The sequence below is a fragment of the Lampris incognitus genome, chromosome 4 (assembly GCF_029633865.1).
Source record: "Lampris incognitus isolate fLamInc1 chromosome 4, fLamInc1.hap2, whole genome shotgun sequence".
Taxonomy (NCBI): Eukaryota; Metazoa; Chordata; class Actinopteri; order Lampriformes; family Lampridae; genus Lampris; species Lampris incognitus.
In genome coordinates, this window is record NC_079214.1 from 41,183,888 (window position 1) to 41,244,835 (window position 60,948).

Here is a 60,948-nt window from a genome sequence, read left to right on the forward strand (position 1 = left end):
CAATAAATGCTCTGATTACCCATGAAAACCAGACTGAACATCAAACCCGGACTGAAACCTCACTCAATCTGCTCTTCCAGCAAATAAAACATTTCACAACAATACACTTCATCTGCTGGGATAGGCTCCAGCATCCCTGCGATCCTGAGAGCAGGATAAGCGGTCTAGTTAATGGATGGACACTTCACCATGGCATTGCAGTCATCATACATTCCGTTGCATAGTTCGTATAAAGTTCGTCAATTTCCACTCGCTTAAACCGTCAACAGTGTCTGTTCTGCTGGATGAAGAACGACAGCGAAGCGCCTTGCCGCACGCCAAACAATAGCCGAAAACCTTGTTTTAAAGACGAATTCCTCCTTATACCCAGTGCTAAAGTGGATGAAGTCAAGTGGCACGGAATACACACAGGAGGGAGGTGGGAGAAAAGGGGAGGAGAAACAGCCAAACTTGTCGAACAGGTTCGCTGATGATGCCGCTCTGCTGCAGCACATCCGTTCACCTCAAACATGGCAGCCGTCGTCCATTTCCTTGTGTCTCGACAGCCTACCTGAACTCGCACAACTCAGTTTGCAGCTACTAAACCTTTTGGTTACATTATCACAAGCAAACATCAACTTCTCCACACTCAAACTTTCACCGTCTTCCTTAGTTAGCCACCAGGCTCTTCTTCTCCGCGTAGTCACAGAAGTCCCGCCCTCTGCCAACGTTGCTGTTCTTCCACTAAGCCAACATTTCCTGACATTCACTGATCGGCCAATGGAGTGCCCACCCGTCTTTTTTTCTTTTCATCCAGCGTCGTCCTTGTGGACGTTAGCTGCTCGCGCTGCCTGGCTGATGATGTTGCCCCATCTGTCCCTGTCTCTTATGGCGCTGACAGTTTCAGCCATAGGGTGTCCTGTCCGCATTATTATTTTTCCCCACCCGGATTCCGGGAAGACCCGCCCCTACTCTATCTCTGATTGGCTAACCCTATGCCTAACCCCACCCTAACCCTAACTTTAACCAACCTAACCAACGGAGGCAACGAGTACTAGCCAATCAGAGGCAGAGTTCCCGGAAAACGGGTACGAAAAAAAAATCACGCGTCCTGTCCACTCCTTTAGAGTGACCATATGATTTCATCCTGGGGCGGCCACGTCCTCGTTTACCCCCCATCTTCCCTTGTATGATGTCTCTTGTGAGAGGGCATTTTTTTGTTACTGCTAGAATGTCCAAAGAAGCTCATCTTTCTTTTAACAACGGCACCATATAGTTCTCGTTTGACACCAAGTTGTAGGATGCTTTGATTGGTTCTTTTCTCTCACCATTTGCTGTTTAAGATTCTTCGGTAGAACCACGTTTCAGCAGATTGTATTCTATCTTTATCTTTTTGTCTCAATGTCCAGCCTTCTGCCCCATATGTCACAGTAGGCCATATTATTGCCTTTAGAATTTTTAGTTTTAGTTTGTTGGGTAGGTCTTTGTCTTTCCAGATATTTTTCAGTTCGATCATTTTTGTTTTTGCAATGGCCGTACGTGTTTGGATATCTTTGGAACAGTAGCCATCGTGAGATTTTAAGGAGCCAAGTTATTTGAAGTGTTCAACTGTTTCAATTTCTTCACCTTCTATTTTGATGGGTTGGTATGTGCCTTTCCCAATGTGCATTACTTTGGTCTTTTTTGCGTTTAAGTTCATATTCTTTAGCTTGCCTTTGTTGTTTACGTTGTCGAGGAGGTTTTTTATTTCTTGATGGTTGTTTCCACAGTGGTCATGAGAGTCATTGGAGCCGTTAGTGACCGACTGTTGTTCTTAGAGGCTAGGTTCTTGAGTCTCCTGGGTAGAGATGAAAGGACGGCATTGTAAGTGGGAGATAGGTGGTGTCGCAGACCTCCTCCTCTGTTGAGGGATGGTTTTTCCAGTTTCGCATAGATGGCTTCCTTCACCCCTCTTTCAAACCATCTATCTTCTCTGTCCAAAATGTGTACGTTGCTGTCCTCGAAGGAGTGTGTCTTCTCCTTTAGGTGTAGATAGACTGCTGAGTCTTGTCCTGAGGAGTTTGGCCTTCTGTGTTGGGCCATCCGTTTGTGTAGTGGTTGTTTGGTTTCTCCTATGTATAGGTCAGTGCAATCCTCATTGCATTATACGGCATACAATGAGGACACTGGCACTTTATCAAAAAATGAGACCCTAAACACAGAACTATAATCTGAGTCTGCCTCTTGAGTCTGTAGTGGTAACTGTGATAATGCACCCACATTTGCATGTTGTAAGGATGGCTTGTAATGTGTGTCATACTGGTATGCTGCTAAAATTAATGACCACCTCTGCAGCCTAGCTGCTGCCAATGTAGGCACTCCAGTCTTGGGCCCTAGTATCTTTAGGAGTGGTTTGTGGTCTGTAAGCAGGGTAAGCTTTCGTCCATACAGATAGTCATTAAACTTGGTCACCCCAAAGATGATACTAAGTGCTTCTTTCTCTACCTGAGAATAGTTGACTTCTGTTTTAGTGAGTGTCCTAGACACGTAGACTATAGGTTTCTCGCTGTTGTCTGGAAATTGATGTGAAATTACGGCTCCTATGCCGTAAAGCGAAGCATCACATGGCAAAATTACAGGCAGTTTAGGATCATAATGTGTAAGCACTGGCGCGGCTACAAGCTGTGCTTTAGTATGCTCAAACGCCTCTTGACATTTTCTTGTCCAGTCCCTCTCTTTATCTTTATGTAGGAGCTCAGTAGGCTTAATCTCGCTGGACAGGTTTGGTATAAATTTGCCATAGTAATTGAGCATGGCTAAGTATGACCTCAATTCTGTCACATTTTTCGGCACAGGAGCTTTGTCAATAGCCTCAGTTCTCTCTTTAATTGGGCGCATACCCGAGGTAGGCCACACTGTTCTGAAAGAAGGCACATTTCTCTTTGTTAAGCCTAAGCCCATGTTCTTCCAGTCTCTGTAACACTTGTTTAAGATTGTGCAGATGTGCGGTGGTATCTGTTCCTGTTATCAAAATATCGTCTAAGTAGCATACCACGCCATCAAGCCCTTGTAATACTTCATCCATAGTGCGCTGGAAAATAGCGGGCGCGCTAGAGACCCCATATGGCAAGCGGTTGCATACATAGAGACCTCTGTGTGTATTGATGGTGAGAAACGGCTTACTTTTCTCATCCATGTCGAGCTGAGTGTAGGACTGCATTAAGTCAAGTTTAGTAAAATGCTTTCCACCTGCTAAAGTGGAGAATAAATCCTGCGGTTTTGGAAGTGGGTACTGATCTACATCAAGCCACTGATTTACCCTCACCTTATAATCTCCATAAATGCGCACTGATCCATCTTTTTTCGGAATGCATACTAGCGGTGCAGCCCATTCACTATACTGCACAGGAGAGATAATTCCCTGTTGTTCGAGTTCAATTAACTTTTTATCCACGGCTTCATGCAGTGCATAAGGCACTGGCCTCACTTTGCAAAATTTTGGTATAGCATCCGGTGCTACATGCAAGGATGCAGTGACGCCTTTTGCACGGCCTAGCTCTGCGCTGAAAACTGCTCTGCGCTCTGAGCACACTTGCTCCACTGGGTCAGATGCGGCAATGCGATTCACTTTTGACCAATCTAATTTGAGCACTCGAATCCAATCACGCCCCATCAGCACCGGTGCTTTACCATGGGCCACTAGCAAGGGCAGCTGTAAATGCTGCTTCCCACATTGCACATTCACTAGGATCTTACCCAACAAAGCTAACGGTTGGTCTGTGTATGTTCTCAATGTAACGTCACATGAATGCAATTTCGACCCTTTCAGTTTCGATTTGTACAGGCTCTCTGAGATAACTGACATTGCTGCCCCGGTATCTACCTCCATGTACATCCTAACTCCATTGCATTTTACCATCACCTTGTAAGGTTTCACATACTCACACTCAGTCTTTACTAAATACAGTCTCATATCAGTTCGCTGTTCAGAATTAGTCCCTGAGTCCTGTTCGCGAGTTGCGTCTGCCTGGTCCACAAAGTCCACCTCCGGGTCGCCTTTGGTCCAAGGCGGGCGGGCAGACGAATGTCCAACAGACCGCATCCCTTGGTCCCTACCGGCATCGGTGCGCTTGTTCCGACAGGCTCGCTCCAGATGTCCGTTCTTTCCACATCCGCGACACTGGAAGTCTTTGAAGCGACAGCTCCCCGGTCCGTGTCCTTTCCCGAGGCACCTGTAGCAGGCCTGGTGGCTGTCGCTGACCTCCCTCTGGTTCCGCGCAGTCCTGGGCTCTCGTTGTCTCCGCACTCCGACATGATCCGCTCGCATATGCACAGATGACTGTCCCTTCTGCATGCTTTCTAATCCAGAATTCGTGCATTTGGAATTGTTCGTTAATTCCACCATCTTTTGCCATGTTAATCCCTTGCCAATGGCGGCATTCAGTAACTTTGGACGCAGCTCTTTGTTAGATGTCCCACACACGAGCTGATCTCGGAGTTGCTCCTCGAGGCTCGCGCCAAAATTGCATGTAGAAGCTAATCCTTTCAAGCTAGCAATGTAACCAGCAAAAGTCTCTCCAGACTGTTGTCGACGGCTTCTAAAAGCAAATCTTTCCGCCAATACGTTCTTCTTTGGCATGTAAAAATCCCGCAACGTCTGTAGCAAGGTTGCAAAAGCAATTTCACGGAACTTTTTCAGTGTTATCAACTCCTTTAGCAAGGCAAAATTCTTCGGTCCAACCACGGACAAAAATACGGCTCTTCTCCTATCTTGCTCAATTTTGTTAGCAGACAAGAATTGCGTAAGCCTTTCTTCATAATTGTCGAAGGTTTCTGCCGTTTTGTCGAACTGCAGTCCCCTACGTTACCACTGAGGTCGCCACTTGTGTACGTCATAAGTACTCGCCTGTAATTTAAAGTGACCACACCATAACGCTACTTTCGCCATGGGCCACACACTCAAAGAACCCAGTACTCGCAAGAGTTTCTCTTAAATGGAATCACCAGACCCTGGATTCAACACTTTCCTCGCGGCTCTCTGACATAAATTGGATTATATATAGTGATCCCACGTTCACAAATAACGACTTTAAGAAAGCGGCCTATAGACATGTTTACGCGGCACTTCCGGTCCATTTCTGCATTCGGGCCACCCTATGCTTTTCTTTTCCGGTGTAATGAGTAGCTACCTAGTTACCACAGTTCAGAGAAAGATTTTTCTTTGGTTGGCTTTTTGGCAATGAAGTGATGGGAACAAACAAAAACGTTTTTCGGTGGTTTCTTCAAATGCAAAGCCTTCAACCACATCCGTGATTTGAAATCTCCTGTTGGTTTTCTGTGGAAGGAAAACAATGGAATGCAGGGACATTGCCGTTTTGTGGCAAGTCGATGGGCAACACATTCTCTATCCAACCACTCATACAAGCGTTTCCGTGTATTAGTACAGCCAGTGTAGTAGTACAGTCCCTGAACCATTTTTTGATTTTCTAATGTCCGTTTTTAATGTTTAATGTTGTTGAAGATATTGCAGATCTAGGCTTGCATGTTTACATTCGGCTACGGATGTTTAGACCGGAAGAACTATGCACCCACCCCGGCGGCGAATTTACGAATCCTACTATGGCTACGCCAAGACCCGCCCTACTCTGTCTGTGATTGGCTAACCCTATCCCTAACCCCACCCTAACCCTAACCTTAACCAACCTAACCAACGGAGACAACGAGTACTAGCCAATCAGAGGCATCGGGTCTTGGCGTGGCCATAGTAGGATTCTGGGTCTTGGCGTGGCCATAGTAGGATTCGTAAATTCGCACCCCGCCGCCCTAGGTAAGGGCGGGAAAACTCGCAAGTCAGTCTCTAAGCGCTTCGCTCAACTAGATTGGTAGACGGAGATCTCTGATTTTCTGTTATCCCGAGACTAGCCTATACCAGGAAGCGAGGCGGTGTGCGCTGGCAGTTACTTAAGCAACTGCAAAACAATCGCGTTCCCCTGCCCTCTATGAGCCTGGCCAAGGTTCAGTCATTGAGGAATAAAATGGACGAATTACACGCAAATACCAGACATCTACGTGAATACAGGGATGTGTGTCTCTTAGCATTTATGGAAACATGGCTCACAGAGAATGATTCTGACGCCTCACTGGATATAGTGCACCCGGAAAGTATTCACACCCCTTCACTTTCCCCACATTTTGTTATGTTACAGCCTTATTCCAAAATTGATTAAATTCCTTTTTTTCCCTCATCAATCTACATACAATACCCCATAATGAAAAAGTGAAAAGGGTTTTGTAGAAATTTTTGCAAATTTATTAAAAATAAAAAACTGAAATATTTCATGTACATAAGTATTCACACCCTTTGCTATGACACTCAAAATTGAGCTCAGGTTCATCCCATTTCCACTGATCATCCTTGAGATGTTTCTACATCTTGATTGGAGTCCACCTCTAGTAAATTCAATTGATTGGACATGATTTGGAAAGGCACACACCTGTCTATATAAGGTCCCACTGTTGACAGTGCATGTCAGAGCAGAAACCAAGCCATGAAGTCAAAGGAATTGACTGTGGACCTCCGAGACAGGATTGTATCGAGGCACAGATCTGGGGAAGGGTACAAAAAAATGTCTACAGCTTTGAAGGTCCCGAAGAGCACAGTGGTCTCCATCATTCGTAAATGGAAGAAGTTTGGATCCACCAGGACTCTTCCTAGAGCTGGCCACCCAGCCAAACTGAGCAATCGGGGGAGAAGGGCCTTGGTCAGGGAGGTGACCAAGAGCTCCAGCGTTCCTCTGTGGAGATGGGAGAACCTTCCAGACGGACAACCATCTCTGCAGCACGCCACCAATCAGGCCTTTATGGTAGAGTGGCCAGATGGAAGCCTCTGCTCAGTAAAAGGCACATGACAGCCCGCTACATGACAGCCCGCACCTAAAGGACTCTCAGACCATGAGAAACAAGATTCTCTGGTTTGATGAAACCAAGATTGAACTCTTTGGCCTGAATGCCAAACGTTACATCTGGAGGAAACCAGGCACCTCTCATCACCTTGCTAATACCATCCCTACAGTGAAGCATGGTGGTGGCAGAATCATGCTGAGGGGATGTTTTTCAGCAGCAGGAACTGGGAGACTAGTCAGGATTGAGTGAAAGATGAATGGAGCAAAGTACAGAGAGATCCTTGATGAAAACTTGCTCCAGAGCACTCAGGACCTCAGACTGGGGCGAAGGTTTACCTTTATACACGACAACGACCCTAAGCGCACAGCCAAGACAATGAAGGAGTGGCTTCGGGACAAGTCTGTGAATGTCCTTGAGTGGCCCAGCCAGAGCCCAGACTTGAACCCCATTGAACATCTCTGGAAAGACCTGAAAATAGCTGTGCAGTGACGCTCCCCATCTAACCTTACAGAGATCGATAGGATCTGCAGAGAAGAATGGGAGAAATACCCCAAATATACGTAGGTGTGCCAAGCTTGGAACTTCATACCCAAGAAGACTTGAGGCTGTAATCGCTGCCAAGGGTGCCTCAACCAAGTACTGAGTAAAGGGTGTGAATACTTATGTACATGCAATATTTCAGTTTTTTATTTTTAATAAATTTGCAAAAATTTCTACAAAACCTTTTTCGCTTTGTCATTATGGGGTATTGCATGTAGATTGATGAGAAAAAAAGGAATTTAATCCATTTTGGAATAAGGCTGTAACATAACAAAATGTGGGGAACGTGAAAGGGTGTGAATACTTTCCGGATGCACTGTAAATGGCTTTGGCGCTCCCATAAGGCTGGACCGGGATAGTGCGGTAACAGAAATGTCATGGAGGGGTTGTGTGCCTGTATATCAATCGCAGATGGTGCATCAATTTTACTGTACGAAAGTGGCTGTGTTTGCCAGATATTGAGCTCTTGTCTATGTCGGTAAGACCCTTTTATCTACCGAGGGAATTCCCCCAGGTGTTTGTCACTGTTGTGTACATTCATCCCTAGGCCAACGCAGAAGTTGCGGTGGACACCATCTTCAAAGTGGTACAGTCACTTCAATCGATCTCTCCGGATGCCCCCAGTATTATACTGGGATATTTTAACCACTGTAACCTGAAGAAAACATTGAACAGCTTTTATCAGTATGCCAATTGTCCTACGCATCACAATAAAACTCTGGACCTCTGTTATGGCTCTATAAAGGGAGCGTACAAGTCTGAGTCGGGCCCGCTCTCGGATCTTCCGATCACAATACGGTGCATCTTCTGCCTGTATATATGTCTGTGTTTAGGAGAGCGAAAGTACACATAAGGCAGGCGAAGGTCTAGAATACTGACTCCTCTCTCGCCCTGCAGGGCTGCTTCGACTGTACAGACTGGTCGGTGTTTACTGAATCCTCAGACAATATTGATGAGCTAATGGACATTGTGTGTAGCTATATCTATCTCCTTTTGTACAGACAATGTGATTCCGACCAAGGCTGTTAAGATTTTCCCTAACAACAAGCCATGGGCTTCATCCGCCCTTAAGGGTCTGATTCATAAAAGGAAACATACTTTTAAAGAGGGCAATGATACTGTAGTTAAGGAAACAAAGAAGGAGATCAGGTCAGAAATCAAAAAGGCTAAACTCAGGTACAGAGATAAAATAGAAGCTGAGCTCAGCAGTAACAATTTAAGGGTAGCCTGGAACGGTATGAAATCTATGACTGGGTGTAAAGACAGGCAACAGAAACATTGTTGTGGCTGGTTTTAATTCAGATAAACAGTTGGCTGATGAGTTAAACAAATTTTACTTAAGATTTGATAATCATGATTTCACAGACAAACTGAACACATTAAAGAACAGCACTAGAGCTTCCCCAGCTTCGACTGTTGATGTGGAAAAACACTTCAAAGTCACCAAGTCTAGCAAAAGCCCTGGATCTGATAATATCTGGGGCCAGGTTCTAAAACATGTGCTGAACAGTTGTGTGGAATATTTCACACTATCCCCTCAGCAACAGAGGGTCCCTAAATTATGGAAACATTCCACAATTGTATCAGTTGCCAACACTAGAACCCCTGTGACATTAAATGACTATAGACCAGTAGCGTTGACTTCTCTAATCATGACCATATTTGAGAATCTCATTAAAAATGAGGTTTTATCGCAGGTGGAGAAATCCCTTGATCCACTGCGATTTGTATACAGGCCCGATAGGGGTACGCAAGATGCCAAGATAACACTTTTAAATTTTCTGTACCGCCACCTTGAGGGGACAAATGCTCATGCCAGGCTGTTGTTTATAGATTTCTCCTCAGCCTTTAACACAATCCAGCCACATCTGTTAGCAGATAAGCTAATTCATCTTTTCAAACTGGATCTTAATCTAGTTGGCTGGATACTGGACTTCTTTACTAATAGATCCCAGTGTGTGAGGGTTAATGGCTGCTTTTCCAATCAGCTGTACTCAACTGGTTCCCCTTAGGGCTGTTGCCTATCCCCGTTACTCTACATCTTGTACACTAATGACTGTCATAGCAACCATACCAATAGACACATATTCAAATTTGCGGATGATTCAGTGATTCTAAGTCTTCTTGAAGGGGAGGAACAACAACACGGACCTGTGGTCAATGATTTTGTGTCTTGTTGTGATGAGTCCTTTCTCCACTTAAATGTGTTTAAAACTGAAGACATGATAATCAGTTTTAGAAAGACTCCTCCTAGTCCTGTACCAACCAGCATTAAGTGTGCTGACATTGAGCTTGTGGACAGCTACAAATATCTTGGGGTTGTTCTCGACAAAAAATTATGTGTTGAAACTCATGTTGCGTCCACATCAAAGAAGGTCCAACAAAGACTTTTTTTTCCCTGAGGAAAATGTGTACATTTAATGTCTCCTCCCAGATGATGACTCTATTTTATAGAATTTTTATTGAAACAGTTTTAATGTACTGTATTGTGGCTTGGTTTGGTAACTTGACTCTGGCCAATAAAAAACAGGTTGATAGACTTATCAAATGGGCTAGCAAGATTTCACGGAGAAGCCAAGCCCAGCTTACTGACCTTTATAGTAGGAGGGTGTTCAGGAAGGCTACTTCCCTTCTGAGGTGCCAAGGTCACCCCCTTCAGCCAGAGTTTGAGCTGTTACCTTCAGGTCATCCGTTGAGGATACCCTGTATTAGGACTAAAAGATACAAGGCTTCCTTTGTTCCTACAGCCATCCAATTGTTAAATAGTAGATAGTATTCATCTGTTGTCTGAAGTTCGCTGGTTTCCTTGGTCTCTATATTTTATATTTGTTATATTTTATATTTTAAGGTGGCACAGTGGTTAGCGCGGTCGCCTCACAGCAAGAAGGTCCTGGGTTTGAGCCCCAGCGTAGTCCAACCTTGGTGGGTCATCCCAGGTCATCCTCTGTTTGGAGTTTGCATGTTCTCCCCGTGTCTGTGTGGGTTTCCTCCGGGGGCTCCGGTTTCCTCCCACAGTCCAGAGACATGTAAGTCAGGTGAATTGGCCATACTAAATTGTCCCGAGGAATGTGTGTGTGTGTGTGTGTGTGTGTGTGTGTGTGTGTGTGTGTGTGTGTGTGTGTGTGTGTGTGTGTGTGTGTGTGTGTGTGTGTGTGATGGCCTGGCGACCTGTCCAGGGTGTCTCCCCGCCTGCCGCCCAATGACTGCTAGAATAGGCTCCAGCATCCCCACGACCCTCAGAGCAGGATAAGCGGTTAAGATAATGGATGGATGGATGGATGGATGGATTTTATTTGATCTACTTTTATTTGATATTTGATCTACTTTGGTTCTCCTTGCCCACTGTGTCCTGCTGTCAATTCCGCCTTGGTATTCGTATGTTTTGTCTTTGTGTGAAAGTTTTTATACTGGCTGCAAACTAATTTCCCTGCAAGGGACAATAAAGATACTTTGACTTTGGATGGACATTAGCTGCTCCATTGACATCTTCACAGATGCAAGAATGCCATCACTGCCCATGTGTTTGTGGGTGACTATAATGCAGTCAGTGGAGAGGTGAAGCAGAGGTTCCTCTGGGGTTTCAGGCTCAGGAGTGAACAGCAGGAAATCCCAGTAAACTGGCCCTGGAATTGACTGAGCAGCCACTTATGGTCACCTGGGGTTACTGCATGAGTCAGAGGCTTGTACTACCATGCTGGAGAAAGCTCCACTACTCTCTTGACCTTCTCTGATGGCACATTGGGCTTTTTCCACTGATACTCAACATCTGTGGAGCTTAAGCTGTGGATGGCCCAGATCATCAAAGCAGCAGAGTGGCTGCACTTGAACTCCCCATAGGAACACTTGCAAGAGGAAGAGTTGATGACTCCAGAGTCACCAGTGCAAACCTGTAAAGAGGAAGATAAATACTTAAAAAAGAATAAATAAAATAAAATAAGAAATCCCACTCAGCCTATTCAACACAGTGAGCAGCATTTAATTTGATTGGATTTAAAAAAGAATACAATAATCATCCATAAGTTTGCCTCTTGAGTGAAAGGACAACATAACCAAAGTGATCTTATTTGTGTATGCAGAGTGAACATGAATATTGGGGGGGGGGTATATTGTTCTTTCTAATTACTTTTTTATTGTTTATATTATACCATTATAATTGTATACTATAATAGTTATCATATAAATACAGTATACAATAGGGTGGGTTAAACGCATAATAATAATAATAAACTTTATTTGTATAGCACCTTTCATACATAAAATGCAGCTCAAAGTGCTTTACATTAAAAACAAGGGAAACAATAAAACATGTTTTTATTACAGTATAATGATCTATAATTGTGGGTTTCTCTTAAATATAACTAAATACAACTATCTCTATTTTTTCAGAGAAAACATCCAAGGACTCTATTGATGCAAGACACAACATGAAGTCAGTCTGATATGATGGAAGATGAATCGGCAAGCTCCTCTACCCAAGTGGCTTCACAACCCCCTTTGAAGCAAGCAAGGATAGAGGCAGGGCTTAGCGTGTCCCCAGCAAACATGCCTGTTTGGGGCCCATGTGGGGCCACTGCGGGCAGGAACAGAGGGCCCACTGTGGGAAGCCCACTGTGGGCCCCGTTACCGGCATGAAATACAGGGCACGTGGCTGTCAATAAATGTCACTAGCATACCAGGTACACATGGGGCACTATGGGCCCGTGTGGGACCACTGCTCCCAGCCCAAAGTGTGGGCATACTATGGGCATGCTGCGGGCCCACAATGGGTCCCACTGGGGCCCCACCACACTCAGCCCAGAGTGTGGGCTGAGTGTGGGCTGCCCACACTAAGCAGAGTGGGCCCTCAGTGGTAGCTGAGGTAAAAAAGGGCAATAAAACTCACCGATTGACCTGACATCGTGTCTCCGGGCCTCATTATGGATTGAAACGCTTCATTGGTTTCAGAAGTGAGATCCGTGACTGGTAATCCACGCTGGGGGAGAGAAGCTTTCGAACCGACCGGAGCTAGCTATGGAGGCGCGAGACCCAAGCTACCGTTACAACGGGAGATCCGGGAGGAGGATAGCGAAGATGATGAGCCGGTAATAAAGCTAAGCAACAGACAGATTTAACGACTGGATACATTTCTGGAGGAAGCAGAGCGCTTCCTAGCCGACCTGGAGATGGAACAGACAGGTGCGACTGCGAGATCCCCCACCCATCAGAGCACTTCTGCTGCCACAGCCGCTGAGCAGCCAGTCCGTCACAGAATGGAGGGGGGGGCACAGAGAAAGTTTTTGACATAGAAAACAGCCAGTGTTACCCAACCAGTCAGCCTATCTGGTTCTGTGGCTCCTACACAGTAAAATTCTGAGTGTTAATTTAACTTCCTGAGTGTTAATTTAATTCTGAGAGTGTACAAATGGACCCGAGAGGATCAATTTGTACACTCTCGGAGTTAAATTAACACTCAGTTTTTTACTGTTTATGAGAATACCAGTGAACAGTCAGTGGGGGGAAATTCCACACAGAACCAGAAAATGATGGCACCTCCTCAATACAACTCCACACCAGTGATGCAGAGAAACAGAGCCACTGCCGCCCGGTGCTGTGATGACGGGCCACAGTTACTGCTCCCAGGGAGGGGGGTAGCCACACCCCCAACCATGCATGCCGAAGATGAGGACTTCTATGCCATGGTCCGCACTGTGGGAAACGTTCTAGCTACAAGGGGCGGGGGGCCCGGGAGGAGCAGACAGCGACGTGTTTGCTGGGTGTGTGGGAGCACTGAACATCAGGCCAGGAACTGTGATGAGAGGAAGGAACCTAGGTCTCAGGAACGGGCAGACTTCGTCACAAAGGACCAGGGGGAATACTTTGGACCAAGCACTGCCCCTTGTGCTTGGCCCGTCATCACAGTACTGGGTGGCAGTGGCTCTGTTTCTCTGCATCACTGGTGTGGGGTTGTATTGAGGGAGTGTCATCATTTTCTGGTTCTGTGTGAAATTTCCCCCCACTGACTCTTCACTGGTATTCTCATAGGAGCCACAGAACCAGCTTGGCTGACTGGTTGGATAACAATGGCTGTTTTCTATGTCAGTTTCCCTTACTGTAGCTCTCGCATGCATTTTTGGACGATTTGACCTTACCAAAATGGCGTCTGTACTCGGACACCAGGGTTTGACGTCACTTCCGATTGGGACTCGCGCCCCGTTCATCTGAGGCGAGTGAGCGAAGGGAGTGATAGCACAGCTGGAGCGATTGACGGAGCTAGCATTTCCCCGTTCAGCCCAGTACACAGATTCCACCTCCATAGCTGTTGTGAGTGCCTCTCTCATTGTCACAGGGCGTCTGAGTTTAACCTGAACTCGCATTTCGCTGTCGTTTAACCCATCAATGAATTGTCCAGTCATCATTCGTTCAGTCATCATTCGTCGTAGTTACCACCGGGGTATGCTAGACGGAACAGCCTGTCTACCTCACCTGCATATTTCGGCAGTGACTCGCCTCTCTCACTCTGTGTTTGAAGTGGATCGTAGCTACTGCAGTTTGGGTTTCTTCTCCATAGCGGAGGGCTGGTGCTTCACATAGCATGACATAATCGCATTGCTTCAGTGTCGGTAGGCTCGATAATTCTGACATAGCATCCCCTGCTAAACTTACAGCCAAATAAGCCCCTTTATCTTCATAGCTCCATCTGTTGAGTTCACTTACGATCTCGAACTGCGTTCTGAAGATCTCCCAACTGGACTTTCCCTCGTAGGTAGGAGCCTGTTTGCAAAGGCAAAAACTTTCTCTGTGCCCCCCCCCCCCGTTACGGGACAGGCTGGCTGCTCAGCGGCTACGGCAGCAGGAGTGCTCTGGCGGGTGGGGGATCTCGCAGTCGCACCTGTCTGCTCCATCTCCAGGTCGGCTAGGAAGATGGTCGGCTCCATCACCAGGTCGGCAGGGAGAAATGGTGCGGCAGTTACTGGTGGAATTCAAGAATGTTTTCTCCACAGACCCTGATGACATTGGCTGCACGTCAGTCGTCCAGCACCACATCGACACGGGGAAAGCCCGCCCCATCCGTCAAGCCCCATATCGTCTGCCCATCCACAGAAAAGCACCGGCGGAAAAAGGAGCTGCAGAGGATGAGAGAGGCTGGCATCGTCATCCCATCCAAGAGCCCATGGGCATTGCCAGCTATCCTTGTCCCAAAGAAAGGTGGATCAACACGGTTCTGCTTGGACCTTCACAGACTCAGCGAGGTCCCCATAAAGGACGCACACCCCATACCCTGCATAGATTATGGCATGGACAACCTGGCAGGGTCGTGTTGGTTCTCTACGCTTGACCTGAGAAGCGGGTACTGGCAGGTACAGCTGGACAAAGAATCAAGGGAGAAAACGGCCTTCTCATTGGGACAGGGGCTCTGGGAATTTACAGTAATGGCCTTCGGTCTCTGTAATGCCCCGGCAACCTTTGAGAAGCTGATGGGGACGATACTCTTCTAAAAGTCTTCTCCTTTTCCTCCTCCCAACTGGCCCCTGCTGACACTTCGTCCTCTTCATCCATTTCTGTCCAAATAGGCGCCTCTGTCTCCACTCCATCTGAAGCTGCTGTCACCCCTGCTTTGAAGTCTGGCTGACTGCCATCTGCCGTAGTATAGGGTCCTGAAGGTGTAGAGCCTGGCTCAACTTCTCTCCCTCCTCTGTATAGAGTTAGTCGGTCTTGGTGCACCACCACTTTCTTCTGCCAGCCATTTTTCTGTACCCGGTACACTACATCGGACAGGGCTTCCAGTATAGTGCAGGGTCCCTCCCACTTACTCACCAGTTTGGGGTATCTTCCTCTCTGGCATCGGGGGCAGTATAGCCACACACGGTCACCTGGCTGGTACAGCTTCCCATAAGCACGGGTATCATACTGTTGCTTCTGTCTTTTGGATTCTCCTTGGGTGTGGTGTCGAGCAAACTCGTAAACTCTCTCCATCCGTTCCTGGATGCTCTGGACATAGACGGGCCCTGCTTCACCCAGTTCTTCTCCTGGAGGGCGCCCAAAAAGGTGCTTCTGTTGGAGTGCACAGTTCTTGGCTGAACATGATCGAAGCTGGAGTGCAACTGGTGCTTTGGTGCACTGCACTATGATAAGCCATCATCAACAACTGTAAGTAGTCATCCCAGTCACGCTGGTGCTTTTGGACAAAGAGTGACAGTTGTACCAGGAGGGTGCAGTTGTACCGCTCAACCATCCCATCGCTTTGGGGGTGCAACACCATTGTGCGTGTCTTCTTGATGTTTAGAAGCAACACATCTCTTTGAAGACTTGACTCTCGAAATTTCAACCCTGGTCGCTATGGATTTTGTCAGGCATACCAAACCTTGCGAAGAACCCGTCGACCAGGACTTCAGCCACTGTGGTTGCCTCTTGGTTTGGGATGGCATAGCTCTCTGGCCACATGGAGAAGTAGTCCATGGCAACCAAGATATACCGGTTCCCTTTTTCTGAGAGAGGCGGGGGGCTGGGAATGTCGATGGCCACTTTTTCCATCCGGTCCCCCACGTGGTATTGCTGCATCTTGGCCTGGGGATGCCGCGCTGGGCCCTTCCTGGTGGCACAAGCATAACATCTCCGGCTCTCTACATCACTGTGCAGCCTAACCCAGAAGAACCTCTGTCTTACGCGGGCACTCCAAAGTGCCCTGCAGTGTCGTGAGCTAGCCTGAGGATCTTCTGTCAGAGGACTTTTAGTGCTATCAGTTGCCACACCACCCTACCTCCACTGGAGGACTCCCATTTGCAGTACAGCACTCCTTCTTTCAGCTCCAGGCAGTCCCACATGGCCCACAAACTCTTCACCAGCTGGCCCCGTGCAGCCACTTCACACCCAGCTGGTCGTCGTCCATTGAGTTTCCACTCCAACACAGGTGCAATTTCACTGTCAACAGCCTGCATCTGACCCAGGTCTTCCGATGTTAACCTCTCCAACCCCTCTGGAAGTTCCTTCACAGCGCGCAGTAAGTGGTGCTCTTCCTGTATCTCTTCCTGCAGGTCTTCCTGTCTCTTTTCCCGTCACTCACAGTGTAGGCAGTGGGTCTCCAGACATGGACGGTGGGAAAGGGCATCCGCATTTCCATGAAACCTCCCCACTCTGTGCTGGATCTGGAAGTCGTATTGACTGAGCTGTTCCAGCCACCTAGCGAGCTGGCCCTCCGGGTGTTTGAAGTTGGTCAACCACTGTAGAGAGGTGTGGTCTGTCCTGATTGTGAATGCCTGGCCATACAGGTAAGGATGGATTTGCTCTGTAGCCTTCACCACTGCTAACAGCTTGCATCTCGTCACGCAGTAATTTCGTTCTGGCTGGCTATGGGTTTGGCTGTAGAATGCCACCACCCGCTGCTCTTCCCTTGTCACATGTGAGAGTACTGCCCCCACCCCTTTGTCGCTGGCATCTGTATCCAGTATGAAGGGGCAGTCTGGTAAGGGGTAGGCTAGGACTGGGGGGGTGACCAGGGCCTCCTTCAGAGCCATGAATGCCCGGCTGCACTCTTCTGTCCACTGGAACGGTTTCACCGTCTCTGCCTGGTGTAAGGGACTGGCAAGGTCTGCATAACTCCTTACAAAACGTCTGTAATAGTTTGCCAAGCCCAAAAAGCTCTTTAGCTGGGGGACATTCTATGGCTGAGGCCACTCTGCCACAGCCTTGACTTTCTCTGGGTTGGTGGCTATTCCAGCGCCACTGACAATGTGACCCAGGAACAGTGTTTGGCGTTGGAAAGGCTGACACTTCTAGGGGTGGAGTTTCAGATTTGCCTGCCACAGTCTTTCCAGAACATCTCTCAAGTTTGCAAGTTCCTGTTCAAAAGTGGAGGCATGGATCAGCAAATCATCCAAGTAGACCAGGCAGGCAGACTTAGGCAGGCCCTTGATTATCATCTCCATCAGCCTCTCAAAGGTTGCCGGGGCATTACAGAGACCGAAGGCCAGAGAGGTTGAGCCAGGCTCTACACCTTCAGGACACTATACTACGGCAGACGACAGCCAGTGAGACTTTGAAGCAGGGGCGACAGCCGCTTCAGATGGAGAGGAGACAGAGGCGCCTATTTGGACAGAAATGGATGAAGAGGACGAAGTGTCAGCAGGGACCAGTTGGGAGGAGGAAAAGGAGAAGACTTTTAAGTTGAGAAGATCAAAGCGACAGCGGCACCCAGCTCAGTGCTACTGTTGTGCAAGCATAGCTGATGACTAAACAGACTGAAAAAGAGAAAAACAGTTCCTGAAAAAGAAAAAGAAAAAAGAGCTCCTGAAAAGAGAAAAAGAGTTCCAAAAAAAAAGAGTTCCTGGTCCCCCCCACCCCCTCTTTTCTGTTCCTAGGTTCCAAGGGCCAGGCGTGTTCGAGATCCAGGGCCATCAGTTCAAGTTGCTGTTACATAGAACTGTCACATTCGGGGACGAATGCTTTCTTTAAAGGGAGGGGGGGCAATGTAGCGTATCAGGATTTGGCAACCTAGCAACAAATGGGGGTGGGCTTTTTGGGGATGGTCTGAGCAGGAGTCGAGAGGAAGTTGGTGTCTGGATGTTTTGGTCTGCGCGGCGAGCAGCTAGTGCGAGCCACGGGTGTAATAAAAAAAGGGTAATAAAACTTACCGATTGACCTGACATTGTGTCTCCGGGCCTAATTGTGAATCGAAACGCTTCAATGTCATACGGACTTGTGGCTTTTACAGAAGCATATACCATCGTTTCACAATCTTATCGCTCGTGGTAAGTCTACCTTTGATGGCTAATAAATAAGATCCTCAATTCAGAATATGAATGGGATTTTCACTTCCGGAACCTCACTTTGACATTCATATAGTACACATTGCCCTTTATCAAAAGTTAGGCCTCCCTATGCCTGTAGCAGAAAGCGCTGAACCATATCTGTCAAAGTTTCACTGAGAAATGAATGATAAGATGGCAAACTTAGTATCAAAGTTTATCCGCTCTCTCTTTCTCTCTCTCTCTCTCTCTCTCTCTCTCTCTCTCTCTCTCTCTCTCTCTCTCTCTCTCTCTCTCTCTCTCTCTCTCTCTCTCTCTTTCTTTCGCCTGACCTCATGGATAATAATCAGCTATTTACTGGTCACAAATAGCATTGTCCCTTTCTTCTCTTACCATGTTTCTTCTCTGTATTTTGCCTTGTCTGGTGTTTGTGTGTTCTCAAAGCACACCTGTCATCAGCCATATAGTGGAGCTTTTATTACCTAAACCACACAATCCAGCTTGCAGCGCGTGCACACACACACACGCACGCACGCAGACGGTTGAACTGAAAAAAGAAGCCAGGTGCGCAGTACGGCTTTTTTTTCCCTCTCTCTCACACCTCCTCTTTATTCCTCTTCCGTTTTCTCCACCAGAGTCCTTCCCCTTTGGTAGATAGTTCCAGAGAAAAGCCAAGATGAGGGTATTTTAAAATGGAAATGTCCCCAACAATGTCATGAAAGCCAGAAACAAGTGGGTCTCAAAAATATCAGATAATTTCTTTGAAAACTTAATGGAAAGCTCAGGGAAGAAAAAAAAACAATAAACATGTCTATAGTCGTATGGCTTAGTTTTGTGATTAGACTCCTGGTTTTTGTTATAATACCGTGTTTTTTTTTGTTTGTTTGTTTTTAGTCATTCTAGTCGTACTTTTGACCAATATTATTACAATAATAATTAAGAACAATGTCCACAGAACATAATAGGCTACCATACATGAACCTGTAGTTAAAACAAAAAAACAAGTGCATGTCAAATTGGAGTGATTTAGTTACATACAGCTGGGTTTGACCCAAAAGTGATGGAAGGGGGGGGGGGGGGCGATAGTTTAACAAAAGGTTGGTTTAAGTAATTTTTCAACCTGGGGGATGGCTTCCCCTTGCATCAACATCCCCCACCCCCACCCCACCCCTTCCTCAAATGGACTACTGGCTCATGTGTATGCAGGGTGTCTCCACCACCATCCCCCACCCCACCCCCGCAGTAACCTGCACGCACATGCCCCTCCATGACATATTGAGCATCGCCGGACAGACGCCTATCTACGAATCCAGCGGAACGTGCTACCGACCCATTTGAGGCTACCCACTTTTCTTTTCTTTTTGACCTCTTCCTCCTCCGCCGCCTTCCTTATTCCACACCTTGCTCCGAGCAGCTTTTCCCTGAGGAAAGGCTTTCAGGCAGCGTCTCAGGCCCGCGCCCTTGTTCGCCGTAGTTGTTATTGTTGTTTTATTGGGTGTACACAGTTGAACTTTTGGCCGTCCTTTTGAAGACGTCAGAAATGTAAGGAAAAAGCACTCCTGCGGCAGTATAGGTTCTCTGCTTTTGTTTGTTTGTTTGTTTGTCCCCCCCCCCCTCCGCCCCTCCTCTCGTTTGGGGCCCATGTGGTTGCGGTAGTGTGATTGCAGCGGGTTCCGGCGTGTCGTCGCTGTCCCCCTCAGCCCGGGCCGTAAGCGGAGAGGCGACGGGAATCGTATTCGCATTTACATCCGGAGGACTCGAAACAGCGCCAGCCAGCAGCACTTGTTACCGGAGACGACAGAAACGTTTAGCGATCGCAAAGTGGCCACCGAAAAAGGTATGCCCTCTTCAAACGAAAAAGGGAAAAACGAGAATCTGTTGTTAATTCTAAATGTGTAGAGTAGATCTGCGTCGTGGAGAAACTGCGTTAAAGTTGGATTAACTAGGTTCAGTGCTAGGTAGTTGTAAGGGGAATTTGATTGGCTAAAATTGTCTTTCTTTTTATTCTGTCGTGGTACAAAATACACAGTCAGTCAATACAGCGTTTAAATTGTGCTTTTGTATTTAATAGAGCACTTCTGCACCCATTCCTGTAAAAAAAGGGGAAAAGATACTTAAAGCAACCTGTTTAATAAAGCACTATTTTTTATATTCATTTCTACATTCATCATTATTCAGATTTACATTCACTGATTTAAAATGTCATCGGTATTAGTTAGCCCCCCCCCCCCAACTAGCTTAAACTTGTAATGATACTGTAGTTGCATCAGTTTTGAAAGAGAGACGATAGCCAGGCAGGTTCACCACTCAACAGTGATGCTGCTGTATCTGGTAGGACCCTGACTGTGTCGTCTATGTGGCGTTTACGGTACAACACAAACTGTAACATCTCGGTCTTAACAGCAGTGCAACGTTGGAGAGGAAAGTCATTTATCCACAATGAAACGACGTGTTCTCGGTGAGCAGTATTACACATGAATCTAGATCTACACTAGTTGCTTTTCTTCACCTCCAGTAATCTCTTCCTTGGAATGGAAAGTGCACTTAAGTTCAGCCAGTCAAGGGAAAGCTGGCCCCCTCTCTATTGTGCTGACCTTATTATTCATAATGAGGAAAAGAACCCCCTGATGGCCAACTAAAACCCATGATGACCCACACCTCAGGCCATGCTGGAATGATTTGTTGTCAGACAGGCTTGTGTGTGAGCGATTTGGTGGGGGCTTTGGGTCGGTCATATTGATTTATTCACAGCCCCAAAGGAAGGTGCAGCATTCCACCTGCGCCTTCTATTTCCTTACAAAAGATCCCCAAACCAACATACGCACACAGATTTTCATGGTGCGCACACACACACACACACACATGCACAAAGAATGTGATACTCAAGGTCCCAACTAAAACGTAGCCTGCAGAACATTCCTTATCTCTATATCACCCGTTTATTGTCTCGTCTACTTGCTACTTGAACCAGAAACGTTGTGAAAGGGAAGAATTTTTCCTCTCTAATAACACAGACTCTGCTCTGTGGGTGCTCTCTTTGCTTATTAGTTTGGTATTATGTTAGATTTTGAAGAATCAATTGGGTCTGTCAGGTAAGGAAAGCATGAATTTAAACTGATGAATTTAAACAGTGGCTAAGGAAAGCATGAATTTAAACAGTGACTAAGGAAAGCATGAATTTAAACAGATGTGTACGACTGATATTTTGATGGAGGAAGACAAAGCCAGGGCGAAGCATCTCACTTAAGTGAAATATGTGTGGGTATGGGTGTGTCATTGTAAATGTTGTGTACATATGCTTTCGTACGCTTGTGAGTGGTCTACTAGCGTGTTTCATGGTTTATGATTTTTACAGCACCACTCATTTAGTCTGTATGTGTGTCTGTTTCTAACCAATTTCCTTGGCATGAACTTGTTTGCTGTTTTTTGTCTAACGTTTCAAACTTGCATTCATTATCTCACTTGTGTTTTTGGTAGAAAGCTAAAATTCAGCTCAAATGTGTGTGTGCGCGTGCATGTGCACACACACTTTGAACCACTGGCTTTACCAGCCAGTAACCTTTGACCCTTATTCACACTCCCTGTCACTTCAGCTCTAAGGCATGGCAACAAAGGTCAGCTTTTGTTTCCTGAGTTATGCTTCCACACACATTCTGACTTTTTCAGTCTGTCCCTGCAAAGAACAGCAGTGTAAACCATGTCCTTAGTAAAGATCTTAATTTAGTCACACAGTGTCAGTCTTCCTCACAATGTGGGTTTACAATAAGCTGTGCAAGTTAGAGGGCTGCAGTACTTGTGTCAACATTGAACACATCTTTGTTCATAATGATGAATTTGTTTTGATTTATTTTTCCATTCATTTATTTCAGTTTAGTTGTTGGTGTTTCTATATGATGGTTTTGTGTGTGTGTGTGTGTGTGTGTGTGTGTGTGTGTGTGTGTGTGTGTATACAGAAAAATAAATCAATAAATACGTCTTGAAACAAGATTTTGAATAAGTAAATCGGAATCTTTAAGGGGTTGGCTGGTGTCACATATGTCCCATTCCTTGCCTCATCCTTTAGCCCCCTCCCTGATGGCTATGAGCAATAACCCCACCGACCCATCCACCCACACACACAAATTCATTATGCACTTCACACTTCTACCACATTGGACATATTGCAGTATTGCGCACACCGTATATGCTGCTACTTGACCGACATTGCACAGTTTAGGTCACTTTGCCTCATTTTTATCGCTTGTCTTTGAGTACATTTTGCTTTTATAACATTTTATTTTACTTATTGAACTTTTACTGCATATTGTTGAAGAGCTGCTAAACAGATTTTCATTGTTTTGAGCACAATGGCAATAAGATCTATCTATCTCTCTCTCTCTCTGAGTCAGACACATCATACTGGCTGCCCTGCCACAGTGTATAATGAGCTCTGAGAAGTAACAAAGATGGCTATGATGATGTCTGCCATGGTGAGTCAGATCCTGGGTGCCCCTATGGTAGTACAATGATGGGAAGAAGCAAAGAGACAGAGCGAGAGGTCACTGGTTTACACAGAGCGTCACAGTCACACTCGGGTGCAGACATGCTAGTGCTTGCACCCACACAGAGACGAAACACGCTCTGATACAGGTTTCAGGGTGTGCATGAGATTAATGTGGAGATGTGGTGCAAGTCGAGCAATCACAGTGTTCCTGTTTTTTTTTTCCTCTTTCAGTTTCTCTTTGAACGTCTGTCTCTCACTCATACCCACAATCATACTTTGTCACTCTGCTTTCTGTGGTTCTTTTACATACTCATGCATACGAGTTGAGAAGTGAATAAAATGGGGAATTCTTTGGCTGCATTGATGCCTGGGCGCCATGCAGGGACAATAGAAAGGGTGTGGGTGGGTGGGTGGGGGGGAATGTTGTTTTTTTTGGGTCAAATTCTCACGCGCAATCATATTTTACTGTACACTGCACAGAATTTTTCAGAGGGCACAGCGTGTTTGTAAAAGTAGCAATGTTTGTGCACACAAGCATTCACAAGTGTGAAGTGGCTATGTGTAGATAGAGGGGAGTGGGCCTTCTTCCAATTCCTCTCTTGAACTCAGTGCTGTTAAAAGAACTGTGAGATCTTCTGTGTGCACACTAGCTTGTTGACTAGGGGTGGGGACACACTGGTTTTGTGTAAAGTTAATATAATTTTGGTAATTGATTAATCTTTTTAGACACTTATCAAGTAAAAATGCCATACGTTTGCTGGTTACAGCGTCATGAATGCTAAGATTTTGCTTGTCGTAATAAAAATAATACTTAAAGGTTGTTTTTTGGCTAATGTTCAGACAAAGTAAGCAGTTGTAAGAAACCGCTTTGGGCTCTGGGAATTTGTGATGGGCATGTGTCACTATTTTCTAACATTTTATAGACTAAAAAAATGATTGATTAATTGAAACAATAATCAATAGATTAATCCATCCATTATCCATGCCACTTATCCTAAGTAGGGTCGTGGGGATGCTGGAGCCTATCCCAGCAGTCACTGGCCAGCAGGTGGGGAGACACCCTGGACAGGCTGCCAGTCCATCACAGATTATGATTATGATTAGATTATGATTATAGATTAATGTCTCCCTTAATTGTGTGAGTGTATTTAATATTGTGCTGCCCAGCATTTCCTTATCACCTGAAACCACTGCGGAGTGACACCATAACATGTTTTCCTCCAAGTGCTGTTATTGCCCCTTTGAAACACCCACCCTGTCATTAGAGTCCATAGTCGGGGACAGAGATGACAGGCATTCAGCTGGACCTGACATTATCACAGAAATGTCTCACAGAGACACTGTATTCACTGTTGTAGGGCTGAACTTAACATGGGCTTGTTTGGTTCACTTAATTCAATGTTGGCTATATGCACACTCATAAGATCAGATCAGAAACTAATAAAGGCATTATTCAGTCTTCAGAGAACAGTCATCTGAGCACTTTTTTCTGATCTTTATTAAGGTAATGGTACAAAAGCATAATGGACACACAGATTTTTTTGCTCAATCTTTTGATTCATCTGTGTGTTAAAGTGTAGTGTGAAAAGTCATCAGTACTTAATGTAAATAGGATGACATTTGTACAATATTGACATCAGATGGTAGAACAATAGAAGAATCCATGAATATACAGGTGTTGGAGGAATTACATTAGCTCAAACCCTGAAAACACTTAAAATCCAAATATTTCCTGAAACTAATCACGGGGGTATTGGTGTGCTGTGCATGTAAAAATGCTCGATATGAATCCACTTGAATCCTCTTTGGTTTATGAGCAAGACTCTGACAGCACCACACTACTAACTACTAACACCAGAGCAAGTGTCTCAATGATATTGCTCATCATGAGTGTGCCAAGGCTAAGCCAGTATGGTAACATAGTTTTTAAAAAAAATTTTAATATATAAATCATTTGCAATACATATATCTGTATCTCGCTCTCTTTCTCCCTCTCTCTTTCTCTCTCTCTCTCTCACCCTCTCTTTCTTGCTCTCTCTCTCTCTCTCTTACTTGTATGTGTATGTAATATTCTGGTGCCCAGTGAGTCCTTTTCATTGTAAACCCCTGTGAAGTGGCAGAACACTTTTTCCTCCAAATGCTGTTATTATTTCTTTTAAAGTAATGTAAAAAGGAAGTAGTAAATACCGCAAACTAACCAAGACTAAGAACATGTGGTAAATTAGAGGCATGCTGCAGTTTGAACATCTTCATGTGACTTCACACTATGCCTGATGTAGTGTCTGAACCCTCACGCAATGTAGATATGAAAATATTATATTTTTACATACATGCTGCATTAGGCTCAGGCTTTGGAACTTTTTCCAACCAAGCTTATGCTGCAAGAAATAAATATGTTTTAATGAAGATAGATTTGTATTTAAGGGCTCTTGCAAAGTCTCAGAATCCTCTTTATTTACACAAATGCAACTTTACATTTAGAACAGACAAATGTACACACTACCAGCCAGCAGCAAGTGAAACAAAGAGAAAAGAAGACTTATTTTCACCCCCCATCAAAATATAATACCTGGAAATGCCACCACAGTCGCCTCTAGCCGTTTTCTCCTCGCTACATGTCTCATGGAAAACTGGCTTAAAGCAACAGCAGTAGTGGCAGTAGTCAACTTTTCAACTTTACCCCCTAGTGTTCCAAGTGTTTTTATTGTTTGCACCACTGTCGCAAAGACAATTGGGTTGCTTTCTGTTAATTAGCTGCCTGGCTACAGTCCAAAGCAAGAAACAACCATCAGAATCCTAATATGAACTAGAAACCCCTAGGGCTGGACCCGAATAGTTGGGATATTGGGATATTCATTCGTTGAGTATGTATTCAGTTGTCCGTTTTGGGATTCAGATATTCTTTTTTCCCCCTTTTTTTCGAAACCTAGGCTATCAATAAAGGCAAACTTCAAAAATACATTTTGTCAGCACATTCTTGTACTGTATTTATACTTTTTAATTGCCCTGTTAAATGTGGAAATGTAATATACCATCTCAGCTGGGATGCCTGACATCCCCCTCTCACAGCAGTGACGTCACACTTCAGTTCACATTGGCCGTACCACAGGTGACTACGTTAACCAGTCGACTAAAGGGTCCAACCCATTAGCCAAGGGCTAGCGAGTAGTCTTTCGTGATTGTTACACTAGCCCCCCTTCCTCCCCTTCTTTGGGAAGCGCGTCCCCACGCGTCAGCAGATCAGTTCCTTCATGCCTCTGGGTGCATGTGCTTCCGATGGCCTCAAGGTCTCTCCATCCCACTTCTGACACCAATGTAGCGAATTCGGGGGGCAGCCAGGAACCGCCGCAGCCAGGATGCGAACCCGGGTCTCCTGCACCATGGGTGACCATGTTAATCAGTCGACTAAAGGGTCCAACCCGTTAGCCAAGGGCTAGCGAGTCTATTCATCTGTGGTCGTTACACTATTTTGGTTGTGAAATGGTTGACACATTTCCTTTGTCCCATAAATCGAGCCTTCATTTTCCTGCGAGATCATACCCAGTGGCGGAAAGAATTGCATAGTGAAAGCGAGGCTTATAGGAACCAACCTAAACACCGATGGTGTCATTGTTCTATAGCCATTACACTGTGCGATCAACATTTACTTCATAATGATAGCAAAAAAGTTGTCTACCGCCACTTTAATCTGAATCATATAAAATTACCTCACCCCTCCAACAGTTCATAATCATCAAAAATAAATGGTGTATCTAGACATGTTTATTGGCAAAGTAGCAAAAACTGGACAAGTTAAAAATATTTCTCTAATCCACCAGTTTAAAATGACTAAACACAGATTGTCTGGCTAATGTCATATGCACATCGTTGTGTTGAAAGAACATGGATAGAAGTATTCATTGTTCATCTGGAGAGAAATTTGATTTCCACTACCAATGTGCACTACTGATCTACAATAATATTTACATTGATTGATTGGGTTCAAGTTTCAGGTTAGAGTTTGTTGAATGTACCACTTTTACCCACTGAAGAATTTTATCTCAGCTGGATGCTCAATAAGGATGAGCAGGAACATAAAAATGATCATTAAACAAAAAGAAAAGAAAAAAGAAAAGATAATATCTGAGTGGTTTCTTTGCTGCTAGTCACAGCCAGTAATTTTTATGGAGGCAAGTGATCAAATGTATGACATAAAACTTGAGCATCTCCTTGATCACTTTATTTAATCCACTTAAAGATGGCTTTCACGAAACCACCACATCCTTACACCATTTGTGTCTGTTTTTCTCGTTATCTCTTGCCAACTTTCTGGCCCAACAGGTTCCTGTTTGTCTTGTGCAATTTAGGAGTACCACAGATGTTCAGCTTCTATTCCAAAGCCAGTGTTAGAGCACACAGCAGATGCAGTGTTTGTGTTTCAGTGAATTTGAATGTAAGGAGTGGCTCAATGAGGTGCTCTGTATGCCCTGCGAGATAGTCTTTTTTTTTTTTACCTGTGCAGCTTAAAATGGTTACCCTCTGCAAAGAGTATTGGGTTTTTTTAAACTAAAAAAATATTGTAATTAGAAATTACATGAACTAGAACACGCAATGCTGTGGGAGGGTAAGTGAATGCAATAGTTTTCACTGAGCTTTGAAGCACATTAGATAATGATGTTCTTCAGAGCTCAGTGACACTTGAAAAATCGTTATGGGATGAACATGCACTTTTAGTCAGAATTTTAAAGAAAAAAGCTGTCATTGTGTGTGTGCGCACGTGTGCACGTGTATGTGTGTGTATGTGTGTGTGTGTGTGTTTGTTTCTGTGGCTAATTCACCACAGTAAGTTACCATGGCAGCAGTCACGGGTTTATGCAAAAAAAAAAAAGTGTTCTATTAATTTCAATTTCAATCTATGCCCCTATATCAGTTGCACAGAGCTGAAACCCCACTAATGTTTAAATGAAGCAAACACTCTAAACTAAGAAAAATCTTCTTAGGAAAATGGATGGAGTGAATAGTGTATGTGTGACTGTGCTTTAGGCAAAGTGGAAGGCTATTTCCATTGATAACAACACAGAGAGGCCACTGTGTATTTTGAGCCTGAGCTCATTTGTATTCAGTGATAAGAGACTATAGATAAAGACATAGGCGTCGGGATAAGAATAGTGTTTTAACAAAGTGGAAAGTGTGTGTGTGTTGGGGGGGCGGGGGTTGTCTGCTTTTTTGAAATGTCGGCCCCTTATTGCTTTTAGATAAGGGCTTTTGTTTTACCTAGAATATGTGCATGCACTTGGAAGGAATGGCAGAGGTATATTTGTGTTCTAATAGAAAAACACTTGTGGTTTTACAAGTTTTGTGTGGACACAGGCACCACCATTACTCTCCTTCCCAGGCTTTGACATTTAATCCTATGCCCAGTCACCAGCTGGAGCCATTGATGGAGTTCCTTACTGCTAGAACGGCTCTTCCCTAGTAAGACTGAGGTAATGTACTGCTTGTTTAGCTTTTCTTTTTTGTGTCCCTCCAGGATTGCCTGTTGACAACAGACAACACCAATGGAACCCCGACTGGCAGATGCCCTGACGTTAGTGGTCACACTGCTAGCAGTCCTTTCTTCAGGCAAGACCACTATATTGGCTTGCGCTACCTTTTCCTTTTTTTTCTTTCAAAACAGGGGAACATGGGCTGTTTACATTAAAGGGTTAGTTCACCCAAAATACCAAAAAATAACTAAATAAAAATAAAAGCTATTGAAGCATACCCCTAGTGTAATCTATTCATCCAGATAGTTGCAGTGTGATTCGGCGAAGTTTGGAGTTTTCCGTGGTAGGACTGTCTCCCTTAACCACAATAAAAAACTGCAAACATCGTCAAATTGCACTGACGTTATCTGGATGAATAGATTGCATCGATGAGTGAACCGACCCTTTAATATTAAATCACTCCTGTTAATCTGACAGATTTTAAGTCATTGACTGAACCTCACAGTACATCAAAACTTTATTCAACTTTTTTTGTTAGTTTTCAAACATGTATTTGCATTTATCTGCTCATTCCAGGCTCTTGCGAGAATGACCGAGACTTCAAGCACTGTGGCACATGGCTTCATGGCAACAAGCCCCTGAGATTAATCTATGACATTTCGCCTGGCTGTAAAGACATCTCAATCTCAGCCAACGAGACCTGTCTCTCTGTGGAGGGAAAAATCACAGCAAAGTGTTACCAGGCTGGGGAGTTTACCGTGGGCAAGTCTGGAAGCAGTTTAGGGGGACAGAGTCACTTCTGTCTCTACTGGGAGCCCCTGTTGGACCAGTTGTGGGTGCAGGTAAATCTGCATGTCAACAAAGCCAGTTTTATTTATTTAAATGTTATTCTAGTAAAATACACTACCGTTCAAAAGTTTGGGATCACATTGAAATGTCCATATTTTTGAAGGAAAAGCACTGTACTTTTCAATGAAGATAACTTTAAACTAGTCTTAACTTTAAAGAAATACACTCTATACATTGCTAATGTGGTAAATGACTATTCTAGCTGCAAATGTCTGGTTTTTGGTGCAATATCTACATAGGTGTATAGAGGCCCATTTCAAGCAACTATCACTCCAGTGTTCTAATGGTACAATGTGTTTGCTCATTGGCTCCCAAGGCTAATTGATGATTAGAAAACCCTTGTGCAATCATGTTCACACATCTGAAAACAGTTTAGCTCGGTACAGAAGCTACAAAACTGACCTTCCTTTGAGCAGATTGAGTTTCTGGAGCATCACATTTGTGGGGTCAATTAAACGCTCAAAATGGCCAGAAAAAGAGAACTTTCATCTGAAACTCGACAGTCTATTCTTGTTCTTAGAAATGAAGGCTATTCCATGTGAGAAATTGCTAAGAAATTGAAGATTTCCTACACCGGTGTGTACTACTCCCTTCAGAGGACAGCACAAACAGGCTCTAACCAGAGTAGAAAAAGAAGTGGGAGGCTGCGTTGCACAACTGAGCAAGAAGATAAGTACATTAGAGTCTCTAGTTTGAGAAACAGACGCCTCACAGGTCCCCAACTGGCATCTTCATTAAATAGTACCCGCAAAACACCAGTGTCAACATCTACAGTGAAGAGGCGGCTGCGGGATTCTGGGCTTCAGGGCAGAGTGGCAAAGAAAAAGCCATATCTGAGACTCACCAATAAAAGAAAAAGATTAAGATGGGCAAAAGAACACAGACATTGGACAGAGGAAGACTGGAAAAAAGTGTTGTGGACGGATGAATCCAAGTTTGAGGTGTTTGGATCACAAAGAAGAACGTTTGTGAGACGCAGAACAAATGAAAAGATGCTGGAAGAATGCCTGACGCTATCTGTTAAGCATGGTGGAGGTAATGTGATGGTCTGGGGTTGCTTTGGTGCTGGTAAGGTGGGAGATTTGTACAGGGTAAAAGGGATTCTGAATAAGGAAGGCTATCACTCCATTTTGCAACGCCATGCCATACCCAGTGGACAGCGCTTGATTGGAGTCAATTTCATCCTACAACAGGACAATGACCCTAAACACACCTCCAAATTGTGCAAGAACTATTTAGAGCAGAAGCAGGCAGCTGGTATTCTATCGGTAATGGAGTGGCCAGCGCAGTCACCAGATCTGAACCCCATTGAGCTGTTGTGGGAGCAGCTTGACCGTATGGTACGCAAGAAGTGCCCATCCAACCAATCCAACTTGTGGGAGCTGCTTCTGGAAGCGTGGGGTGCAATTTCTCCAGATTACCTCAACAAATTAACAGCTAGAATGCCAAAGGTCTGCAATGCTGTAATTGCTGCAAATGGAGGATTCTTTGACGAAAGCAAAGTTTGATGTAAAAAAAATCTTATTTCAAATACAAATCATTATTTCTAACCTTGTCAATGTCTTGACTCTATTTTCTATTCATTTCACAACATATGGTGGTGAATAAGTGTGACTTTTCATGGAAAACACAAAATTGTTTGGGTGATCCCAAACTTTTGAACGGTAGTGTACATAAACATTAAATTGTGGGAAAAAAACTGACTATTGCATACCATGTAGTACGGCCTGATTATAGCATTCAGAGTTTGAATCTGCCTCAGGATCTTTGCTGTATGTCTCTCCCTCTCTGTCATCGCCCCTTGCTACATGTCTCTCATCAAAGGTTGAAAGTACCCAGAAGTCTTTAGTAAAACAAATATGTGGACTTATTTGATTATAATGTTCATCCCAAATGTGGTCAAATACACCACTAAGATCCATGATATGGTGTGGAGTTTTTGTGGCACCACCTGTGCTTGATAAGTCTTGGCATTTAGATTAAGATTTTCAAATCCAATTTCAAGTTTTGTTGATAGCCAAGAAAGTTTGCATCTGCTGCCCATTTGACTCAGCAGGATAACCAACATAAAGAAGACAGGTCCATTTGTAGAGTATTCCAAAGTATATTTATTCAACCTTGGTTGTAATTACCTCACTTATGTTCACTTGGCCACAAGCACTTCTAAGACTGGCTAAAATGTCCAATTGGGCTATTTAATGCATGCCTCAATGTTCCAGTCAGAAACGTCCTTGTATATATGAACAAACAGAATATTCATAGCCTTACCATACAAAACATGTCTTGCATAGATAACAAACTTTAAAGATTTGACTCTCCAAATTAATGTTTGTCTTGGATGCAGCAGTTTTTTTCCTGTTTTTAATATTGGTTCTGATTTTTATGGCACAGGTTGGGGGACAGAATCACACTCTATGCCAGCCAGCGGGCCTGCAGGACTTATGCTGTACCGACCTCTCTCAAGGACCTAATGGGGCCAACGGTGCATATGGCATCATCAATGGAACCATCAAAGATGACGTTGCCAGCTACAAAACGCTGATGTCCTACACCTTCTTTGGAGACCTTATTAACTGCAGTAAGTTTGGATGGATGTATGGATGGATGGATGATAGATAGATAGCTACTCAGAAAATCCCTTGACAATTTCAAACAATCTGAAGATCCAATGGACCAGTAGAGAACTCAACCATGTGCAATGGTGGGCACATGGTTGAGTATGCAGAGCATATAGGTTTTCATTCCAACCGGACATCACACCAGCTGATTTCATTGAGTAGCACACCTTCAACCCAAAAGGAAGACTAAACAGTGAAATCACCTCAGCCCTCTACAGCACATGGTTGAGTACCACTGCAATAGACCCTGGGAAGTCTCACATGACTCATCAGTCAAATTAGTGTTTTTAACTAACCAGTCTTTCTTGACTGCTCAGTGAATGGCTCTTAAAAATAGCAGATTTTAATTACCAGGAAGACATTCCTATTAACTCGTCAAGCTTGTGTCTGGTGATGGAGGTACACAAGTGAATAATTAAATGAAAAACGAAAACATGCAAGTTCAACTTTATTATTATGTGTATTGGAATACAATGAAATTATTTTTTTCTGGCTCACTCTGCCTTAATACAAAGGACACAAGGACACACCATCACCCCCCCCCCCAAAAAAAAACAAACCACGACAGACCTACATAGACTATGTACACAATGAATTCATACATTATATACAACAATGTAAGTTGCATATGGGTGTGTCAGCTATTGCAACATGGCTGCCTGTGGAAAAAAAAACTATTACTGAGAAGGGTAGTGTGTGATTTGATGCTCAGGTGACATTTTTAGATGGAAGGAGCACGAGCAGAACATGAGCAGTGTGGCTGGTGTGGAATGATGTTTTGGGCTTTCCTTCTGCAGTGAGTGGTGTAAATATTATGAAGTTGTGGTAGTTCCATGCTGATGATTTTTGCTGCTGCCTTTACAGTCCTTTGAAGCAGTCTGCAGCCCTGAACAGTCAGGTGGTTTAGTAACCTGACTGCCTGTAAATACACTCTTCATGGTACTGCCATAAAAGTTAATTAAGAGATTTGGTACTCATACCAAAGCTCTTGAGACACGTAATACTTTTTTGCATACTTGTTTTTGTCATATTTGGCAAGTCGTGTTGTCAAATATGACAAAAACAAGTATGCAAAAAAGTATGTATTACACATGCATACTTGTTGTCTTAGACATATATTGTGGTGTATCTCTATGTAGATTCATAAAAGTCATCTACAAATATACAATGTCAAAAGGAAGCAAGAACGTCGGTACATTGATGTGGATAATGGTAAATGGTTATCTACAGTGACAATGCAGTGTAGGCTGTTTTTACTATGACATATTGTGGTATCCTCTCTTTAAATCTGGAAATTGATGCTCATATCTAGAAATGAATGATGAAGATGATTAATTCCACAACTGTGTCCCTTTCTCTTACAGAAAGGGAGTTTTGTGATGAAGCCAACCAGGGGTCCAACCAAATTAACATGTAATTTCTGTAATATCTTTCATCTCAGAACTATGTGTTTTATTGTTAAATTTGCATGACAAGAAGTCTTTGTACTACAACAGTGCACATTGCCTTCCATACCGAAACTAAAGTAACTAAGTAACAATACTGTGTCTGCAAACAGGAAGTTCAGCGGCACAGTATGACTGCACGTTAACTGCTTTTGTGACAAATGCTTTTAGGATTGTCATGAATAATCAAAATGATCATGATGTGTGTGTGTGTGGGTGTGTGTTGTGTAAACAGGATTGAGGAGACAGTGATGAGGTCCCAGGCTCTAGGGATTGTACTGCTGCCCTGTGCCCAGAGCACAGTAGTAGAAATGAATGAGGATTTTCAAGGCTACAACGTCACTCTGCCTGTAAGACATACACAAACATTTAAAATGATTTTTTTTCTCTTTACAATTAAAAAAAAATATGTGTGTCACCACACCGATATAAGTTTATATCATCATTAACTTGCAAAGGGCTGAAAGGAAGTGGCGGGGCTCTAAGACAAAGTATGTCCGAATAGCCATTATACATATTTTTTACGCAAATACTGATCATATGCTGGAAGATAGTACACCTAGGTAGTACATATTATGTGATTTCAGAAGCAACCATGTTCTTCCAGTTGTTCCAGCCATCTAATCACAACAGGTGAATGTAATATAATGAGCATAATGTAATGACTGTAATGAACTACCTGGCAGAATAGAAAACCAGTAATACTGGTGGTTCCCGAGAACCGCTGTAGCTTAGAGTTTTAAAGGGAGGAAATTCCTGTAAGGCCTGCCAAATTTTTTGCCATCTCATAACCTATCACAGATAATGTGCATATACACTACCGTTCAAAAGTTTGGGATCACCCAAACAATTTTGTGTTTTCCATGAAAAGTCACACTTATTCACCACCATATGTTGTGAAATGAATAGAAAATAGAGTCAAGACATTGACAAGGTTAGAAATAATGATTTGTATTTGAAATAAGATTTTTTTTACATCAAACTTTGCTTTCGTCAAAGAATCCTCCATTTGCAGCAATTACAGCATTGCAGACCTTTGGCATTCTAGCTGTTAATTTGTTGAGGTAATCTGGAGAAATTGCACCCCACGCTTCCAGAAGCAGCTCCCACAAGTTGGATTGGTTGGATGGGCACTTCTTGCGTACCATACGGTCAAGCTGCTCCCACAACAGCTCAATGGGGTTCAGATCTGGTGACTGCGCTGGCCACTCCATTACCGATAGAATACCAGCTGCCTGCTTCTGCTCTAAATAGTTCTTGCACAATTTGGAGGTGTGTTTAGGGTCATTGTCCTGTTGTAGGATGAAATTGGCTCCAATCAAGCGCTGTCCACTGGGTATGGCATGGCGTTGCAAAATGGAGTGATAGCCCTCCTTATCCAGAATCCCTTTTACCTTGTACAAATCTCCCCCCTTTACCAGCACCAAAGCAACCCCAGACCATCACATTACCTCCACCATGCTTAACAGATGGCGTCAGGCATTCTTCCAGCATCTTTTCATTTGTTCTGCGTCTCACAAACGTTCTTCTTTGTGATCCAAACACCTCAAACTTGGATTCATCCGTCCACAACACTTTTTTCCAGTCTTCCTCTGTCCAATGTCTGTGTTCTTTTGCCCATCTTAATCTTTTTCTTTTATTGGTCAGTCTCAGATATGGCTTTTTCTTTGCCACTCTGCCCTGAAGCCCAGAATCCCGCAGCCGCCTCTTCACTGTAGATGTTGACACTGGTGTTTTGCGGGTACTATTTAATGAAGATGCCAGTTGGGGACCTGTGAGGCGTCTGTTTCTCAAACTAGAGACTCTAATGTACTTATCTTCTTGCTCAGTTGTGCAACGCGGCGTCCCACTTCTTTTTCTACTCGGGTTAGAGCCTGTTTGTGCTGTCCTCTGAAGGGAGTAATACACACTGGTGTAGGAAATCTTCAATTTCTTAGCAATTTCTCGCATGGAATAGCCTTCATTTCTAAGAACAAGAATAGAATGTCGAGTTTCAGATGAAAGTTCTCTTTTTCTGGCCATTTTGAGCGTTTAATTGACCCCACAAATGTGATGCTCCAGAAACTCAATCTGCTCAAAGGAAGGTCAGTTTTGTAGCTTCTGTACCGAGCTAAACTGTTTCAGATGTGTGAACATGATTGCACAAGGGTTTTCTAATCATCAATTAGCCTTCTGAGCCAATGAGCAAACACATTGTACCATTAGAACACTGGAGTGATAGTTGCTTGAAATGGGCCTCTATACACCTATGTAGATATTGCACCAAAAACCAGACATTTGCAGCTAGAATAGTCATTTACCACATTAGCAATGTATAGAGTGTATTTCTTTAAAGTTAAGACTAGTTTAAAGTTATCTTCATTGAAAAGTACAGTGCTTTTCCTTCAAAAATATGGACATTTCAATGTGATCCCAAACTTTTGAACGGTAGTGTATGTGGAAGCTTTTAATGGTATTTGTTTCTCATACACACTTCAGTTTCTAATGCACAGGAATGTGGTTTTCAGTTCACTTCCAGTAAGAGAACCTTATTGAAATTCCCAAACCTTTTTTTTCTTGTTAAAAAATTTTTGATATAGTTTCAAACTGCCTCTCAAATGAAAAAATTTTTTTGTCTACAATTATTTTTCCATCTTTAGCCAGCAACCAAAATTTAAAGCCAGTTGTTCCAAACCCTGATCATTCTCCTCAGCACAATGGTCTGGCCAGCGCTTCTTGGTTTCTCTTCTCTTTTTCTGCTCTGATTCTCTCTGTTCCCTTCACTAGGCCCCCAAAGGCGTACTTCCAGAGTCCATCCCCTCCATCCAACTACCCTCCTGTCTAAAGCCTGCTGGAAGGAAGACAACCAAAGTTGTCTGCACTTTCTTCAATAATGCTTCCTTTTTCAAGGTAAGACTCGATTTAACCCTTGTCAACAAGGACTGCTTTGAAGAGAATAGATTCATCACTCTGTGACCATAGCCACTTTCTGCAACAAAATCCTGACATTTTCCTGGGTTTCAAATCATGTGATTATTGATTGTTTGGGCTGCACGTTGGCCCAGTGGTTAGCACTGTTGCCTCACAGCAAGAAGAAGGTCCTGGGTTCGAAACCCAGGCTGTCCCAGGTCTGGAGTTCCTTTCTGTGTTGAGTTTGCATGTTCTCCCCATGTCTGTGTGGGTTTCCTCGGGGTGCTCCAGTTTCTTCCCACCATGAAAAGACATGCATGTTAGGGTTAATACTCTTGTTTGTGCCCCTTGCATGGCAAGAAGAATGGGAGTTGGTCCCCAGGCGCTGCACGGCGGCTGCCCATTGCTCCTATACAATAGGTTGGGTTAAATGCAGAGGATGAATTTCCCCATGGGGATTAATAAAGTACATCTTACCTTACCTTACCTTACTTAACCTTACCTTACCCACTGCAAAGTTGACCTTACCTTACCCACCACAAAATTGATTATGATTTTTTTTCCCCTAGAAAGCCCCCTTTTATGTAAACAAACAGAAAAAATCCCTGCACTTTTGGTATGTCAGACCCAATGCAGATTATTCTGTTGTGATATTATTTATTTTCTGGATTTGCACAACATGCTGTTCGTCACCTTCTTAAAATAATGGCCTAAGTCATATTTCAAGTTTTCCAAAAACAGAATAAACTGAAACATTTGCTTCAGTTTATTCTGTTTCACACCTTTTTGTGTGAAATAATTAAGAAATATCATATATTCTATATTTGTTTGAGTTTATTCTGTTTTTTGAAAAACTAGAAAATATGACTTAGGCCATTATTTTAAGAAGGTGACATGTTGCTTTTTACCATTGTTAATACATCAGCTACTCCACACTACTCCTGCAGTGCAGCAGAATAGGGGGGACTATCTGGCTGGTAGAAGTGGATGGAAACTGTCTGCATGTGCATATCTGAAAGATGATTATACATTTTCATTGGTTGTGTTTCAGCAATTTGTCAAACAAAACATGCTGAAAATGTAAATGCAGGGTTTCTGTGAGGGGACTTTTCAAACCGACACGATACCAGGAAACCGCTGTGCTGATGCCCTAGGAAGACTGCTGTGTCATACCCAAGACCAATTTCTGTGGATTTTGAGGCATGGACTGTTTCACACCAAAGGCAATCACAGTAAAAAAAATAAATGCTGGATTTTAGCTCATTGTGAAAGGGATAAATAATGAAATAATAATAATAATGAAAGGGATAAATCCATTGTAGCAACCCATGAGAAACAGGGAATAAGCAGAAAGAAGAAGTGAAAGGGATAAATGTCAGATGGTGACTTCTGTTGGTCATTCTCCTGGGTATAAGCGTAGACTTTCAATAGATTGTCCCCATGCACCGAGAAGATGAAATTATAGTTTAGCTTTTTTCCCCTTTATGTGTAGTTAGAAAACTGAGGCTGGGAAGAAGCTGTCAGTATCCTTTGGGAGACGTGGTGACATGGAGATGGTGTAGCTTGTGTATTTTAAACAGTTTTCATGGTGAATGCTGCCCTATAGGTTTTATGACAGTGCTGTAAAATCATCAAATCTAAGGTGAATATAGCATTGAGGCTTCAAAGGCACAGAGACCACTGATGTTTAATTTTACATCAATTAATCAATCAATCAAGTTGCATTTTATATAGCGCTTTTCTAGCTGCAACAGCCACTCAAAGCGCTTTACATTTCTGGTCAAATCTGAATTTCAGACACCTGTCACAATAGAACACAAGCCGTTTTCTGTACAATCGCTACCTAGTATTTCGTATGCGTAAGGCCACCGAAATGTGATTTACAATGATTAACTTATTCACACGTGTATTACAAAAAGATTTGACATGGGCCATTTGAGACTATTAACATTAAGCAGACCAGTGACAGACCTTAGTCGGTATGCAGATAATGGATTGTCGACAGCAGTGGAATGGTCACCAGAATCCTAATAGCCGTGTTTGTCAGGAGAGAGAGCATCCAGTCTCTCTCTTGACAAACCTCTGTCATTAAAAAAAAAAAAAATCCCAAAGAATAGTTATATTCTACTGACTTTATTTAATGGGATGATCTGGTGTTCTTAAGTCCCATTAAAAAAAAAAAAACTTTATAGTTCTGGTTATACAATTTGCCATTCATGCCCCAGATTCTTGTTTTTCACTTGGTTGAGATATAGTTCAAAAGCGCTGACAAACCCGGCTATTAGGATTTGACAAGCAAAACATTATACCCCTCACGCTCAGTTCAGGTTTGAAGATATTATTTTGGTTTTGGATCAGTATGATATCAAACGTGAAGAGCCACCTTCATTTCTGGCTTTTCCACAATGTTGTGTATGTGTGTGTGTGTGTGTGTGTGTGTGCGTCGCATGGATACATGTGTATGTGTCTGCGTGTGTGTTCCAGGGTAAACATCAAGACAATGAGATTCTACAAGATGTGGTGGGAATCACTGTGGAGAATGAGGTCATCACCAGTCTGCCTGAGCCAGTCAGGATAGGTTTCCATCATAGAGCCATACCTGTAAGTTTCTCTAAATCTGTCATGATACGTACTAGAATGCAGCAGTGGAAAAGAATAAGCATATTTCGTTTAAAACAAAGATAGAGAAGGAAGAGCTAAAGCAGGTGCTCTTCAAGCTGGCATAAAATTGATTTACAGCAGACTTTGTGGCAAGGCCTCTCACTGTCGAAAACTTTACCAGTGGGCAGTACGATGTGATTTTCATTAAAAAACATTCATGTGATCGCAACCTAAAGTGATTGCACACAGCCTTGCTAACATCTATCCAAAGGAGTTGAATCAAGTGCAACTGGACTTGGTATATATCCGTGAAGACGTTTCGCCTCTCGTCCAAGAGGCTTCCTCAGTTCGTGCCTTTCTGACTAGACGAAGCTAGTCTGACTGGCTGGTGATGAGACTCAGAATATAACCATGACTTGGATGAATGAGAACATTCACAGACTTGCTAACATCTAGTTTTGTTGAAGATGCTACTGGAAAAAATTTGCTTTTTCAGTTCTTTAATGTCTGTGGAATTTATGGGCATAATATGCTGACAATTTTATTTGCAGACATGTCATGACGTGTCTGCAGACAGAACATGCATTTCAATTTGTAAATGTGTATGGAGACTTGTGAACATTATGTCTCAATCTGTAAATGTGTACTTGGGATTTGTACATATTTATGGGCGTCCGGGTAGCGTATCGATCTATTCCGTTGTCTACTAACACGGGGATTGGTGGTTCGAATCCCCGTGTTACCTCCAGCTTGGTCGGGCATCCCTACAGACAGAATTGGCCGTGTCTGCGAGTGGGAAGCCGGATGTGGGTATGTGTCCTCGTTGCTGTACTAGCGCCTCCTCTGGTCGGTCAGGGCGCCTGTTTGGTGGGGAATGGGAACTGGCGGGAATAGCGTGATCCTCCCACGCGCTACGTCCCCTTGGCGAAACTCCTCACTGTCAGGTGAAAAGAAGCGACTGGCGACTCCACATGTATCGGAGGAGGCATGTGGTAGTCTGCAGCCCTCCCCGGATTGGCAGAGGTGTAGAGCAGTGACCGGGACAGCTCAGAAGAGTTAGGGTAATTGGCCAAGTACAACTGGGGAGAAAAAGGGGGAAAAATCTAAAAAAAATAAAAGATTTTGTACATATTTATAAGAATTTGAAAAAAAAATAACCGATCTGAAATTGTCAACAGGCCTTTGTGAATGACTGGAATGTGCAAATATGTGGTTTCAATGGAGGGAAAAATATTCTTTTCAGTATCAATGCAAGTGCGCTTCTCAAGATCTGCAAGTCATTGTGGCGGTCTATAAAGCTGACCCACATTTTGGAATAGAACACGGCTTAGTCTGATTGACATCAATGGTGCAAGTCAACCAGACAGGCGACATCAATATCACCAGCAGACAGAGACACGATTGCTACAGGGAGTTTTCTTATTGCGGTTGATTGTGTAATTGTTCTTGTTTCTATGAGCTAGTATGAACCAACACTGTTGGTGTGATTCATTTGAATTGTTACATAATTAGGCCAAACGATTAACAACACTGCCAAGCAACTACTGCTCAAAATTGTGCGAGCTGCTTTCCATCTCTGCCAATTTTCACAAACATTACAAAGTTACATCCTCAAATGTGAAAATCTCATTTTGGACTGTCAATAGCTTACTCAATATTTAATGTAATCATGAGAGATCAACTTCATTTGACATAGCAAATTTCACAGTCATTTGTTTATCAAAGCAGCCCATAAAGGATAATTATATATATATTTTTAGTACCTGGTTATTTTAGTTATTTTCATAGTTGTAATGAAGGAGTTGGATGCGCCTTCCCAAAAAGAAACCTCCTGTGGTGCGAAACCCAAACAAACATATACTTCAAAACCACATCCAAGGATGTAGGGTAGCACTCGCCAATTTGAAAAAGGATAGGGACAGTGCCTCATTTTCACCAGTTTATTTTGGCCAGCAAAACATGCTAATGTTTCGGCCTACTGCTACAGGCCTTCATCAGAGCATGAAGGCCTGTAGCAGGAGATGATCTGATGAAGGCCTGTAGCAGTAGGCCAAAACTTTAGCATGTTTTGCTGGCCAAAATCAACTGGTGAAAATGAGGTACTGTCCCTGTCCTTTTTCAAATTGGTGAGTGCTACCCTACATCCTTGGATGTGGTTTTTGGAGTTATTTTCAAAGTGTTTGCCACCGTACATATTGGTTATGGTATTTTACTTGCTGGCTTCATTGTCGAGATTTTGGATAAAGGAGCACTGCAAATCACAGCTTTACAAGGTCAAAAAATGTTGTCAGCATATTATCCCCAATTAAATATTCCTTCTCAGACATGAACACACAAAACCACTTCAGTCTTTTTCTGATGTTGTTCCCATTAAGAGAAAACAGCTGATGTCTGAGCTGTAGTCATGTTTTACTGTTACTGTCTTGCCGCATCACATACTTCTGCTTACTCACACACACACACACACACACACACACACACATGCACACAAAGTTTCTTACCTGAGGGATGTGTAAAAGAATGTAGGTTACGTAATATTGTGAGAAAATGGTGCAAAGCTGATTGTGTATTGAAACATGACATTCAAGTCTCTTGAACAGAAATTATGACAGGTTTAAACTGACATCACTGCTAATATCCTGCTCTCCTCCTGCTTTTCAGAGAACTTATTCAAGAAAATGTGTTTCATGGGACACCCGAAAAGGTTGGAACCATGTAGATCTAAGCTTATAAACAGTATTAAGAAACCATATCCGCTGTCAAACATCATTACTTATACATTTTATTGTATGCTCACACACACTAACTTCCATGGGTGATATTTGAGTATAGTTATGCAGTAACAATATTCATTACCTTACCTTTCCCAACAAACCCGGTATTATGTGCAGACCCACACAGTGTGAACTGGAAGGATGACGGATGTTTAACAGTAGAGAAAGGAATGGAAGACACAGACTGCCTGTGTAACCACCTGACCTTCTTCTCCATACTGGTGGTAAGATACGCAGCTTCTACACAGTTATGCTTCTACACAAGGAACATTGTATGATAAAAACAACAAAAAAAACAATCAAAAGACAATAATGTGATATTGGAGAATTCTGCACCCCAACCCTAGTGATGGACACTTATATACAAATGCAGAATGATGCATTGATGGCTTGTAAAGCCAGCTTTTTGCTAGCGGGAGTAAAAAAGATGCACACTTACACTACCGTTCAAAAGTTTGGGATCACCCAAACAATTTTGTGTTTTCCATGAAAAGTCACACTTATTCACCACCATATGTTGTGAAATGAATAGAAAATAGAGTCAAGACATTGACAAGGTTAGAAATAATGATTTGTATTTGAAATAAGATTTTTTTTACATCAAACTTTGCTTTCGTCAAAGAATCCTCCATTTGCACTAATTACAGCATTGCAGACCTTTGGCATTCTAGCTGTTAATTTGTTGAGGTAATCTGGAGAAATTGCACCCCACGCTTCCAGAAGCAGCTCCCACAAGTTGGATTGGTTGGATGGGCACTTCTTGCGTACCATACGGTCAAGCTGCTCCCACAACAGCTCAATGGGGTTCAGATCTGGTGACTGCGCTGGCCACTCCATTACCGATAGAATACCAGCTGCCTGCTTCTGCTCTAAATAGTTCTTGCACAATTTGGAGGTGTGTTTAGGGTCATTGTCCTGTTGTAGGATGAAATTGGCTCCAATCAAGCGCTGTCCACTGGGTATGGCATGGCGTTGCAAAATGGAGTGATAGCCTTCCTTATTCAGAATCCCTTTTACCCTGTACAAATCTCCCACCTTACCAGCACCAAAGCAACCCCAGACCATCACATTACCTCCACCATGCTTAACAGATGGCGTCAGGCATTCTTCCAGCATCTTTTCATTTGTTCTGCGTCTCACAAACGTTCTTCTTTGTGATCCAAACACCTCAAACTTGGATTCATCCGTCCACAACACTTTTTTCCAGTCTTCCTCTGTCCAATGTCTGTGTTCTTTTGCCCATCTTAATCTTTTTCTTTTATTGGTGAGTCTCAGATATGGCTTTTTCTTTGCCACTCTGCCCTGAAGCCCAGAATCCCGCAGCCGCCTCTTCACTGTAGATGTTGACACTGGTGTTTTGCGGGTACTATTTAATGAAGATGCCAGTTGGGGACCTGTGAGGCGTCTGTTTCTCAAACTAGAGACTCTAATGTACTTATCTTCTTGCTCAGTTGTGCAACGCGGCCTCCCACTTCTTTTTCTACTCTGGTTAGAGCCTGTTTGTGCTGTCCTCTGAAGGGAGTAGTACACACCGGTGTGGGAAATCTTCAATTTCTTAGCAATTTCTCGCATGGAATAGCCTTCATTTCTAAGAACAAGAATAGACTGTCGAGTTTCAGATGAAAGTTCTCTTTTTCTGGCCATTTTGAGCGTTTAATTGACCCCACAAATGTGATGCTCCAGAAACTCAATCTGCTCAAAGGAAGGTCAGTTTTGTAGCTTCTGTAACGAGCTAAACTGTTTTCAGATGTGTGAACATGATTGCACAAGGGTTTTCTAATCATCACTTAGCCTTCTGAGCCAATGAGCAAACACATTGTACCATTAGAACACTGGAGTGATAGTTGCTTGAAATGGGCCTCTATACACCTATGTAGATATTGCACCAAAAACCAGACATTTGCAGCTAGAATAGTAATTTACCACATTAGCAATGTATAGAGTGTATTTCTTTAAAGTTAAGACTAGTTTAAAGTTATCTTCATTGAAAAGTACAGTGCTTTTCCTTCAAAAATATGGACATTTCAATGTGATCCCAAACTTTTGAACGGTAGTGTACATAAACACTTGCACACTCACACATCTAAACAAACATAAATGCATAAAGGCAAAGAAAACGTGGAGGTTTCAGGTCCCCTAATCATCAGTCTGTGTCTCATTGCAGCAATTGGAGCCTCGACCAGTGCACCACCTTGTGGCCTTAACTGCTATTACATCTCTGGGCTGCGCTATCTCTGTGATCAGCTGTGTTGTACTCATCGTCTTCCTCAGCAAAAAAAAGTAACCCCTTATTTTTCCCCTAATCACAAGCCAATTGCAATGCATGCAATACATAATTTCCTTTTCCTACATGTCATGAATTTATCAGATAAAATCTATTTTTAAATTCTGTCTTGTAGCAAAAACATTTATAGGCAGAATTGTCTCTATAAAGAATTTGGCAACAAGATGTGCATGATTTAAAATAGAGCTGATTGTCAAGGGCTGTGGGTTGGGGGATTGTTTTTTAATTATCCTATCAAGTTAGTTAAATAAACCTTGCACACTCTAGATCTTACGAGATGTGATGGTCAACCAAATAATCCTCATAGGCAAGAGTAACATTCCCATTGCCATGGAATTTTTTTCTAATGCTAAATTCAGGATAGCTTTGCCTCTGATATTTTTATATGCAAGTGAAGGGTAGTTTTTTTCCCCTTGAAAATGTTATGACCTAGAAAGTAAAATTATATCTAATAGTAATATAATCCTGTTTCCTTCTTCTCTGCTCTTCCCTGTACCCCATCTCTTTTTTCTTTTTATAGCAGGAAAGCAAAGGAACAGTCATCACCTGATCACCGGGGTTTAGCCATTTCCCTTTTCTTCTTGAATCTCCTCTTCTTTTTCACTGGGATTCTGGCCAACTTGGGAGGTGATAGGTTATGCCAGTGGGTGGGGGCGGGCCTTCACTACGCCCTCCTCAGTTCCTTCACCTGGATGGGCATTGAAATTTTTCACACCTTCTGGATGGTCGTCATGGTTTTTCATCCTGCCCCTAAGCCCTACGTCTGGTACATAATTGGCTTTGGTGAGTGTTGGTGTCAGATGAAATAAAGCAGTTTGCCAGTTATGATTGTGACATGTTTCATACTGTGAATGCCTGGATAGATGGCCAGAAGATGATTGAATTAAGGTGTGTGTTATTAAATAAAACAGGAACGATCCACCGAAAAAAAAACACTTGTGTAATAATAGTCATTTCCAGGGTTCTGTTGCCACCGTACATGGTCGTGTACTGGTCCAATTTAAATGTCCCAGTGTCACTTCAAGCAGACACATACACCAGTCAGCCAAAACATTAAAACCATCTGCCTAATATTGTGTAGGTCCCCCTTGTGCCACCCAAACAGCTCTGATCTGTCGAGGCATGGACTGCACAACACCTCTGGAGGTGTCCTTTGATATCTGGTGCCAAGAAGTTAGCAGCAGATCCTTTAAGTCCTGTAAGGTGTGAGGTGGGGCCTCCATGGATCGGGCTCGGTCTTCCAGCACATCCCACAGATGCTAGATCGGGTTGAGAACTGGGGAATTTGGAAGCTAAGGCAACACCTTGAACTTTTTGTCATGTTCCTCAAACATTCCTGAACAATTTTTGCAGTATGGCAGGGTGCATTATCCTGCTGAAAGAGGCCACTGCCATCCGGGAATACCATTACCATGAAGGGATGTTACCTGGTCTGTAATGATGTTTCGGTAGGTGGCATGTGTAAAAGTAACATCCACATGAATGCCAGGACCCATGGTTTCCTAGCAGAACATTGCCCAGAGCATCACACTGCCTCCGCCGGCTTGCCTTCATCCATAGTGCATCCTGGTGCCAGCTCTTCTCATCTCATCTTCAGCCACTTTTCCGGAGTCGGGTCGCAGTGGCAGCAAGTTACGTAGGGCACTCCAGACGTCCCTCTCCCCAGCAATGCCCTCCAGCTACTCCTGGGGGATCCAAAGGCGTTCCCAGGCCAGATTGGACATGTAGTCCCTCCAGCGAGTTCTGGGTCTACCCCGGGGTCTCCTCCTAGTTGGCCGTGCCCGGTAAACCTCCAAAGGAAGGCACCCAGGAGGCATCCTAATCAGATGCCAGAACCATCTCAACTGGCTCCTTTCGATGCGAAGGAGCAGCGGCTCTACTCCAAGCTGTGCCATCTCTTCCCCAGGTAAATTATGCACACGGACCTGGCCATCCACATGGTGGAAAAGAAAATGTGATGCGTCAGACCAGGCCACCTTCTTCCACTGCTCCGTGGTCCAGTTCTGATGCTCATGTGCCCATTGTGTAGGTGCTTTTGGCAGTGGACAGGGATCATCATGGGCAGTCAGATTGGTCTGTGGCTACGCAGCCCCATACACAGCAAACTGTGCTGCACTGTGTGTTTTGACCCCCGTCTCTCATAGCCAGCATTAACTTTTTCAGCAAATTGAGCTACAGTAGCTCTTCTGTGGGATTGGTCCAAATGGGCTTGCCTTCTTTCCTCACATGAATCAGTGAGTCTTGAGTGCCCATGACCATGTTGCCGGCTCACCAGTTGTCTTTCCTTGGACCACTTTTAGGAGGTACTAACCACTGCATACCAGGAATACCCCAAGAGCTGCCGTTTTGGAGATGTTCTGCCCCAGTTGTCTAGCATTCACAATTTGGCCCTTGTCAAAGTTGCTCAGATCCTTTTGCTTCCTAGTTTTTCCTGCTTCCAACGTATAACTTCAAGAACTGACTGTTCACCTGCTGCCTAATATATCCCACCCCTTGACAGGTGCCATTGTAATAAGATAATCAATGTTATTCACTTAGCTGTCCGTAGTTTTAATGTTTTGGCTGATCGGTGTAAATAACCTCCGTTTGCAGCTGCAGCTACCCATTGATATTAAACCACTGCTATGTTGTTATGGCAGAAATGCATAGGAAGCATCTGACACAGATGTCAGATGACATTAGATGAAGTATACCAATGGCTGAATTTCCACCAACAGCATTAATTGGTCTATCAAAGTTGCTTTGATGCTCCAATTCTGACACTTATATTATGGAGCGTCAACAGACCAAAAAAGCTGTTTTTTATTGATTTCAACTGCTGTAAATGCCCTGTTTGGAGGCAAATCTCCCACGTGCAGTACACCACAGAAATAAGGCATGGCAATTATCACTTTCAGTGTGTCTAGGCTGTTAGTCTGCAGCTGACTTCTTAACCATACCCCAACTCCACTGAGATTAATGCTAATGATGAACACAAGCTTCACCTTGTTAAATTATAAAGCCATTTTCTATTCCATTTTCCAGGTCTCCCAGCTGTACTTGTTTTCATCCTGGTAGCAATCGGCAACATTTACGGTGTGAGAAAGGTTGTGCCAAGTGATGATATCCACAACCCTTACCTGATGTAAGTAGGATATCTGTGGTGTCCAGATAGGTACATATATAGTAAAGACATTTTTTGGGGCCATATTAAGTCTATAATGGTATTCTAAATGTGTGTGTGTGTGTGTGTGCGTTCGTGCGTGCGTGTGCGTGTGTGTATACATGTGTATGTATGTGTTTGAGGATGGTACAGTGAACCTGTTTGCGTTGTGCCCCTACCTATGCACATCTGCAAGTTTGGATGGATTTCTGATCACGTGTGCATACCTGTCTGTGTGTGTGTGTGTGTGTGTGTGTGTGTGTGTGTGTGTGTGTGTGTGTGTGTGTGTGTGCGCGCGCGCACCCCATGTTTACTTAACTAACTATACATATGCACGTCTCTTTCCCCAGGTGTTGGATGAAAAGCACCGACTCTGCCATCCTGGCCCACTATCTTACCAATGTGACAATGCTGGCAGCTCTGGTAGTTTCGGGCCTGACAATGCTCTACTTGGTCTACAGACAGATCCGGACCAGAGATGAATGGAGACAGAATCGTGTGACCTTTTTTAGCATCTGGGGCCTCAGCTGTCTCTTTGGAACCACTTGGGGTATCAATTTCCTAGACTTTGGGCCTCTCTCGGACTTCTTCCTCTTCCTCTTCTGCATCCTCAACAGTTTCCAAGGTCTGTTCCTTCCATCAGATTTCAGAGGCTTGGATGTTTTTTGTTTGCCAGTCTTATAGGTCTAGGGAAACACAACACTGTTGCCTGTCTAGTCTCGTGAGTGAGCCATCAATGTTATTACCACTTCTCTATAAGCGGTAATAACATTGTCACTTCTCTATTAGTGGCAATGTTAAATCCACTTATAGAGAAGGCTTATAACTGAAACCTTAGATAAATTAAAATTAATGCATGAACGGGGTTATATTTAAGCTTAATAGATCAATGACTATGCAGCAACATTCCAGGGTCCCTTGACCCGAGTTTACCTTGAAATGTTTAAAATATGAGAGAAAAGCTTACCCCTGTTTATTTAAATGAGTGTAAAGGTCAGTCATATCAAGATAAATGTCCACTCATGGGAAGTGGGGGTTTCATTGTCAGTCTAGAGACTGATGGCTTTGAGTCAATGCCAATACAGCCAGCGGACAGCGGTCCATTGTGTCTGTGTGAAACAATGGCCCGCTAATCAAGGTTTTGTTACACTGCTGCCTGTTGCAAGAAAACCTGTTTCCTTTTACAGGCCCTATGCTTGGTGTTGACACAGGTCCAATATTTGACCTAAATTCCAACTATTTAACCTCATCTTGCTTTTGATTGGTAGTATGGACAGATATTTCACAAGTCAGGTGAAAAAACAAAAATTTCTCTTCATATCAGAATTCCTGTTTTACTTAATCATATTTTATTCAAAAAAATTATAAACGCTGACAAATAACTTAAAAAGGGTAATTTTCAAGTTATTTAGGGAAATTTGCTTCAGCTTCTGCCCAAACTTGAAAAAGGCCTTAGCCAACCACAGAGAATGTATGGCACAACTCAAACAGCAATCTTCTTTATTCTTGTTTTATTTAATTATTTCAACTGTCAAGTTTTTTAATGATTGCGTTGTTAGGTTGAAAACCTTTACAATACAAAGACAGAGGAAAATAAACAATGTTGCCATTACTGCTAATTCCATTCCACAAGTACAGAAAATAAAGCTAATTTTATCCTTAACTTGAGTTTTACTTAATCATTATTTTAAGAGTATGAACCAAATGAATCTCATGCATATTCTACATATTTTACCAAATTATATCGAAATATAACCATACACATGTACTTAATTGCACAGAACATGGCTAACCTCCACTAACAGAATTGCACATGAGATAAACTACACAGCAAGGCAATCTGAGTAATTAGCCTACCGTTTTAACATTAGCCTAATACCAGAATACTAACTAGCAAATTAATTCTAACAGCAATGCATTCTAACGACAACAAAGGATTAATTAGTCCACGAGTGGCATCCCTGTAGATGGCCAGCAATGTGAAGCTCTCCCCGCTCCAATTGTGGTTTAATTGTGACTAGTTGGCTCTCAGTTAGCACACATCTGCAGCTCACATCACACTCCTTCTCTCCCGCTGTGAGCTCCTTTTGTCTTTCTTCTTTGTGGTCTATGCACAACAACTGCCAAACACAACTTTTTTTTCCGTGTCAAAATAAAAGCCGCCGTTCATTTAAGATCTTGCAGCACACCTCCCACTTAAGCTCCTGGTTACTGAACCCAATGAGGTCACATCACTATTTCCCCGAAACTGCCGAGTCTACTCTTCGTTGCTCCTTGACTGGAAGCAGGACAACGCCTGATGTCTCTTTGGAGAATTGTGGCAGGAATCTTGCTGATGGGCTTGTTCTCACTTCTTCTTCTCATGGTTTTCTCATAAGCTGGTTTCTTAATCTTGACTGGGTAGCTGAGAAATGTCCGGACATTGACGTGTCTCACAATGCCTTTCTTGTCAGTATTTACACTGATCACCCTGTCCAACTTGAACTGACCTCTCGTGGAATTCTGATCTGCTAGCCACACACTATCCCCTACAGCAAGATTCCTCTCGCTCATGTGCCACTTGCTTCTGAAAAACAGGTTCAGACCTGCCAACTGACACCACTTCCTCCAGAGCTTGTTTACCACGGATTGGATGACTCTCAACCTCTTGTAGCGGTAACCCTCAACTTGGAAGTCTCCTGGGTCCCCTCTCAAGCAAGCCCATCCCATCAGGAGAGAATTTGGGGTGATGTACTCCACACACTCTTCCTGGCTTTGTGCCATTGCATCTATAGGCCTCTCGTTAGCCAGATTGGCTGCCATATATAAAAAGGTCTGAAATTCTTCCCATGTAAAGACACCATCACCATCCAAGTTCTGCAGGGCTCTATTCACTGTCCAAACAGCAGCCTCTGCTGCTCCGTTTCTGTGAGGTGAGTCTGCAGGATGAATTTTCCAGGACCACCTATGCCATGCTTGGTAGCCTCCTTCTCCAATCCTGACCTTTCTAGGTGCTCCAGAAACCTGTAGAGGTCTTCCAAGAGCAGACTTCGCCCCTACAAAGTTAGTGCCTGGGTCAAACCATACCTTTCTTGGATGTCCTCTCAATGATATAAACCTTCAGTGGGTAAGCAGAAATCCACCTGCTGACAGGTCAAGTCAAGTCAATTTTGTTTGTATAGCCCAATATCACAAATTACAAATTTGCCTCAGTGGGCTTAACAGCAACACAACATCCTGTCCTTAGACCCTCTCATTGGATAAGGAGCAACTCCCTAAAAAAAAACCTTTAACAGGGAGAAAAAATAGGAAGAAACCTCAGGGAGAGCAACAGAGGAGGGCTCTCTCTTCCAAGACGGACAACATGCAGTCATGTTGTATTTACACAATTTACACAATACAACATTGAAAGACGATAAACAGAATTATAATGGACTTATAAAATTTATGAAGAATATGATGTGCAGGATGCCAAGCAGTGTCCAGACGCCACTGGAACAGTCCAGGACCCAAGCCACACGACCAGCATCATCATGTAAAAAAAAAAAAGGTCACCAACAATATCCGCGTACATGGCCCTGGATGCCATGCAGCTGAATACAATTCCCCAGACTTTTAGCCTTACTCTCTACCTCACCTTATCTTTTACTTCATAGAGCCCAAACAGGTCCATGGTGGTGAACTCAAATGGAGCTGCTAGTCCTGCCCTCTCTGGTGGGAGGTCTCTCATTATCTATTGACAAGACTTTGCTCTTACTTTCCTACATGTCACACAGCCATCTACTTCCTTTTTGGGTACTGTTCGACCTTTAACTACCCAGGCTTTTCTTCTCATCCTCAAGAGTTCCTGCCACTCCCTCATGATTCACACTGTGAGCCTCTCTAGCTAGAAGTGTAGATATCCACTCCTCATGTGGGAAAATGGGCATTGTAGTAGGTTTGTTTTTTGTTTTGTTTTTTTTGCTGAAGGACTGGATCCTGCCTCCACAGATGAGAAGTCCAGAATCTGTCTTTAAACACTACTAACCTGTTGAGTGTTATGTCAGAGAATGTCACACCTTGAGCTGCTAAACAGGTCTCTAAAGGTATGCTTATGGTCTTTGACATTAAGCATAAGCACTGTGGTTTTTCAATTGAGGGTAGTGCCTCCCACTTTGCCTACTTTGTGGCCTGGCTCGTCAGGCCCAACCACTTGCTAGCGGCTTACCACACCCAAGCAACAACTCCAACCAAACTGCTGAACTTCTTCACATCAAGAAGGTTTTTGACAACTGAACTGGCACATTTTTTTCCCAGCAAAGGCCCATCCAGCTTCATTCGTACATCAGTTTCAGATGTGTCTGAGCAGAGAATGGGTTGAGTCAGGTTAGCAACATTTCTTATCTCCAATTCTTCAACCTTGGGGCTCTCCTGAGGGATGGCCCCTTGGCTTCTCTTTACCTGAGCTCTTGTTACCACTGCTGAAAATGCCTTCCTCTGCAGCTTGTTGATGTTGTCCCTAGCATTAGCCACAACCTCTCCAGCAGACTTTATTGGCCATTTGCAGTCTAGAACTGGATATCACCAACAGATTGAAAGCTGCCCACACTGCCTTTGGCCGACTTTCTCACTTTGTTTTCGATGATTGTGATCTCAAGACATCAACCAAAATCATGGTTTACCGCAGCGTTTCTCAAACCTCTCCTGGAGGACCACTTGTCCTGCATGTTTTAGATCTCTCCCTGCTCCAACACAGCTGATTCAAATGATCAACTCGTTATGAGCTCCCAAAGCTGCCTAATAACCAAATTTATCATTTAAATCAGCTGTGTTTGAAGCAGGGAGAGATCTAAAACATGCAGGACAAGTGGTCCTCCAGGAGAGGTTTGAGAAACGCTGGTTTACCGTGTAGTGGTTCTTTCAACTCTCCCGTACGGTTGTGAAGCCTGGACCCTCTACAATTACCAAATCCATAAACTAGAATGCTTCCACCAGCAAAAACTGAGAAGTACTCTGGGAATTTCCTGGCAAGAAGGGGTCACCAAAAATCAAGTTATCGAAATAGCCAATCTCCTTTCCACCGAGAGGACAATTGAACATCACCAGCTGTGGTGGCTTGGCCACATCCACAGGATGCCAAATGACAGACTCCTGAAACATCTTGCATGTCCCTCATCTTGTATGTCCCTCCAGAGAAATCTGTGCAATTGCATCTCACGCTCTTCCAACCACACTGAGTTATATGTCTTCCTGATGTCTTCCAAGGCTGCACGCATTCCTTTTCTAAACCTGAACAAGATACTAGCTCTGATTGGGTTTCAAGACATTTGGCCCTTTCAGCAGCAAATTGTTCATGCTCACTCCCTTGAACTTTTGGCTACTGTTCCAAACAAGGCGCACTGGAGTTGTGACAGAGTGGGGATTTGGTGCCACCGTGTGGCTCTCATACCATACTGATCCTTTCCAGTTATCGGTCATCTTTTTTGTGAGCTTCTTTGCAGCTCTCTGTTCAACTATCTCATGGACCTGCGCTGTTTAGGTGGCGAGCCACTCAGGCCCTTCCCTGAGCCGTTATTTCTGTTCTCAGAAAGGTGGCCTCAACTCCACCCCTGTTATCATGAAGGGAAGCAGGGTCTATTGTCCAAGGGTACCTGGTATCCCAGTGTGGAAACTTGCTGTGTTCATCCTCCATGACATAGATGAGGCCCTCTTTTATGATTTCAAGCTCCCTTTCTTCTGCTAGAGTTATTGCCTTTCCTCCAGGTTGGCAGTTCCCACAGCAGCATCCACCACACTTTGGCAACACAGGCTGCTCCGATGCTGTCCCACTTCCACCATTCCAGAAAGTCTCGGTGACTAGCAGCTGTATGCTTGGTCTCAACCAAGGCATTTTTCAGGTGAACCATCTTTGTTTTGAAGTGGACTTCACCAGTGATATCCTCATACTTGACAACAGCTCTCATGGAGTGAGCAAAGTGTGTCTTCGACGTATGTGCAGTCACATTTATTTCCTCAAACAAGTCAGGGTGTGCCCTGTCCACAGTCTTTCCAAGAGGGCTCTCTCACAAAACAAGGTCTCCCACAACTTTAACTCTTTGCGGGGGGGGGGGGGTCTCACTTTTCTGTGACTGATAAGCAACTAAATCTCCTGAGGTCTCTTTAGCTCTTCGAGCTCAACTTCTGGGAAGAACCTCTTAAGCTGTTCAGGCCTGACTAACTTGTGAATTTTGGCAATTTCCTTCAGGTCATAGCATACAAGTTCATGAGCTTTCTCAGTTCCCTTAGGGGTTTTGACTCAGACCCTGAGCAGATATCTTCTTGTGGCTACTTTAGTGGTCATTCCACCGACTCCGTGCACAACTGGTGTAATATTTTTACTCCTCAGATTCAACCTGTTGGCGGCTTCATGGGTGATGTAGTTGGTGTCTGAAGCCAGGTCTACCAAGGTCCCAATCTTCTGCCCTGCATTAGCAGTAACTTCCATCAGCATCATGATAACGGGGAGCTCCCACAGCCTACTTTCTTTCAGAATTACCAACTGGGACTTAGCAGCACAGTTTACCTTTGCAGACTTGTTGGTGAATGCCTCTCTGCACCTTTCTGCTATCACTGGGGAAAGTTCACCCAAGAACTTCTCCTGTTCCTCTGTTAGGCCCTTTTTGTTTCTGTTGTCTTTCTGCAATTTCTCCTGGTCACCTCTCTTGGCCTCTCCTCTTGGGCAGAGAAAGAAGTGGTGATCTGACAACCCTCTCTTTCTGCAGTCTTTGTTTCTGCATAGGTAAGAATCTTCACAGCCATCATCATTCTTATGGCATTCTAAGCACTCCCTGCATGCACAAATCATTTTAACTACAGTTTCCTTTGCTGACAGCTTCAGGCCTTTACATTTTTTTGCAGAAGAAAATCTTGTCTTTGTGCTTCTCATCTCCACAGACAATACACCCATCTTAAGTGTCACCTTTCTTGGTGGCTTTAGTTGAAGCTTATTCTTTGTTAAATTTCCGTTCTGTTTTATCTGATTTCTCTGATTTGTCTATTATTCCTCCTACCTTTTCAGGAATGTGAGAAGCATGTCAAAATGACTGTCTTGTGTGACACCATTATTGGGATCAACCATGAAGACAAGCAAGTCTTTCTTCACAAATTCAGGAAGCTTGCTCTCTATGTACCTTACCACCAACGGGTTTTTGATGACACCAGTATTTCCAAGATCAGTGAGCTCTGAAAGGGCTTTCTCTACTGTCTATCACTTTCCTTGGCTGGTTTCCTTTCACAGCTGGGATTTTCTCCAGCTCTTCAATAATTTATGAAGCGATGGTGGACCTATTACCATGCCTGTTTGCCAGCACTCTGAATATGTCCTCAGCTTTGTTGTAAGTCGACAGCCTAAGGTCTTTAGCAATGTTCTCATCCACACTGTCAAGAAGCTGGGACTTTTTGACCTCAGCTGAACCGGTCGGCTCACCCTGCTTTTGCAGGCTTTCCCCGTCCTTCCAGCAATAGAAAGCTCTTTTGCAGCCACTAAATTTAGGTAGCTTAGTTGGCTTAATTTTCACTGTTGGCATTATCTGTCTTGTCGGTTCTGTTCTCGCACCTATAGCTGCCGAAGCCTGCTCTTCCTCAGCAACCCTCCGTGCTCTGGAAAACCCAGCCTTTCTTACCTCAAGCTCATTGTCGGCTACTTTCAGGACCCTGATTCTTTTTTGAAAGTCACTTCTCTCTGTTGCGGGGATCCGTGGCTCCCAGACTGACAGCTTTTAGCTTCTCCAAATGCAGCTACCAGCTCATCTAGCCCATGCCTAGTCCAGAGGTTAGCTTGAACAATCTCCTTTACCTCATCAAACCTTTTCTCACAGTCGCTGGTGACCTTCTCAAGGTTTGTCTCCTGCTCCCTCTCAATCAATGCCTCTTCACCATCTTCAGCGTTGGCTTCAACCTCTAACAATAGCCCAGTTCTGAAATCATCATTGGCTTCAATGACCCTCTGCACCTCAGCAGAGAACTTTGCAAATTCTTTTCTGAGCTCCAATTCATTTAAAGTGCTTGCCTTCTGATTGAGGTAGTTGGCCTGCCTGGTGAAGCAGCTCTTTGCAGCCATTCTCGCCTTCCTTAGCTGATCCAACGTTTTGCCAAGAACTTCATCTGTCATCTTGACCTGTGGTTGTCTCTTCTCTTTTCTGGACTTTCTGAAGCCTTTAATCTTCTTGTCCTGTCACTGCACTGATGACTATCAACAGCTGCCTTTTGATTATCAACTGAAATGCCGATGGTTTCCAAGTGTAATGCCTATGGTTTTCAAATGGTTTTCAACTGTCAAGTTATTTAGGGAAATTTGCTTCAGCTTCTGCCAAAATTTGAAAAAGCCCTTAGCCAACCACAGGGAATGTATGGCACAACTCAAACAGCAATCTTCTTTAGTCTTGTTTTATTGAATTATTTCAACTGTCAAGCTTTTTGATGATTGCGTTGTAAGGTTGAAAACCTTTACAATGCAAAGAGAGAGAGAGAGAGAGAGAGAGAGAGAAAAAACAATGCTGCCATTACTGCCAATTCCATTCCACAAGTACAGAAAATAAAGCTCATTTTATCCTTGACTTGAGTTTTACTTAATCATTCATTTAAGGGTATGCACCAAATGAATATCACTCATACGCTGCCTCTTTTACCAAATTAAATTGATATGTAACCATACACATGTACTTAATTGCAAAGAACAGGGCTAACCTCAAGCTAAATGAATTATATGAGATAAACTACACAGCAAGGCAATCTGAGTAATTAGCTAAAACCGTTTTAACATTAGCCTAATACCAGAATGCTAACTAGCAAAGGAATTCTAACAGCGGTGCATTCTAACAACAACAAAGGATTAATTAGCCCACCAGTGGCATCCTTATAGACAGCCAGCAAGATGAAGCTCTCCCTGCTCCAACTGTGGTTTAATTGTGGCTAGTTGGCTCTCAGTTAGCATGCATCTGCAGCTCATGCCACTCTCTGTCTCTCCAGTCATGAGCTCCTTTTATCTTTCTTCTTCTTCATGAAGGATTTTTTTTTCCTTCTTAGTGGTCTATGCACGACAACCGCCAAAGTCAACTTCCTTCCGTGTCAAAATAAAAGCCGCCGTTCATTTAGGATCTGACAGCAAAGTAATATACATTCAAAATGATTTGTCAGGGAGCCTACATCAAGTTTATAAAAACTAAAATAAGACAGAAAGCGGACAATATAATATGAACCCATGTCCATTGTCTCCTAAGCATTATGGGATATACAAAACGAGAATATTAACAGGCAAAGATCAAATATTAGAACCCTTTTTCAGTAATTCCAGTATAAGGATTGATGGAAAGCATATAATGGTGTGGAAATGAAATTGGATACTTTTTATGGACTTTAGTTTTCAAGAGTTTGAATAAAGGAAATTCCACTTTAATTCCTAGAGCCAAGCAGATAGAAGAACTTTGTATTGCTTTGGATAAAGCTTATGGCCACACTTTGGGAAGTGTCTGTCATACTAGAATCCCTATTCAAACCATGTGAACAAACAAACTCTAAGCACATTTATTTCTGAGTAAGGCAGCCTTACTTACTCATTACTAGGTGTAGTTGAAATGCAGTTCTAATGTAGCTTGAAGATGGAAAGTCAAAATGTTGGTTACAGCAGAATAAAGTTTATGAAAAGAGAACACTTTACAAAATCACCTACTCAAAATGTTTGTAAAATATTACAATACATAATCAAAAACAAAACATGACCATAGGGAGATAATGCATAAATACATAGGAACTCTGCATAGCAGAGGTACTCCGAGAGGCTGAAAAACCAGTTTCAGTTTTGAAGGGCCTTCAGGAAATCACCAAGGAGCCTTGGTGCCTTTCTCTCTTCTCTCCCTTCACACCAACTACTGCCTGAATCAGTCAGTACTCAATATCCCGACTCTCCACTCCCACCACTGTCAATCAACAAGCAGATTGGGGAATAGTTGCAATCACAGCATTGTAAAATGGCGACAGATGTACTCTTGCCCCCCCGCCCCCCTCAGTTCAGGGATGGTCATTCCCTCTTAACATCGATGGCCTCTTTGACTCCCCGTTCAAACCATCGTTCCTCCCTATCAAGGATGTGCACATCCTCATCCCTGAAAGAGTGGCCACTGGCCTGTCGCCATCTTACACTGATGGGATTGCAACTATTCCCCAATCCCCTGTGAATAGTACACATGGCCATCGAAACTCTAGTTAATGGGCACACCCATATTTGATCATGAAACTGGTCATTGGTTTTGGTCGTTAAACATATGTCGCCATCTTACAATGCTGTGATTGCAAAAATGCCTAATCCCCTGTGAATAGTACGTATGATCAATGGTCACACCCATACTTGCATATGAAACTGGTCATTGGTTTTGGTCGTTAGGCACTGTATTGTACTATATTGTTTATAAGGGGTGGGGATACCTGAAGTCAGTTTAGACTGAAGATGTCACTTAGTTGAGTGATGAAACGTATCTGTCAATAAACATATCCAGATGAACTGATTTAACCTTCTTTGATTTTCTTACCTGGATTATTGAGCATGCATCAAGACAAATGCAGTATATGCTTTGAATTCCTTAGATATAGCAATGTAGTGTTCTAAGCAGACCGGATAGCATGCAGCAGTCTATAGAATGCTCATTACAACCATAAGAGACTTGAGACTTGACTTGGACTTGCCCTTTAAAGACTTTAGACTTGACTTGGACTCTAACTCAAATTTTTGAGACTTGACTTGGACTTGCAAAAAATTACTTGCAAGCATCTCTGGCTTCATTTAAGGGAAGGAAAATATTTGGTTTCATCCATGTTTCACATAACCCAATCATATCAAAACTATGTCCTAGAATCAGATCAGTTATTAGTAAGGATTTTTGGTAGACAGCTCATATCTATGAAACCAAATTTAAAGTGATACTGACATCAAAATCTGAAAATTCCTATTGATAGGCTATGTTCCTAGTTGGAATGTGACCATGGAGAAATTCATTGGTGAAATTCAGTTCCACAGACAAATTCAGTGGAGAAATTCAGTTCCGAGTTGGAATGTGACCACGAAGAAATTGTGTCGGTGGATACGTAGACACCAGTCAATTTGCATATAGGGTTACACAGCCCTCTATACTACGTATGAGAGCTGTGGATAACTGGATCCATGTCAAATGTCACCGCGCTACCGCTCATGTTTAAAATCTTAAAATAAAAACTTTATATCCACATACCTGTATGTTATTGTTGTTAGTAACAGATTTTGAGTTATGAAGTCAGAATACTCGCCGAACTGTGATATTAATCGACGTTTATCGGTCAGTTATCATGTGCTCTTCCATAGTTGACTGTACCACCATTGACATTATTACCCTGCTGCAAGCATCCCACATCTATATGAATAGCATAGTGATTCCCACAGTGTGGGCCGCAGCCCCTTGATGGGCCGTGAAGGTATTGCAGGTGGACCATGAGAGGTCATTGAGAATAAATAAATAAAATTTAATTTTCTATTTTGTATTTAAGCTTAAAATTACCATAAAAATTTATGATTAAATATTTGCATTTAAAGAAGCAATCAGAACTAATTAAAAATAAACAACCATGGGATTTAAACTACGTGCTATTCTTCATTTATCTGACCTATTTTTGATCGGGAAAGTTTCTTCCATCTTGTCACATAACGCGGTCAGCGGTGAAAGACCTTGACAGTCGTATCCACCGACTGCCATGCCTAACTCATGCGGGACTTGGTGAAGCTGCACCCTTATGTGGGGAAATACTTAATGTTAGTCTCGGTGTGTTGATCAGAGTTGTTATTAAAGGGTTGGGTGGGCCGCAGAAGTTTTTCAGATTTTAAATTGGGCTGTGGCATTCTTAAGTTTTGGAATGGCTACAATAGAGTATAGAGTGTTTTTATCCAATTCAAGACACGGGTCAATATTTGCAATATTTCCCTTGATCTGCTTATTTTGCTGCTAATGTTATTTTTAGTGCACTCATCTCACATGTGAACATCTGTGTTAATGCTGTGTATATTATGATATATTTTCTTTTTTTTTAATTGTCAAAATGTATGTGTGTATGGATGGAGGAATGGATGGATGACTATAATTGTGAGGTCTGACCCTTGATAGTCCACCTTACTTATGAATACAAATGTGGTTTGCGAGGACCTATAGAGCAGTCTTCATTACTTCAAGGGACTAGTTCAGATTTAAAACGGGTTTAGGCTAGACTTAGGGCTAAATTAAGGTTAACTTAAAGGTTAGGTCTGTAGCTCTATTGTCAGCGGGGGTCCTCACAAGCATAGTCGTGCCAACTTGTGTGTGTGTGTGTGTGTGTGTGTGTGTGTGTGTGTGTGTGTGTGTGTGTGTATAAATAACCTCAGAATCCCCATTTTTATCCCTCCAGGATTCTTCTTGATGCTACGGTTCTACATCCTGAGCTGGGTGAGGAGGCAGGCAAGCAGTTCTGATCTAGGGACCAGCAGCACCGGTTTGACCAGACAGCAGATGCTACAGCCCCAGGAGAAGAACTAGTTGGGTTGGACTCAAACACATGGTGTACATTTAGAAATAAATATAGAAGAAATATTTCTTAGTGTTCATTTTGTCATGTTATAATGTAACTGCCAGAGTCAGGGAGGGGTCATGATACACTGAGTGCCATAGTAAGGTATTCTGAAACTAGTTAAATATAAGATGCTGTGATTAGCAATTTACGGGCAATTTTTCAGTTGGGTTAAAGTAAATTGAGCCAATCTGATGTTTTCAAGCAAGTTGAAATAAACTAAGAAATAACTACAAATAGTACAGGTCATGTTTGGATACTGCATCTTCTATGGGGTGGTGCACAGAAATACTTCCATCCTCACTCAGGAACTTTTACTACAGGGCTGGAACCTGTATTTAATGCTGTTTTTAAGGACTAGACTGAGTCTAGGGTGAGTATTTCCTTTGTGAGCTGTCTGGAATAAGTTCAAGCTAGTTTATAGACACTGAAAAAGACTGAGGTTTCACAATGGGAGTATTGTGGGAAAAAAAACCGTTTGTGTTTTAAGTGAAAAAAAACTGTTAAAGCTGTTTTATTTAAAACACTTAAGATTTTTTATTTGTACTGAGTTAAGCTTTCAGTTTTTTTCCTCATTTCAGGCCTTAAAGTAGCACTTTTGATTTTTGTTTGCTTACATTGTACTTTTAGAAAGTTTATATCAGCCAAGAAAGAAAACTATTTTTGTTATCGGCATTAATATGCATTTTGTGCAATTTAAAGGTACATTGATTAAGTATATGTGTAAAATCTGAATGTTTTAGTGTTCTCTATCTACTGTACAGTACCTACTGTTAATTTGTTTCATAGTCTCTTTATCCAGTGGGACGTCATGTTCTACCCATATTAGATATAAAGGTTGCACAATTCGCGATTTGACATACACTACCGTTCAAAAGTTTGGGATCACCCAAACAATTTCGTGTTTTCCATGAAAAGTCACACTTATTCACCACCATATGTTGTGAAATGAATAGAAAATAGAGTCAAGACATTGACAAGGTTAGAAATAATGATTTGTATTTGAAATAAGATTTTTTTTACATCAAACTTTGCTTTCGTCAAAGAATCCTCCATTTGCAGCAATTACAGCATTGCAGACCTTTGGCATTCTAGCTGTTAATTTGTTGAGGTAATCTGGAGAAATTGCACCCCACGCTTCCAGAAGCAGCTCCCACAAGTTGGATTGGTTGGATGGGCACTTCTTTGAGCAGATTGAGTTTCTGGAGCATCACATTTGTGGGATCAATTAAACGCTCAAAATGGCCAGAAAAAGAGAACTTTCATCTGAAACTCGACAGTCTATTCTTGTTCTTAGAAATGAAGGCTATTCCATGCGAGAAATTGCTAAGAAATTGAAGATTTCCTACACCGGTGTGTACTACTCCCTTCAGAGGACAGCACAAACAGGCTCTAACAGGTACTATTTAATGAAGATGCCAGTTGGGGACCTGTGAGGCGTCTGTTTCTCAAACTAGAGACTCTAATGTACTTATCTTCTTGCTCAGTTGTGCAACGCGGCCTCCCACTTCTTTTTCTACTCTGGTTAGAGCCTGTTTGTGCTGTCCTCTGAAGGGAGTAGTACACACCGGTGTAGGAAATCTTCAATTTCTTAGCAATTTCTCGCATGGAATAGCCTTCATTTCTAAGAACAAGAATAGACTGTCGAGTTTCAGATGAAAGTTCTCTTTTTCTGGCCATTTTGAGCGTTTAATTGACCCCACAAATGTGATGCTCCAGAA

The 60,948-nt window shown here is 43.2% G+C and overlaps 1 protein-coding gene across 1 annotated transcript; it reads left to right on the forward strand.

Annotated features, from left to right (window-relative positions):
* Positions 1-19,847: 19,847 nt before the first annotated feature.
* LOC130111818 (adhesion G-protein coupled receptor G5-like) lies at positions 19,848-59,659 on the forward strand. Its single transcript, XM_056279109.1, has 15 exons — positions 19,848-19,959; positions 28,115-28,206; positions 28,647-28,912; positions 31,311-31,497; positions 32,902-32,950; positions 33,218-33,332; positions 35,749-35,871; positions 38,356-38,472; positions 41,134-41,176; positions 41,364-41,470; positions 43,411-43,526; positions 44,051-44,313; positions 46,555-46,654; positions 47,023-47,297; positions 59,069-59,659. The coding sequence occupies exons 2-15, from the start codon at positions 28,143-28,145 to the stop codon at positions 59,194-59,196; spliced, it is 1,953 nt and encodes a 650-aa protein (XP_056135084.1). The 5' UTR covers positions 19,848-19,959; positions 28,115-28,142; the 3' UTR covers positions 59,197-59,659.
* The last annotated feature ends 1,289 nt before the right edge of the window (positions 59,660-60,948 follow it).

Coding starts and splice junctions, on each gene's coding strand:
- LOC130111818 (XM_056279109.1), top strand. CDS start 28,143: ATGGAACCCCGACTGGCAGATGCCCTGACGTTAGTGGTCACACTGCTA. Junction 32,951..33,217: donor GGGTCCAACCAAATTAACAT/GTAATTTCTGTA, acceptor TTGTGTAAACAG/GATTGAGGAGACAGTGATGA. Junction 41,177..41,363: donor TTCATGGGACACCCGAAAAG/GTTGGAACCATG, acceptor TATTATGTGCAG/ACCCACACAGTGTGAACTGG.